The sequence below is a fragment of the Mytilus edulis genome, chromosome 12 (genome assembly GCF_963676685.1).
Source record: "Mytilus edulis chromosome 12, xbMytEdul2.2, whole genome shotgun sequence".
Lineage (NCBI taxonomy): Eukaryota > Metazoa > Mollusca > Bivalvia > Mytilida > Mytilidae > Mytilus > Mytilus edulis.
The window spans coordinates 26,479,792-26,551,880 of NC_092355.1; the positions used below are offsets into that span (position 1 = coordinate 26,479,792).

At 31.9% G+C, this 72,089-nt stretch overlaps 2 protein-coding genes across 2 annotated transcripts; both read right to left on the reverse strand.

Moving 5' to 3' along the window:
* Positions 1-451: 451 nt before the first annotated feature.
* LOC139498148 (uncharacterized) lies at positions 452-21,722 on the reverse strand. Its single transcript, XM_071286479.1, has 3 exons — positions 21,368-21,722; positions 12,090-12,432; positions 452-2,523 (listed from the first exon to the last, which is right to left on the reverse strand). Exons 2-3 carry the CDS (start codon positions 12,418-12,420, stop codon positions 539-541), a joined length of 2,316 nt encoding a protein of 771 aa, XP_071142580.1. The 5' UTR covers positions 12,421-12,432; positions 21,368-21,722; the 3' UTR covers positions 452-538.
* A 19,987-nt stretch (positions 21,723-41,709) lies between these two features.
* LOC139498150 (uncharacterized) lies at positions 41,710-55,015 on the reverse strand. The gene is made up of 3 exons (XM_071286483.1): positions 54,695-55,015; positions 53,263-53,605; positions 41,710-43,748 (listed from the first exon to the last, which is right to left on the reverse strand). Exon 3 carries the CDS (start codon positions 42,818-42,820, stop codon positions 41,759-41,761), a length of 1,062 nt encoding a protein of 353 aa, XP_071142584.1. The 5' UTR covers positions 42,821-43,748; positions 53,263-53,605; positions 54,695-55,015; the 3' UTR covers positions 41,710-41,758.
* Positions 55,016-72,089: the final 17,074 nt, after the last annotated feature.

The following is a 72,089-nucleotide window of genomic DNA, read 5'->3' on the forward strand; positions in this document are numbered from 1 at the left end:
TTGTATTCATAACGTCTATCAAACGCTTAACAAAGACACTATATACAACTTTTAACACACGAAAAAACTTACATTAACAAACATAATGAGTTTTAATCTTCCTTACTTCTACTGTTAAAAATTTCATAATCATGTTGAACTGCATCGAACTGAAGACTTTTGTTTATTACTTAGTTTCTTAAAAATACTGTTAGTACACCCGATAATTTATCTTAAGGAATCACATATTTTATAATATAATCACTATGTTTTTTTCGATATAATCGTAATGATCGCATACAATTTACAGCAGTGAGCCTTGCAGCGGTACAACAATGTAGCTTTACTAGTGTTTAAGTCTTCATAGAGCTGTAACTCTTTTTTATATTAATAATAATTGATGTAGATATTTCCTTACTAGGTATTAATAATTTATTTTTGTCATATATACAATGTATGCATACATGCAGTCAATTGATTAAATGAATACACAGATACTATGTTATTAACTGATATTTGTTAACATTCTCTAGGTAATGTTGATGCTATACAATTAAAATTAATCTGTTAAAAGTTTTGATCGTCTTGCCTCTGCTGAATGACATAAACAATCTTCACATTGTAATGCTCTTTCATAACAATGATATGCTATGTCCTTATCACCGGTTATCTCAACGCATATTCCAAGTATAGTGAATGAGGTAGATAAGGTATTTGAACCAATTAAATTTCGTTGTTTAACTGTCGAGAATAAATCATGTAAAGCCTTTTGCCTGTTTAAAATATCGTCAACATGATGATAGCAGAGAAATCTAAGGCAGTGGGACATAACAATAGGAGGTATAAGTATGTTACAATCTTTCACCTCCTCCTGCAGTTCATTTGGTATCAGTGATGAGTGTTGTACGTACTCAACATGGTTTACAACTGCCATTCTCATCTTGTCCTGAAGTGTCATTTTTGAATGTACATGATTTCTGTAATTATTGATTTGTTGATCACTGTATTTTTGACAGTTTATTTGTATCATATCAAGTAAACGTTTTGAAAGAACATAATCCGTAAGTCTTAGTGTAACATTGAACTGGCCTGATACATAATAAAACGACGCATATAACAACCAGCCTGAGACAGCATCTGCTTTAATACTCTCTTGTAAATGTCTATGATAACATTTGTGAATGTTGTACCTTTCAGTCGTTACTGTTGGTGATGGTAGTCGTTGCGCTGCACAGTGACTTGTCTTGGCCTGATGCCATTTACAGACATCAGCAATAAATGTACACGATTTCGACTTAAGTAAATATTCAATAAATTCAAGTGATTTTAAACAGCTGGAAATGTTATACATATTACCATTAATGCCATCAGATATCCTGTAAAATAGTAAGTCTAATCTAATAAATGAAGGTTCAAGCTTTGTACTTAATAAACTCTGATGTTCATTTTCGTATTGAAAACAACTATGTATCAATCCATGAATTCCGTCACACTTTATTTTATTCAACACAATAATTAGTATTTTATTATTATCTGCATTGATTTTTCCTCGGAACATATTATGCTCAGGAATAAAATAGTTTGGACAATAACATTTATTTACCCATAAAATCATTTTACTAAGACATTGACAAAAACAAGAATATAATTTAGATGAGTGAAATGTGTCAATATCAACTTCTTCTGAGACCCAGAATAGTGCTGTCTTCAGAAAGTAAGAACACAACAAACCTTCGGCATCTTTGTTTGCGTTAACAATATGTTTTAATGTTAATTTAAGGAGACAGTAACATAACAGTTGAGTGAAGTTAAACGAATGTACAAGTTGTTGTTCTGCCACAGAGAAAGATAATCTCCATAATATATTACAATCTTGCAAAGTGCTTGGTCCAATAGGTACTAACAAACATCCATAATTTTTTATCTTATCAATTACGGAATTAGGCGGCCATTGCAATCGGTGACGCGATGCCCAGGGTAACGCATTGTAAGGTAGGTATTTACTTCGTAGACAGAATGCATAATCCACCTGTTGATTGTTATCTGATAAGCAGGGGCCGTGAGATGAGAGCTTGAAATCGGGGATTTTACTTTTTATATTATCAACAAATGATTTGACTGACAAATATAAGCCTTGTCTTGTACTTTGAAAGCATTTGTTTTGTATGAAGAAAGACTCCCCATCCCCTCCTGCTATTAATCGGAGTCTAGTAAAACCAGGATGATCATTATCATTCTCCATAACCAATGTTGTCTGTTGTACTGAGTGTTTGATATTGCTTACATCTCGTATTACGTCTACGTTTTTGATTACGTACATTATATCCAAATCACTACCTGGTAAATCTATACCTTCTGCTAAACTTCCACTCCATAATGATGATAGCATTGCACTTGATTTTAGCATAATTTCATTCCGTATCATTTTTTGTATGATAAATAATTGTTGCCTTTTACGGATCTCAACTTCAGTACCAGCTGTTTTCACTAAGTGCTCGTATAAGTATACGTCTTTCAAATCTTTTCTCGTCCAGGACACGTCATCTATAAAACACATTTATTACAATTATTCATCTAAAAATTGTCATGGCATTTACATACATATATTTGTGTTCACTGCTGATTATTTCAAACGAACTTTTATATTACACCATCAACATGATCAATAGAGAGTTAAATGTAGACATAGTCGGTATCTAGTATCGTGAATATTTAATCACCGATAATTACTTTTCTTGAATCGAAAAGAGATAAATAAAGGTAATAATGTAAAACTTGAGGAGTAGAAGGAACTGCAAATCAAACATGACCGTTTGCATCGAAAGTGAAAGCGGTCCCTTTATGCATGAACCAACTGCCAGGCGCATTTAGAGACCGTGAAACGATCATATCGATGACATTGCAATGTGTAAGACGATACTTGTATCTTAAGATCTAAGACCACGAAAACACGTTTATTTTTGTAAATGACTCCAGATTAATGCCGTATATTGTTGTCGATAGCGAGAAAATCTTAAGATATGTAACAAAGCATTGCTTTCTATCGTATTCTTTATATCTATCATGCCTAGTTCAAATAATATACGAGGTGTATGTAATGATTTATTTGCCTTTGTAATCTCTTAAAATTTTTTTTATTAGTTCTGCCTCATATTAAAAACTCAAATTCATGAAGTTGAAGTTGATAATTTGTTTATAGGATTAGCAACTTTCTCTGAATTATACTCAATCAAACTTAACACATAGTTTGTCCATACCAAAAGTTCCACACTCTGATATTATGTTGATGGTTTTTGTCTAAGGAACCAAATACATGTTTAAAAATATATAAAAACTTAATGTGACCAAACTTAAGGTATGTATATTTGTATTCCCCCAGTTTGTACTCTCAAACTCTTCATTGCACGAGCCCACTTACCTAAGCATTATGCAGTTGTAAATATATGACAAACACTGACCTACTCAAGTACACATGAATGTATGTTTGAACTTTATTTTACACAGATCTTTCAAACCATCAAATGGTAATTTATCTTATAAATGTATTGATTTGGAATATAATTTTGCACTTTTTTTTTTAAATCATTCTGAAAAATAAACATACTTTACAAAAAAGAAGGTAATCGATATGCAGAATTATCTCATTCACACTGTGAAACTGTTTACTCGCGTAGTGGTATTAACCATATGTGGATTCTTAAAAATTCTAAAGAACTTCTAGACAATTTTAAATTTCGGTCTTTTTCTGAAATTAGTTCCATCAAAACTTTTGATTTTTCAACCCTGTATACCACCATTCCCCATGTAAAATTGAAAAATCGCCTAAAAGAAATTATCCATAATGCCTTTCAACATAAAAATGGTAGCATACGCTATAAATTTATTACTTTGGGATTTCATAAGGCATATTTCGTTAAAAGTGACAAACAAAAAGGCAAAACATGCTACACAGAAGAACAAGTGGTCAGTATGATATAGTTTCTTATCGATAACATATTTGTTGATTTTGGAAGTAGACTTTTCCAACAAATTGTGGGCATTTCTATGGGAACAATCTGTGCGTCTCTTCTTGCATACCTCTTCTTATTTTTATATGAATCAGAGTTCCTCCAGACACTTGTCAAAAACAAGAGAATCAAAGAAGCCAGATTATTTAATTTCACTTTTAGATATATTGATGATGTTCTGTCCATAAGCAATTCGAACTTTTCTGATTGGGTTCCATTGATATATCCCCCAGAACTAGAGATTAAAGAAACAACAGACACAGCTTCCTCAGCCTCATTTTTAGACTTATATCTCGAATTTGACTTACACAGTCATCTCAGTACCAGAATCTATGACAAACGAGACGAATTTGATTTTGAAATTATAAATTTCCCCTACCTTAGTAGCAATATACCAACTTCACCTGAATATGGAATATATATTTCCCAACTTATTCGATATTCAAGAGCTTCCAGCTCCTACTCAGACTTTGTGAAACGTCATAAGTGTCTGAGTAGAACGTTGATGAACCAGGGGTATGTCAAAGAACGTCTCGTCCTTTTTCAAAATAAGTTCATCGGAACCATCGGTACCAAGACCTTATTGATAAGTATTCCGTATCAACTTCTCAAATAATACACGATGGTATTGGTGTATAGATTCTGCGTACTGATGTTGTTTATCATCTTAACAACATGTTTTATTGTTCTTTCATTTGTCTTTGTTCTATTATTAATATCATTTTTACTGTTAAATGGTTTTATGTGATATCCGTTTGTCGTGGCTCGGTACTTATACATCTCGTCAATGTGTTTGTATTGGCTTTCATTTTTTGGTGGTTTGTTTTGTATTTGCGACTCTTTGTATGTATTTTGTTCTTATTTCGTGACTCTGTACTTTAAAAGATCCCGTCAGTAATATATTGGTCTATTAAATATAATTATGATATATTTCTATTGTGAATCATTATATACTTTGAACCACAAACGTCAAAATAATTCAATAGCGTAGTGGAATTAACTATTTTTGGATTTCTCATAAATTCTACCTATAACTTTTGGACCAGTTTAAATCTTGGTCTATTTCTGTAATTTATTCTTACATACTTTTGATTTTTTAACCCTGTATGCTTACATTGCCTATGCAAATTTTAAAACTGTTTGTTTGCACATTGAACAACAAATTTATGTGACGTATAAAAAAAAATTCTGACGTCAGACACTCATATCAATCAATGTGTTCGTAGATAGAAGATCTTTTTGTGTTCCTTTTAAAATTGTTATACGATGATGACTGATGTACCCATATTTTGACTATTTTATTAATTGTGACTGTTTATTTAATGCATCATGTAAATATAACGGAATTTGATGAGACTGTTATTATAGTGAGAGGGTTAGCGCTATAGAACCAAGTTTTATCCACCTTTTTCTACATTTGAAAATGCCTGTACCAAGTCAGGAATATGACAGTTTTTGTCCATTCGTTTTTGATGCGTTTTGTTATTTGATTTTGGCATGTGATTATGGACTTTCCGAATTGATTTTTCCCTGAGTTCAATATTTTTTATGATTTTACTTTTCACAACATATGTATTAATTACAGACCTCGGTTGTCGGTATTCCTTACGGAACCAACTGTGCAAGTCTCCTGGACGATATCTTAATATTATGTTTATACTCTTTAACACAAGTTGACCGGATGAAGATTTTTCTTTACCACCCAAACCTGTCTGACTGGGTCCCCTTGATATATTTCCCTGAACTATAGCTTAAAAAAATCACATAGATATATACCTTTGCTTGATTTGTTTACATTTATCCTAAATTAACAACCGCGTTAATTTGAGCATTTGCATATTTTACAAATGAAACCATTTGAATTTTAAAGTAGGTAATTTTACAGTGTTGTTCTTATGTTGTTAACCGTTAATACTATGTTTTACTTATGCTTACTTACTCGAGAAATTGTAATTACTATTTACGAGATCTACTAACAAAAATGGTAATTGCTTTTGATGTTGATGTCATTGACAATTATCAAATGCACAGTCTACATTTTTTTTAGCTGGCGTTCATGTTTAGTTTATGTGATTTTTTCCTGGAATTTTTCAGTCTGTTGATTTTTTTGTCTTTGGTGTATGGTTATACAGCGTTTGCTGCTGTGTCCAAATTATTGACATGTTAAAATGTCGACCGTATGCAATTGTACGTGTGAAATAGTAGAGTGCCAACCAACAAACATTATCGATTTGGGTTAACGGATAACACACGGCTGAATTTGACATCATTAAAAAAGGATAACAAACGGATATAAAGGAAATATCGATGTCGTCGTTGACTACAGTGGTCACGATTTTCTTAAATTTGGGTCAAAGGTCAACGCTAAAATGTCAAGGAAAACAACAATCGTGAAGACAACTTGTCGCTTCTACATATACGCATGTATAGAAAAAAAGGATTAAAACTAAAGGTTCTATATTTAGAAATTATTTGATATTGATGCTGCCAAATACAGTTCGAGATTGACATTTGTACTAATACTTATATGGTGCACATTTACAAATTTCATTCACCTGATTGATCAAGTCATCTTGACTTATTAAAATGTCAAAAAAATTTCATAGCATTCGATATAAGTGATTTCTCGAGATATTCGTTTGTTGTTAACATTCATAAGTTATCTTTCCATAATGTTATCTGTCTGTCTTTTGATGAAAGGTGATCGTAGTGTTTTTTTTTTACACAATCCAGTTTTTTTCTTTGGCAAGTGTGGAAGCACATGTAATTGTAATTAGTTCCAAAACCTGTGTAATATTAACGTGTAATGAATTCAATGAGCAGGTACGAGTATAATTGTACTCAACATAGATAAAAAAGACTGCATCAAAGATATGTAAACAAACAATACAATACGAAACAAGTTAATAACTCCATCTTACAAAATTATTTTAGCAAACATTGGTCTACAAATGACCTGATGAATACCCACAAAAAGAGTATTGTAATAACATCAATCTTAAATATAGATCTTGGAATACGTTATCCGCATCTGAGCTTACATATACGATTACGCAAGTATGCGAGTTAACATATATCAGATTGAAATAATATAAAATAATTGCATAAACTTGCAGTAGCTGTATCGTTGCATTGTCTTATGTTAATTTAAAAGCTAACCAACCAAAATTTTTGTAGAAAGTTAATTTCAGTTGTTCTGTTTACAATCGCATTCGAAGCCAGTCTCAGATTGAAGGTATACTGGATTCATGTTTGTACATTATGGGACGAAAATATATAAATTCATTGTAATTGTCATATCATTATTTTCCTTGACTTTATGTTCATTGTTTAGTGACTTCTTGAATACTGTATAAGGTTTTGTTTCGTTATTTGAATCTCTGACCTGTGAGTTTGAATGCCCCTTTGATATCCTTCGCATCTCTTTTATCGTGAGTTCTACGATATCTATATTTGGGTGGTAATAAAAAGTAGCCGTGCAACATGTCGGTCATATGTGGTTAACCTTACATCGACATCATTTCATTTATAATGTGAACTAGGTTATGTCTTAGTGATCAAGTCCTTATCTCAGATACTTTAATTAGCGGGTCAATTATATTTTGTCTATGGGATGGAAACAAAGTGTACATGTCTTTGCGGCCGAGTTCATCCACTACAAAAGTCAAAAAGTCAGAAAAGACCAGTTTTTGTCTGAATTTGCATTAATTTTTACTCGACATTCTTAATTTGCCTGTCTAATTTAAAACAAAATCTTGACATAGTATGAATTTGTCTAATAAGGTTCTTGATTTTTCTTGACAAGTGTCTTGAGAGTATGAACATGGTTTGAAAAATTCTAGACACTTCCTGTACCATCTGATAAGAGTCTAGATTAGTCTCGACCAATTCTTGACTGTCTTAACTTTGTCTCGGTCTGTCTTGACATATTCTTGACATTCTTAATAATGTCTAAATATGTCTTAACATATTCTTGACTATCTTAAAAATGTCTCAATATGTCTTGACATATTTTTGACTTTCTTTAATATGTCTTGACACTTTCTCCACAGTATACATTTCGCCTGAAATGTGAACATTCTTAATATTCCTGTAGTAGATAATAATTTTGATTTAATCTTTGGGAATTATTCAATTTCTTTGTATGTTAAACTAATTAACTGCATAATTTTAATAAAGAATATCCATTTAAATTCAATTTTTCATTGATCATCAAAATGATGATTTTCATTTTCATCTCTCAACACACTTTTTAAATTGTACCGGCATGTTCAGTCAACTGATAAGTTGTCTAGCTGATAACAGGTAAAGCAGCAATTTCTATTTAACAGTTGTGTGTAATCTGGGGTGTGGAATACCTTAATTGTATAGGGTACATCCTGTCTATGCGTGATACGTAATACATATTCCAACAGATGACATTACACAATGTTTTCTTTCTGTTAAATGAATGATTTGTATATCATCATGATTTGCTATTTATATAAACCACATTTTGGTACAATAATCATTTACCATATCAACATTGAATATTATGAATGTTGAATGAAATATGTCTACAGTCTGATTAGTTTTAATCATTTATTTTGTCAGGAATCAAAATTTGTAATTATTTAAAAACTGTTTGTAAAATTATTTATATACCAAAAGATAAATTATTGTACATGCCCAACTTTTATTTTTGTTGTTAGAAGTGTAACTTGAACCAACAGTATATCAAACACTTTGTCGTACTAAGATAAATTAAGATTAAGTTATATCATGAATTTTGTAGGTCTCAGAACTGTCGAGTAAATTTAAGACACAATATAAAATGTTCAGAATATTTAAAGATATACTGAAAAAAATAAGAATGTCGAGAATATGTCGAGAAATTTCAAGACAGTATTTAAATGTGAAGAATTTGTCAAAATATTTTAATAGATATAGGAATTAAGACCATATGCAGAATGTCGAGAATACGTCGAGTGAATTTCATGCAAATTTAATATAAATAAGAATTTGCCAAGAAAAATTAAAACACAAGTCATAATTTTGGAGAATGTAGAGTGAAAACTTATGCAAATTAAGACAAAAACTGGTCTTTTCAGACTTTAAAACTTTTGTAGTGATCTGACTTTACTTCATTTGCATGGGACATTGAAACTTTTAATTGCAGGTAATACCTATAAATTACTATCAGAAGATGCGGAAATAATCCGTGTTGGCAAGTGTTCGGTCTTCGACAATGAAACAATTCATATCGTATTGTTGGCTATTAAAGGTTCAGATATACAAACATTGAAACAATTCATTTGAGAAAAATAACGGTATAATGTATAACAAAAGAATTGGCTCAAGCAAATTAACAGACTTGAAACAACCATAACCACTCAAATACCGGTTCGATCCAGGTTTGAAACAGACATATACAGCGGTATACTACTATTGCCTTTATATACAGGATTTATTCATAGATTGATCGTTGATAGCTTTACGCCACTTCATCAAACAAAGGCTACATCGTGTAGAGACTGTATGTACATCTTATCCTTTATCTTTTTTCAAAGAATTTCGAAATCGTTCGGTCAGTAAGTAAAAAAAATCTGTACAAAGTAATCTTAGTTAACTTATTACGGTAATAATTGTTATGATCGTAAATTTCTAAAGCAGGCTATGATTTGATAACTCCCTTCCCCAAGTTAACAGGGAACGACCGTTTGAATTCGAGAGGAGGATTCTGAAAGTAAATAATTTGGCCTGGTGTGAACTGAAAATCACCGACTTTGCCAAAGATCGGATGAAAATAAATACTTTGTAACGTGAAATGAATGATATTTAAGGATATATATGAGTAACAAAGTAAAATAAATGTTTGCTCATGAAAGGCGTAGAATAAGAATAGAATGTGTAGCAACAAACGAAGTAAAATGTCCGGCTGATATCTTGTCATTTACAGATAGGTCCTTGGCATTATAAATTTGCTCGAACAAGCATATACATGTAGCTTTTGAATTATTGTAGTTGTTTCTGCTGTTTTATTTATCATAGAAATATCGATGCTACATTTTAGTTGTCTTTTACAACGAGGGGGTATTTTGGTAACAAATAAATCATGCATTGGCGTAAAAGAACGCAGTTAATAGAATTAGTGGCATGCTCAAACTATATACAATAACGGGTTTAAATAGATTTGGATGAATTTTATTGATAATTTATATATATCTTTTATGTGTTAAACAAGCATATGCCATTGTAGTATGCTCGGAACATATATTCATATTTTACCACGGGTGTGTAACCAATGCGTTAGAAGGACGCCATGGTAGAATAACTGTTTTCACCACGAAAAAATAGCGTAAGTATTGATTTTTTTTTGTGTTAAAGATATCCATTCCAATACGGGATTTAATGGGTATCCTGTAAAAACACAAAAATTCAAAAATCGTTACCATGAGAACTTTCGACTACAATCATGACTTTAACAAATAATGATTTTCCTATAATTTACCAACAAAAATAAGCGTAAAAACTATGTTATTAGTTGACTTAAACTCGTTTAAGGGACGTTTTTCTCGACGATGAACACCTTACTATAACACTGATTGATTTTGGAACCTTTAAATACGAAATAAAGATAGTAGGTGTGTACTTGTGTCAGCTTTGTACTTTTTAAATCTCAACTTTATTGTCAAATCGATCTTTTTAAACTTAAAATACATTAATAGATATATTAATATTTATTTTAATTAGGACGAATTTTATCAAATGAAGCGTATTTTATATCTATTTGGGTTGATAAACCCCTTTTGTCAATATGACAGAACAATGAACAACTGTCATCCAATTGTGATGCATCTTCAGCAATTGAATCAGGTCCAACTCGCCAATTTTGTCGGGAAATACTAGTAGAAAGTCAGGTATACGAAAGTTGTGTTTCACTTATCCCATTTATTATTACCGTTTGATTTTTTGTCAGTTTTTGAATTTACCTTGAAGTTATATTAGTCGTGATACTTATCCCCATCAAGCAAAAAACAATATCAAGCTTTCGATTCAAGTGATAAATCATATCGCATTGTGGCCTACCACAAGTTTTTCTATCAGTTAATTTTCACTCTGTTGACAATGGCATTTGTTATCAAACGTCTGATTTTGTGTTCATCTCGTGAAAAAACCATCATACGGATAGTTTCGAATGTACATGCTGAAATGTCTCGCCTTCTTTTCTAATCATTGCTGTTATGTTGATAGTCCTACGTATAAAGCTTTATTACAACTGTCACATAAGTTTAACATTAACCAAGATAACTTACATGTAACAAAGACCAATGAACCAATGAACCATGAGAATTAGGAAAAGGTCAGATGAACCATGCCAGGCAGACATATACAGTTATCAATGCTTCCATACAACAAATATAGTTGACCTATTACTTATAGTTTTAAAAAAATAGACCAAAACACAAATCTCAACACAAAAAAAAATGGTCAAACAAAACCTGCGGGACTGACATATAAACTGAATTTTAATGTGCGTATTGTTATGCGTTTACTTTTCTACATTGGTTAGAGGTATAGAGGGAGGGTTGAGATCTCACAAACATGTTTAACCCCGCCGCATTTTTGCGCCTGTCCCAAGTCAGGAGCCTCTGGCCTTTGTTAGTCTTGTATTATTTTAATTTTAGTTTCTTGTGTACAATTTGGAAATTAGTATGGCGTTCATTATCACTGTACTAGTATATATTTGTTTAGGGGCCAGCTGAAGGACGCCTCCGGGTGCGGGAATTTCTCGCTACATTGAAGATCTGTTGGTGACCTTCTGCTGTTGTTTTTTATTTGGTCGGGTTGTTGTCTCTTTGACACATTCCCCATTACCATTCTCAATTTCATAATATATTTCCATACACCAAATATAGTTGACTTTTGGCATATAATATTATATAAAATTACCAAAACTTAGTTTTGACCATTGAACTATGAAAATGAGGTCAATGTCATCTTTTTCAATTTTAAACTAAGTATATCATTCTTTCGCTCAAAGATATTCTTAAATTATAAAATATCAACATTAATTTTACGTTGTGATTTTCTATGTATTTTTCAATATGAATATGTAATTACCTTTATTGTAATCTGTACTGTCCTGTAAGTATTCCATATATTCATCCGAAGTTTTGTCCGGATATCTCAGATTTATTATATATTGTTCTCGTGATTTCCTTCTGTCTAAACAAGCTTTATACACTCGTTCGAACTGACTGATTGTTAGCCCGAAAACGTCATTTGAGACTGCGATTCCTACGTCTTCAGACTGGTAAAGTGATGGTGTGTATCTGCGCCTTCCTGGATAAGGAAAACGTTTGACGCAGTATTTTTCCCAGTAAGTTATTTTCCTCAATCCTCGTACATTTTGCTCGTCATCCTTTCTATCATATTTTGAGTTCCGATTCATGTTGGCTGTGAACTATAAATTGAATATATTGTGCAATATTACTTAAATAATGCAAACAACGTGTATATACAATATATTTTAAAACATATAAGGCCACACCAATTAGAGCAATAGTTCTTCGGACATTTGCTTAAAAAAAAATATGGGGCGAGAGAGCGAATTTTTGTTGTTTTAAAAAAAATCTTAAAAATGACAGGCGAGTGGTCTGCAAAAGGAGCGAGCGATATCTTTTTTTTTCATCAAACAGAATAAGAAGGAAAAACACTGATGTTTTGATGCATAAAGCTTGTTATCCCATTTGAATACTTTATTCTGACTCTCAGCAAACAACTGTAGACTCTTTTAACTTGCAGAATCAAATATTTGAAACAAATCTGAAATGGCAATACCAATGACCTTCACAAATGTAAAGAGCATGCAAAACACATGACAATTATTGAATTGATACTTTCAGTTTCTAACTTTTTGATGAATAGCCTTTTTTGACAATGTTTAAGGTTAAATTCCAACCAGGGCTATTCAAAAAAAAAATTGACCCACCATGCATACATTTTAAATTGGATATTTCATTTAAATGTTCAAAGGCAGCAATCTTTCTTAAATACCACCCATCAAATTTAAATACGGGTGCCTTCCTCACTCCATACAATTAATTCTGGAAAGTCCCTTTACAAAACATGTGATTTTCTCATGGTTGAAGAATTTTTGGTTGCCTATAATTGCTAACAACTACTTCTTTTGAATTTTGGTGGATAGTTGTCTTATTGGCAAATAACCACATCTCCTTATTGTTATACTAAGAGCTGTGCTTAGAAACTAAAAGACAAACAGCAGGATATGTGTTCTCATCAAAACTAGCTACTACTGTGAATTGTTAGATGCACTCTGGGTGATTTAACACATTTTTAATATGGGATAGAATTTATTTTGATAGTAGGATTTTGACATATTTCATAGTAAATAGCAGTCTTTTATATGGATGTAGTCTATAAACCTCAAACTTCAGACTTTTTAAAGTTTATTCTGCACAATTTTCCCTGATTCTCAAGTTTCTGCAGGCCACCCACACTCTATAGTACTAGCCAGGTCAATGAGGTCACACACCAGTTTCTCTTGGCCTATCAATATCTCCTTGCCCTGTTCTCACGATTTTGTTTTAGGTTTTTTAGGAAGTTTTATTGTCTTTTTCATTAACACATTTTTTCAGGGGGACCTGTGGGTAATTCATTTAAACTATTGTTTGGATCGGAGGGTGCTCTATCTATTTTGAAATTAACAAATTTACAGTTTAGCTATCCCAACACAGAAATATCCATGTCAGTGCCAACATTTAAAGGTACAGTTCGAAATCACTCTGTCGTCAGACGGCTCTTTTGCCAGACAAGCCCCAGTCCCAGCTTTTGTGAAAACAGTAGCCGTTGTACGTCAGAGTAATCTCGGACTATGAAAGGTGATGCTGACGACTGTTAAACGAATTTGTATGTGTTTGATATCGATACATTGACAGACTTTACCCTTTTTGCTTCATAAAAGATATGTAACTGAAGACGAACAATGGTTAGCCATTTTTTTCAATGATTGCTTGTCTTCGGCATTGATTCGAAACCACAATAACTGATGGCTTGACATTTTGATTTTTATATTTCCTTTCACTCTTTATTGATTGATCACACGTGCGTTTGAACCCAGCTTTGAGTACAGGAGGAAAAAGCGTCAACGAGAGAAAACATTCAAGGCAAGAAACAGCATGCGGGCGAAAAAAATACGGAAGAGGTAGTTTTTTGGGTTGACAACTTTGATTTCGAAAAAAACAGGAGCGGGAAAATCCAAAGAACTATATATCAAAATGGTGTGGCCTAAACAAGTTACATATCTACGACAGATCCAGTGGTTGGATCACCAATGAAGGCGATACACTGCTGAACAAACATATTATATTTATAATCATTTTAAATATCAGCACAACGATGATAAGTCTGCATGTTTGCGTAGGCAATTTTTTTTTTATTTATTTTTTTTATATATTTATTAAACATATTTTATTAACAATCACCTGTTACATCAACCCTCAGTTGCCCAGGGAACAACCAAGGGGGCCCCATTTTTTACAGACTCATTTGTCGGGGAAAAAGCAAATGAGAAAAAAAAACTCCCACTATAAATTATTAACATCCACCTTTATAAATATTATCTATCCTTGTACAAATGAACCTGTACCTATAATCCTTATTGAACTGTATATCTATACCTCTCACCATATATAATTATTTGAATAAAGTATGTTTTTATCGTTATTTTATTTCACACAAAGGCTACCTGTATTTATTAAGCAGTTTCAGTTTTATCGTACATCAAGTCTTTTGTTATGTTAATTGCAATTACATTAATTTCTGAATCGAGTGATCATTTACCACGTGCGATTTGTTAAAGGGATGTGTAGTTCATTCATAAATAAAATGGATTAATGATTTTGATTCCCGATAAGGATTAATTTCAAAGATATGGTGAGTAAATATTTGTTTATAATATGAACCTGTTGATACAACATGTCTTGTTTCAATTAGATGATATACATGAATACATACACAACAGAAATTACATGTAGGGAGTTGAGAGCAGTGTACATATTATTATTCAATCAGTATCAAAGAGGTCATTGCACTGACCTGACCACGCAAAATATTTATTTATATACAAAAAATGTCACACTTAGTGAAAAAGGCTTCTATCTTCGTATTCGTTTTAAGATATTTGTGCAAAAACTGCATTTCATGTTTTATCATATTTAAAATCATCGCTTTACTTATCACTTTCTTTTGATATTTTGCTATATTTCTAGTTTTCCAGATAACCCATTTCGTGATTAAAAGCACCGTATCTAAAATTTGGGTATAGATGCATCTGCATTAATGACCCCAAAAATTATACTTGTTTCCGATTTTTGTAATTTTTGGATATTTAATTTTCCTGTTACCAAAATTCTTATTCAAAGTTTCCCAAATGTAATCCCATGGTAGTGCCTTCCCAAAATGTAAATTCCACTTCAACTGACTATTTTGGCATCAACGACAACTCCATTTTTTATAATTTGACAAGAATTTATTATTTTTATAGGTCTATCAGAATGACTTTGTATGCTAGAATTTGTTTTTAAAATGTCAATTTCTTAAGGTGTTAACGAAGATTTAATGCGACTATATTGTGCAATCCAATTCCTGTTATCTTTAAGACTTTTATAAATATCAAAAGAAGTTTTAAAGGATTTATTGTTTAAGTCCCATATATCTTTATTTTTTTTATTCCACTGGAGGCAAAGTTTGCATAATATAATGCATGTCCCTTGAACTTAAATTTACAATTGCCGAAAACATTTTCTTCTAAAAGGTCCTCTTTCGTGACCGATTTTTGGATTTGCTGTAAGTTAGTCCAGTAAGTTAAGAGTTCTTTATAATATTCGGACATTTGTATTTGCCTAAAACTTTTAGTGTCCGAACAAGAACATATACAAAAATATGTATCCTATTTTCGTCTAGTGACGTTAACCAGTATTTTCCTATTGCATTTTGAGTTAACAATACTGTACATACTTTTCACTTGTTTTGATTTAAAAAAGTCTCTTAAGTTTATCATTCTTATCCCCCCTTTTACTTTCGGTAAACAGCACACTGTTCTAGCAATTTGGTTTGTTTTCCCATCTCATATAAAGGACCCTATAATATTATTTATTTGTTTTTCGTATATATCCAGGATACCTCTCATTTCAAACTCGTATCCGATGACGGACAGTCTTGATTTCCAAACTTCCATACAGCTTTTTATTTTATTTATTTTTTTTAACCAAATTTGATCTAAGTCCACCCCGTATCTATGTAGTACCCCTAGAGCTTTCACAGGACGCTTAGACCATTTAAATTTGTTAAATTTTGTTTTTTTATTTCGCCACTTGCCTAAATACATGCCAACAGTCTTCTCCATATTCATTTTAGCCCCCGAAGCATTTTCGTACAGTTTTAAAGTTTTAAATGTTTCTTCGATAGACTCCTCGCTTTTTTTAAAGAGTTGAGTATCGTCAGCAAACATATTTAGCTTTGTTTCAATAAAGTCCCCAGTTCTAGTAGGAAGTTTTATTCCTTTTATATTAGGATTGTTTCTAATTGATGCTGCAAGTGGTTCTGCTTGCAGGATATATAACATCGGGGCTATTGTGCATCCTTGACGAATTGAACGGGTTATGCCTACGAATCTAGATGTGAACCCATTCGTATGAATGCACGTCTAAGCGTTAATGAAAAGCATTTTTACCCAACTCCTGAATTTTTCCCCAAACCCAAATTTTAGTAAGCAAAAATCGATCCATTCCCATTCCGCCCTAGCAAATGCTTTTTGTTGATCTAAAAATAATATCGCACCCTCCTCATCTTCTAATTCACAAAAATCTATAACATCTTGTAATAATCTATTGCCTTGAAAAATGTTGCGCCCTTTGACAAACCCTTTTTGATCGAAATCAATTATATGCGGTAATACTTTTTTTAACCTTTCCGCGAGTACTTTTGAAATAATTTTAAAATCCGTGTTCAAAGCGTTATAGGACGCCAATTTTTTATGTCTTCTCTCTCTCCAGACTTAAACATAAGCTTTATCATACCTCTGTATTGAGATTCACAGAGCAATTTGTTGTCAAAATTTTCTTTAATAACCGTCCCGAAGTCGTCGCTTATCAAATACCAATACGTTTTGTAAAATTCATTCACAATTCCGTCTTCCCCAGGGGATTTACCAAGTTTCAAAATTTTAACGGCCTTACTTATTTCATCTAAAGATATTTCCATTTCACACATGTTTTCTATTTTCCTCACTTAGTTTATGATCTATATTTTGTAATAGATTTTCGGCAGCCTCCCTATCCCACCCCTCGGATGTAAATAATTGTTTGTAAAAAGACACTTGTTCTTCTAGAATAGATTCCATATCGTCCTTAAACATGTACCTTCCGTCTGAACCTTTTATTCTAGTCAATTATTTTTCAGCACCCCTCTCTTTTTCGAGTTTAAAGAAGTACCCTGTTGATTTTTCGCCTTTCTCGTACCAGTTAACCTTATACCTAATTCTGGCTGCCTCAGCTTTTTGGGCATAATAATCTTTAATTTTTACTTTCAAATTATTTAATTCGTTTTCATTTTTGATAGGATGGGTTCCCGTTATATTATCTAACCTTTTTTTCCCACTCCCTTACTTGTTTTTCTGTTATGTTTAATTGCTTTGCAACTTCTATGGTTATACTTTTTATCTTTATCTTAGTTTCCTCCCACCATTCTAGATTATTTTCGAACTGATTTTTTTTAATTTCCAGTTCCCCCAAAAGCTTTCGAACGTATTTCTAAATAAATCCGATTGAATAACTGATGAGTTCATTTTCCACGTTCCGGGACCGCGATCTGGTTCATTTGTTTTTAATTTCATGAACACACCATCATGGTCACTGAACAGAAAATAAACTAGTTTTACCTGTTGTGATTTATATTGAAGCTCACTACTTATAAATATATAATCAATTCGTGACCTTTAATTACCCCGGCAAAAAAGTATATTGTTTTTCTTTAGGGTATCGCTTTCTCCACACGTCTATTAACTCATTATGTTCAACAAAAGTTTTTAATTCATGTGATCCTATGTCGTCTCGTAAAGGCACTGGTTTTCGATCTAAATTTTGAATAAGCGCACAATTGAAATCTCCAAGAGCGATCTTTCTATTATTGTTATCAATAAGTATGTCTTTTTCAAAAAATGATTTTCTGTCACCCGCTAGATTAGGAGCATAAACATTGTGAATTACTTGATCCATGATTCCAAAAACTATCCCCCTTCCATTCATTTTTCCATTTTGTTTCGACATCGCTAGAGCTATGTGTTTCTTGTAAGCATATTACATCAATGTTTTTCTTTTTACACCAATAAAAAACGGCATTTCGTTTTTATTGTCTACCATACCAATGACATTTAAACTAACAATAGAAATCGACATAATACAAAGTTATATAGTGAAATAATGCTTTCTTATGTTCATTTATTTTACGTGCTATATAATATATATATATATATATATAAATATTTATACACAAATATATGAATAGAAAGTCTCAACAAATTTACAATCGTTATATTTTTTTCTTACATATGACACCGTCACAGTTGACTGGGGTGGGCATAAACCCGTAACCGTTATTTTCAACTATAATTAAGTAAACCACTTTATTCATTTTTCCAACTTGTGAACTAGGCCGAAGCCCGCATGGGTTTCTAAAAATAATCATGGAAATTTTGTTTTCTTCGATCAAAAAGGAAAATAAACATGTTGTATACTTTACTTTTTCATGTTTTTGACAACACATTTGCAGTTTAATCGTGTAGTTAACGTTTGTGAACATACACAAGTTACAAAAATTCATTGAAATATTAATCAATTTTACATTAAAGGGTCGTAGTTCATGACATAGCCCACGTGTGTCCATGTAAATAAAAATTAACATAGGAATTTTACAAACTGTTTAAAAATAGCATTGATTTGAAAGTTATTGACAAACTTGAATCATACAGATACATTATAGCAATTTAGATTTTGGCAACAATAAAAAATCATGTACAATATATATTGTGAATAGTTAGTTAATATGATTTGGGCATCTTGGTAACTTGCTTCTCGCTTGAGTCATGAGTGGAACTTGAACTTCGATTACGTTTTTACTCGGGGTTTCATAATCACCTTCACACTCTAAATTTATAAAGTCCTCAAAAATATTTTCTATCAATTCTCTACCGGATTTGCTGATATGAACCCCACTTGGGTCATTCAAGTCAAACAGTGTACAGACCTCGCTGCTGTATTTAATGCTTGTATAGATCTGCCCTTGCCTCTTCTGGATAGAATGCTGCAGATACCAATGCGTGCATTTGGGTATTTGGTTTTTAGTTTATCTATGCATGTACTAAGGTTTGCCGTTATTTGCTCGGTGTCACTTCTGTGCTTACTGATGTCATTTGTCCCTAATGATAAAATCACATTAGTAACAAAGTCAGAATTTACTATACTGTCAGATTCACAAACAAATTTATCGATTTGATCAAGGGTGGTGCCTGATACCGCTATATTATTGATACTTGGGTCCTCAATTCTAATGCAACTGCAATTTGATGCACAAAATATTACTGTCTGAGGGATTGGGAGGGTACTGTTTTTTTGTTCAAACACAGTTTCAGTTGTTTTGTTTAATTCAATAATTAATTCTTCTGGGTTGTTTTCCTCGGTAAACGAGTCGTTTTAATTGGCGTCTCTGGCTTCCTGAATTTCATGTACATACTCGCCATACATTTCTTGGTCATCAGTCTGACAATCCCTTTGTATGTGTCCTTCTTTCCCGCACCGATAACATAGTTCTTCGGAGTGGGGACAATCTTTTATTGTGTCTGTGGTACTATTACATCTATAGCATTTGCGTGTCGCTTGATTTGACGGGAGGGTTTGTTTGCACATCGATAAGAAGGATGATCAGTTCTCGTACAGTATGGACACTCTTATTGTCTGCGAACATCCTGACACTAAATCTCCCGAATTTGGTTGCGGTTGGAATAATTGGGATACCGTTTGTTAATTGCACATAGCGTGTGCCGGTCTCGATATTTGTATCTTTAATTAGACCTCTGCGGAGGGACCCCTGCACAACATCATTAAATTTTAAAAGATGGCCACATATTGTTACATCACTCATTTCACACGGGGCATCTTTTATAGTCACATGAGTAACTTGCTGTTCTACGTCTACCATTTTGATGTCACGGTTTTTCAAGTTTATCCCTCGAGTAAGTAATGTATGTTTTGTGTTCTGGTCGTGTACTGTAACTATACATTCTTTCTCCGTAATTTGTATGGTTTGTATTTCGTTTTGGTCTACCAGAGTTTTGAGTTCATTTAATACATCAGTATGTGTAATACCCTTGGTGAAACTAATACCGAAGTGAATAGATAAGTGTCGTTTGATTTGAGCCTTATGAGCGTCTACCGCCATTATGAAAACATGTAAACAACTCACGGGTAGGCAAAATTGGAGTCTTGCCTTGCCTGTAATTGAACTCATGCTATATTTTAATGTAATCAGGTCTCATACAGGGTATATTCTGTGACAATCCCAGTTTAGCGTTTATATTCTGTGAGCTGAAGGCGAATGGGATTTAAGCCGTAACCCTGGATCTCAGTATATACCCTGGTGGAGACCTGCAGTACTCGTATATCATGGATTAACTCGGTCTTTGACAATGCATAATGTGTATTCATTACGTGTGTATTATTTCTAAATATTTTGAGAACATCCATTTACACATGTTAAATGCAGCTTTTCGTTTTGACAATTGTTTCCCATTAAGTTCATTTTTTTCAACACAGGTTTTAGAGTTCATGTTTTTTTCTTATTATGTGTGTTAATGGCTTTGTTCTTAACAACACAAATATTAAAAAACCCAACCTGATTTGTTCGCATTGGAGTTTATAATTTGTTGTGAAAATTATTTTATCGAGTATTTTATAATTTGTAATAACATTATGAAAACAATAAAACATTACATGTTAATATTGCAAGTGTTAATTGTACAAGTTTGTATTAACGAGGTATTATTGACAGATTTATGTCGTTAATTCTCCAATGTGAGCCTCTGAAATTCCTTACTGCTCTGTTAAGTTATGACTACGTCACATCGTAACAGGTGTTGTGATGACATTTTTGTGATTCCTATTGTGGATGAAAACGTTTTATATTCCCAGGCAGATTCCTGAATAAACACTGTAATATTTGTGTTGTTACCTATTCACCTTACTCGACACATTTGTATTTAGTATGAGTTTATATCTTTGTATTTTAACATACCAGCAATAAATCTTACATGAATAAAAACTTACCCTTGCTACAAATGGTATTTTTTTTATAAAAGAGACGCTTGCATTCAATTCAACAGGATTTTCCAAGTTTAATATCACAATCAACCACTCCCTATATGCGCAAGAATATACACTGTTTTCTCAGTGTTGTGAACCGATTACACAACTCCATTTTGGTAATCCGTTATATGTTTTGATTAATTTTAAAAATGTGTTTACTATATAAATTATCTATATTGATGCATGAATATTTTATGAATAAAAGTTAATCCTAGTTACAAATATATACTATATAAAATGGACGCTAACAAACAATCCAACAGGAATTTCCAATTCCGATATTAAAATAAACTAAGTCACGATATCATTTATTTATAACTTCGATGTAATTTAAAATGTTTAAATCTATAAAATAGGTAAACGTCTATATTTAGATGTCATATCATAACATCAACACACTTTACAATTTTTTTTTTTTGAAAGACTAGACACAAACGTTAACAGACATATTACACTAGGCTATCTTCAAATAAAATCGTTTAGAAGAAAAATGATAATAATCAAAAATAGATCATGCTTAAAAAATATCTCAGTGCACTCGTTCATTATAATTCTGACTGATATTTAAATATATGCAGTAGTTGATTTCAAACACATCAAAACAACGGACAACGGACATGCAAAGGGTAAAATGAAATGACGGAAAGACAAATAACAATTCATATGAATAGAATAACATAGGAACCTTTATGGTTTGAGAATACTGCTGTGACAACACATATTGTTATTTCATTCTATGTACGGTTGTTATGTATAGTGTTTTAATATAGTACTCATATTCACCTTTCGTTATCTACTATTTTTTCTAAATAGCCTGTTATCAGAACAATACAGTCTGTCATACTGCAGGATTTTTGAAGTAGTAAGAATTCTTTATATATTGTAAGTATTCATCCTAGTCGTTATGGTGACGCATTGGTTTTTTTTAACTCCGTATAACTTACTTAATTGAATATTTAAAATAATTAATATTCTGCTATTTTAGGATTGGCGGGACTGTACTTAACATGTTCTGTAATCGCTATTTATAGGCATTAGTTTATATAAAAGGTAACAACTCTATCAAGATAAGAAAAAATACCCGGAACTCAATCTTTATGTTGACAAACCCCCTTCGATGATACAAAGCTATGATATACGAAAATATTGACTTCATACAATTTTACAATAATATCAAACGAATGGACAACAATTGTCACATTCCTAGCTTAGTACATGCATTTTACTATGTTGAAAATGTAATTGCAATGTATCTTATCAGATCTATTGGATTCCCAATCATTTGCGTGCATAATTTTTTAAGGTGATTTACCAATACATATTTCCATCATTTACATCTATGAACCTTTTCAAACAGATGCTTGAAATATTTAACTTGTATTGATAAATAAAGAATCCACACTGGATTGATTTTGATAAGATATTTATAATTATAATTATATTTTTAAATGATTAAAATGTAACTGTTGATTATGGATAGCTATCGTATTACACGAAATTTGATAGGGTTTCTCAAAAAAATTGAAACAATATGCATGTAAACGTATTGATCCTTCATTTAGTGTGATACGCAAAAAGATTTGTTCTTTCTATTGGACGTCAATAGACATGGTCAACCTTTTGTATGCCGTCACAGTAGGATATACAAAAGAAACAAAGAAAGTTTGACGTCATAATCGAATTTTTACAATGAAGAACGTAGATTAAACAAACCACAATTTCGATAAATAAAAAAATCTACAGTTCAGGAAAAACAGACAAACTGAACAAGAACAGGTTAACAGTAAATAAATTGATAATGTAAAAATGTAAAGTCATTTTTTTTACACTTGTAAGCGTTCCGTATTAAATTATTAAACGTTTCTGCCCTTATATTGCTCCAATGGGTTAGTCGATTGCTATTTGTCCGAGATAGCACACTTTACCTCTGACTTCGAAGTGGGAAATGTCTGCAACAACCAAGCACAATCAAAATATTCTTTGCACATGATCGGATATTTTTGCTGTCGTACTTGTTTTAAGAAATATTTCTGTCTGCTTTCCGTAGGTGAAAAGGATAGCAGAAATAGCACATCATAATATATAATCTGATTTTTCGAAGCTGTAACTTGCGACTCAACGAATTATCTCAATCGTGTAAAATGATGAACTACACATATATAAAGAAAATCACTGTTCAATTAAACGTAATACATAACTGATTTTTGTTTCTCAAGATTTAACAATAAAAATATATACATAATTCAAAAAAAGTAAACGTCAGTTAAAATTGAAATTTGGCGACAACCTGAGCCATGTGTTAAGGTTATCAATATAAAAGCTACCAAATTTTCTCTTAAGTTAAGCGAAGTTAACCCCTAAAGTGCTAATATTATCTAGATTATATTTGGATGATGCACATAATACAAAATATTGCCTGTCTGTCTGTTTGTTCAATGTTTGGTGCACTGGCAATGCATGATAATGAGAATGATCCGATCTTCAATAACTGTTATGATATGACTGTTATTAATTTGTTATATTTAGAATACACGGAAATGGCGTCTAATGTAGGACTTTTCATGATGACCCAGTAATATAAAAGAAAGTACGCATTGCAAGATACACTTTCTCTATATTACTTTAATAATGGTCCAGTTTGATAGCTGGTATCACATTCAAACAGCACGTAAAGGAAAGAAGACCGAAAGGTAGCAGTGGAAGAATTAATAATTCAACTGTATATCAAATTTATATATGACAATACAAATACATCATTCCAGGCTCTTCTTTGACATAATTACTTTTACCCATGATTAACAAGTTTCGGGTCAAAGTCTTTTCCAATAAATTCGTATATATATATGTCACTTACAGTTTTTATTATTAGTAACATATACATTTACTGAAAAAAGAAAATAACAGACAAAAATATTACAGTCATTCCTTAAATTATATATTTCTCAACCTTAGTATCAGTTTTGGCTAACAAGAATACGTTGTTTTGCTGAGGTATGTATATTCTTATACGTTCTATATATCGAACTATTTTACGTTCAAGATCTATTTTTACATTTTATACAAAGTGAAAAACTATCTATTTTAGTCAAATTTATTTTCATTTCGTCAAGTGTCATAACACACCTGTCTTAATTAAAAAATAATTGTATACAATTCATGAGCTTAACTAAACTAAGGTAATATTCTGAAAAAAACTATTTCTGGTAGTTTAAAACGAAATGTGTGCTGTATTGCAAAGCTTTGCTACACACAGTGACACACACAAAAACAAAATTAGGTCGAAAATTAGTCATAGCATTGTATCGTTGCATTTTGGAAAATCTAAAGAGAAACAACAACACAAATAAACAATATTAAACAAAGACCAAGACGTGCTCTAGGTGGATATTTTGTACTATTTGCGTGCAATTTATCTGTTCTTATCCATTCAGAAATTTAGAAATGTTTTGCGTGAGATTTATGCTTTAAATGACGTTTCTATTTAGAAATTGAAAGAAAGACGGGAACATTTGCATGAGACATGGTTACATATATTTCGAAAACTGATAACTTTCAAAATAAAACCTTTTATACCTCCTTTTTCATATCCAAACAACTTTAAAATTAGTATTCGGGCCCGAGATTCGGGCAATAATGTTCCCGATCTATGCATCCGTGGGTCTTACAATTTTGCGTCCGTCCGTCCGTCCGTCCGTATACGAGATTAATGTAGCAATTTTGAAAGATGTCAACTTTAATGTCGAATTAATAAATAATAAACCATTATTTCATTTAGAAAAAACGTTTATTTGGAAATTTGAACTACTTTAATTTAAATAGATAGTATTTAAGATTTTGATCTACCTGTCATAAATCACTGGTGAACTATAAAGGCGCAAAGCGCGACAACCAGTCGTAAAGAAAAACTATCTTGGTTCAATTTGTCTTTAATTTCATTCCTTTTTAATGTTGTAGTAAATTTTGAAACGGACTGGTTCAATAACATAGGATGCGAAGAACTAGAAAATGAAGCAGTTGACTATTTTGAACAATATCTAGGGTCAATACCAGAGGTTTTTGCATCAAGCAATGATGATCTGAATGTGTCTGATAACAGAGATTCCGATATTGAAAACGACGAATCTGATATTGAAAATACAGGTGACACAATTCAAGCTAGGGCCCGGGAAGTTTATTCCACTTCCGTCATTTAAGATCAATCGGAAAATACATGTTTTCTTAATCAAAATGATGAATTAGAGTATCCTTCCCGACATCGAATAAACGCTTCATTTGCTAACGACTGTAATTGTACAAAAAAAATGTTTTACAAAGCTTTTCACATTTAGAGAACAGGCCCATGATGTATCGCTATCTGTTTGTGAATTAAGAAAAGCAGAGCGTGACATATACTGGCTTTCAAACTTAGAAAACTTAAAAAATAATAGACTCGGTTTTCAAAGGAGGAAAGAGAGAACGAAAACGATATCGTTATTCTATTCAAGGAGTTGATATATGCGAGTTTACAAGGAGAAATATGTATAACATTGGGAGGAGCACATTCCAAAGTTCAAAACAGCGTTTAAATGCAAATTGCGTAACCCCTCACATGGTCTTAGTGGAAGGAAATCGAATCACAGACATTAATTTGCAGTGACTGAAAATACGATAAAATTTTACGAGCGGTATGCTGATGAATTTGGTCTCCCTCTCCCGGCTGCGCCTCTGGCAACCGACAGTACCCCTCCTTTTCTTCTACCTTGTAGCGAGAGCCAGAAATATGTACACTCTACATATATTAGTTAATGCGTTAACTCATAACAACAATATGTTCAACTAACCGTACTTTAATGGTTTGGAATGCATGTTACCCTCATATTCAATTTATGAAACCAAAGACGGATCTGTGTAAAAAACGTGCTTTCAGTTGAGGGAGGATCATGTATTGCTTCATTGTAACAGTCTCATAAATTAAATTAAATATTGTTTACAAATGTATGTTTTCATGTTTCTCTTTAATACTAGAAAAGGACCGATACAGAATAAATTTAATGCACGATAACGTCAATTTCACGACGTTGTCGTGAGATCTGATGTTAATTATATGTATCCGTAAAATTTTGAAATGGCGAAACTTTTCAAAAAAGAAAAGTAAAACGTTTTTTTGTATTCAAATTTTATGACTATTAGCAAAACTAATATGAACAAAACTTAAATTGCGATTTTTTTTTGCATAAGGTCGATTTCTATCAGACGCGGCTCAAATAACAAAAACGCATCGGAAACGAATGGATAAGAACTGTCATTTTCTTGACTTGGTTAAGGCATTTTCAAATATGGAAAATGCATGGTGGATAAAACCTGGTTTATAGCGCTAACCCTCTCGCTTTAATGACAGTCTCATCAAAAACGAAAATCAAGCATACATGCTTTATTGACAGAAATTATACCAAAAATGTTTATACTAAGAAGGACAAAATAATTTCTCTACGTCAACATGAGGTCAATGTTTCTTTTCTGTACGTATATATTTAGACGTGAAATATAGAACAATGTTCAGTAAAAAAAAAAATTATTGTAAAGGTCGTTTTATTCATGTGCTTTTTAAATGCCAAAGACCTTCATTCCATGAAGTAAATTCAAATATAAAAAAAATTGTAAGATTTATATATAAGCAAGTGTGTCTTGTTGTTTAGAAATACAGAAAATCATGTAAAAATTAAGAATACATTTAAATAAACATATTTCTCTATTTCGGACAACATAATGAAATATGTGGATATATTATGGCATATGCATATCCCTTGATTTTTTGTTCTTGAAAATGTAAAATCACTTTATAAGATTGTCTTTTTGCAATGCAATATTGATTTTTTAGAGAGTTTTCAAATTATTTTCTTCTGCTTGGTTTTTTGTTGGTCGTTATGCTGCTTAAAACAAATTGAAAACATGCATCACCTTCTTCTTCAAGGGGAAGAATCTAAGTCATCACGCAGGGTGTCGGCGATTGACATTGGACCATCATTTGTCGCTTCAAGGTAAGAATTTCACTTATTATGCCAGTTATACGAGGGTAATGATTATGCAAAATTATATAACGTAAGAAAGTAAATGATTTTTCATGTCTATTTTCCCGACTACAGTAAAGAAATCGGACATGTTCATTTGTTTGTAAAGTAGGCGGTTCTTGGTAATTAACATGGTGTTATGAAAAAAATTGCCGATACCCTGCATGTTTGACCTAATTCCTAAAACTGGTATCAAAGTGTTTGCAAAATTGAGATAACCAATAATATTGAGCGATGGCTCATTTATTTTCTTACTTTTTATAGTCTTTAGCTGACTATTTTGTATAATCATAACCCTCATATAACTGGCATAATAAGTAAAATTCTTACCTTGAATCGACAAGATTGTGGCCCAATTTTAATCGCAGGCACCCTGCGTGATGACGTGGATTCCACCCTTGTTCTTTATAAGACGACTAAGACATATGTGTGTCCTCTATTTGTTTAGGTTTTGGTGTGATCCAAAATTTTGAAACATCAGTATGAATGACAGGTCAATGTTGTATCAATGCGTATCGGATTTTTGTTTTTCAGTCTTACTAGATGTCTCTTATTTGTTCATGAATTGTTTACACAAATTAGTTTTTACAGGCAGGCTTTGCTTCATGGTTAACAAAATACGATTTTACAAACAAAACAGTTTGATAAATTATGAGAAGAAATTATAAAATTCAACCACGTGTTACATAACTAACTTCTGTTTTTTCTGTATCCACCTTCCATGTGAAATTCCTTGTACATTTTACATAGTGGGCATATTCAGTGTTAATTTAACGTTATTAGTTAAATCATAAGTACAAGAGTTCAATAGTATCATTGAAAACTATGATTTGTTCAACATAGAACCTTATTCTAAGCTGTTTTGAAAAAAAAATAATTAAATTGAGAATGGTAATGACAATGAGAAACACGTCAAAGAACAAAGAGCAGATTGGTTATTTTTATATCATATGGCAGCTTAATTGATTTCATTTGTTGCTGAAGATGTAACATTTATAAAACGAGTAGTTTTGAATTAATTAGAAGTTATTTTTGTATTGATTTGATTTTAAAAGTCGTGATTGTAATTCTATCAAGCTTACCAACTGTTGACGCTGTGTTACTGGTACTTTTGTTCTTGAATGAATTCTTTATAACGTTTTGAGCTTTATTATGATAACAGTAGTACTAAAGTATTATGAGAATCAGATCATTAGATTTTTTTCATAATATGGTGTGTGTACTGATGTTGTTTGTTGTTGTTGTTGAATGTATTGGTCGTTTGTTGAATTTGTATGTTCTTCTTTGGTTCTCTCATCGACTTATTCTTTACAGTTACTTAATTATTCGGTCGTCTTCGTAGTCTGTTCATTCTTTTCCGACAAGTCAATTTTATCAAATAGTTCAATTATGACCGGAACCAATTGAACGTTTGAACGTATATATCATATTTACTAAATCTAGTATGTTTGCAGGTATAACTAAATAATAGCAGCTTATTTAAGGTATTTAATGCATGCATAGTACTGCACTGTTAATAACGTAACTGTGTAAATAAGTGTTTGTCTTTCACAATGACTTTTTTTTAGAATAATATCTCTTACAGTGTTGGCAAAAAAGTATATAGTTCCTACAGTTACCTTTTATGTTCTGGTTTTAAAACAGCATGCAACAGTTCGCAACGTTGAATGAGTATATAAATATGATAACAATTACCTCTCCCCTCCAACAATAGGCTTAAGACCTGGTGACATCTCAAACAGGCGTCAATTTCGCCATGCCGCTAGTATAAATACCTAGTCAGATTCGATCAAAATTTTATCTTATGCTTTCTGTAAGTGGAGTGTAAAATTATCTGTATGTATATGTACGTCATTTTTTCTCCAAATTATTTAAACGTATCAAAATAATAAATAAAAAGGTATGAAAAAAGTGCATGTGGTCTTTTTTTTTACACCCAGGTCTTCTTGGTCTACCTCACATGCCTTTCATGGAGGCATATGTTCATTGTATCGTTGCGTCAAGCTTTATCATCGATTATCCACTGATGGTTGGTCCGTGCAATAAAAGTGTACATACAGAAAAGCTTTTTGAACCAGCTTTAACTGAATGCTATCTGTTATATCTTTGTGAGTATAATTACCATTGTTCGTTTGCTAGAAACCTTATCAATGGTACTGGGTTCATAAATGTGTACATCAATTATATTTTTCGTATACATGAACATCCTCAAAAGCGCTCTGATCGCATTAGTATTGAAGCCGAATTTAAAAATTGAAAACGATTATTTAAACAAGGGGTTAAAAATTACGCCAAAGTTATATTTTCATTGCCCCTTATGTGATTGTACATACCTAAACAAAAGGATTAAATCCATACTAAATTGTAATGCAGCCATCCTGACTTGGTTTAGCGATACGATTTTGTATCTCGAATGCCCCCCCCCCCCTAGACATTTGCATATATCATATATTTTTAACCGTGTTTGTGCTTGCCATTAGTAACACAATGTCCAGATGGAATATGTAATTCACATGTGTACATGTGATCCTGCTATGAACTTGTACAACACATGGTCCTGTATCACAAATCACGAAATATCTTTGGTGTAACAAAAATCAGTTTAATGAACTTTCTCAGTATGAAATATGAAATAAAAAAAAGTTACAGTGGTGCTTAAAAGGGATCGTGATATATGTATATGTATATTCAGTTTCCATCATAATTCATAATAAATCGGAGAGCTTCTGTCATCTTGTGTCTTTTTTTCGAGTATCATAGTTGACTCCTGAGATATTGAAAGCGTATGGTATTAAATTCATTTCATTATCAATCTTGTTCGGTCTGTTCAATACCTGTGATCCCTATTTCTCAGAAATGGTTTTACATTAACATGATAATCCTAAAATGTGGTCAAGAAAACTGTTGAGTTTATTTGCTCTGTGTTAAAAGTCTCACTGTCTCTTTGATAGGAAGAACAAATGAAAGCGATTTTCCTTTGCTATTCGTGTGTTTTTCACTGTGCATGTCCTGATCTTATGTCATGAAGAGATACCATATTTCGTGTGTAGTTTTGTGGACAAATTCACATTTGATTATGATTAGCAACATCTAATTTACCACCGACGGTAATTAAGAAGAAAAACGTGTCCTGTGATTTAGTGAACATTTGTCCTGCGATTTGCTCTAAAGTCCAGTGATTTAATCAAACGTTGATTCAAATTGTGTAGTTTTATTTTTTCTAAGTAATCTACCCAATCCATAATATGGTATTATCAGTTGAACTGAGGAGTTTTGCATGCTTATTAATGCGAACATGAACATTGTGTATCAGAATTATTATTATTAACTTGAAAAATATTCTTATAAATCACTGAACTCAGACTACCAATGTGCACTAATGTTGTACTTTGATTAAGTTGTACTCTTATAAATAAATTTATGTAAATCTTTCGTATATATATTTCAAGCATGTGTTAAGTAAAGTTTGTCAAGGAAGTCACATGATTTAGCATTTGACCATTGATGCTTTTATTTTTATTAACTTATCCTTTTTTTTACATATTGGCTAATCACCATACAAAATTGAGCTATGAACTGATACAAAATTGATCTATGAACTGATACAAAATTGAGCTATGAACTGATACACAAGATTGTGAAGTATTTAATTACACACTCGACGCTTATGGCACATATATTTTGCGCTGACCTATAGTAGCTCAAAAGGATGGAATTATCAAACAAATTACAGTTGTGTAATCAGGTAGAGTGAAATATAAATATATATATGTATGTTAGCGGCAATAAGTAAAATTAGGCATTAAGCTTAAATCCTAGGCAATAAGCTAACGCCTAGGCATAAAGTTATTGCCTGAAATTTTCAGGCATTAAGTTTATTGCCTGAAATCTGATGATGATTATTCATCCTATTGCCGAACAAAATTTTAGGCAATAAGTAAACACTGGAATTCATGCATATTGGGTGATTTATTCTTGATATAGTGTAGTTTTTTAATTGTAATTCTACATTTATAAATATACATTAATTTGACAGATCTTCAAATTTAGTAAGTTTAATTGGTAAGTTTAGCAGTTGAAAAACAGAATTAACTCATACTTTTTTATGAATGTGTGGTATTACTAAGTACCAAAAAGACTTTAAAAAAGTAAGTGTATCCAATTGCAAAGGGGGAGATTCTAAAGAATTAATACATGTATAATTATATTTATTTAAAAATTTGTACACTTCATTAGTCGAGCTGGTTTGAACTGGTCAAAAGTAGAACAAATTAAGATATGATTTTTTTATCACACCATTTTCCATTTTTTTTATTCCATAAGTAAATTGTCTTTGTTATTAGTTCCACAATTTATGATAACAAAATGATTTTTTAACACAAATTTCTATCAAGTTTTTATATTTCTATATTATCATTTGATGCATTTTAATATAAATAACATATTTTATAATTGAATTTATTTCTGATCTCTTGTGGAAATTTGTCATATTGGCAATCATGCCACACCTTCTTTTTTTATATTTAGGTTGACACTAAGCCCTGTACTTTTGCATCGTTAAAATCGGTGAAATTGGATTTTTTTTCTTCTGCTCATTTTCAAACATACAGATGGGTGCACTCCTAACCTGTACATCAAGTTAACTTGATAACCAGTCATTTGGACTGGTCAAAGTTAACCTGTGACCGAATATAGGACTGCTCTGACCAGTCCTAGGACAAAAATCTAGTTAACTTGAAAAGCGGACTTGGTCCTAGGACTGTTTTTATGTCTGCCAAAAAGTTAACGGTATCAGGTCCGTTCGCGCCCAATATACTTTCGCACCCTACACGTTCGCACCTCGCACGTTCGCACCCAAGGTTCGTTCGCACTCTACACGTTCGCACCCAATTTTAATTCAAATTCAAGTTGAATAATATGAAAATCATGATTGTTGTTTTTAATTGCTTTGATGTAAATACTGAATGTATTTATAGCTTGGTATGAGTAAAAAGATTGAATATTTTAAATACAGAACACAAAAGATAATTGTTTTTAACAGCTTGGTTCCTTTGATCTGAAACAATGAAATAATAAAATATGGCAATACACTATTATAAAAACCAAAACATGATAAAATTTATTCAACACACAAAAAAACGTTCTCAGAATCTCCCTTTATTTTGAAACAAGTCAATGAAACAAAGTTATAGGCAATGCACTAAACAAAACATGATTAGGTGTTATTCAGCACAAAATAAAACGTTGACAGAATCCCACTTTAATTAGAAAGGAATGTTATTTTTTAACAATACAAAAAAAAAAAAAAAAATTATTCAACACATTAAAAATGCTGTCTCGCTTTATTTTGAGACAATTAAATCAATTATACTTTTCAGAATACTACTTGCCAAAACTTGATTACAAAGTTATTAGACACAAAACCAATTAAAATTGGGCGCGAACATGTAGGGTGCGAAGGGACTTTGGGTGCGAACCTGTGGGGTGCGAAAGTGAAAGGGGGCGAACATGAGTGGGTGCGAACGTGAATGGACGCGAACGGACCCGGATTCAAAGTTAACTTGTAAACAGGTCCGCTATTGATATAAGTTAACTTCGAACCAGTCCTGTCATAAAGTTAACATAAGTTAACTTCGGAACCAGTCCTGTCATAAAGTTAACATAAGTTAACTTGGAAACCGGTCCTGCCACAAAGTTAACTTCTGCTTGGACAAAGCCGATCAAAACCAGACCTGTTCCCAAGTTAAATTTTGACTGGTCTGCTCAACACTAAGTTAACTTGTAACCAGGACCGCTCTTCGTTGATTTAAAAAAAAGTAATATCTTTGTTTCGTAGTATAAACATCAGGATTAAATACAAATATTTGAAAATAAGAACGCACAGAACGTAACTCAAATTTATCTGTGATCTGAAAATCTATCTATTATAAAAACGATCTCGGTTACAATGATAACAGGCACTGAATATATATATACTCCGAGATCAAATTCAATCATATTATGTATATTTTTGAAAAGAAGTATATTTGATGTAAGGTGTATACGTCCTTGTTAGTAATACATCCTTGAACTATGCAGCCACAATCAGCAATAGATTAATTCATTTAAATAATGACTACAAATTTTTGTTCGCCTAAATAAAGGGTGCCAGCATGTTCTCTTTTTACTTAAAATACTGATACGTAACAAAATTTCAGTAGTTTTGATGCCTCCAGTTGACTTGTACAACAAAATTATTTGACCGCATCCACCAAAACTGACCATATATGCACTTTAATTTGTAAATCTATATACCCGCATAGTAAATCAGCCATATTTTTTATGTCAGTATTCAATGTATAATACAATCATGACAATGGACAGCGAAATTGCAATATAATAACAAAAAATTTTGGTTCGCATAAATTTAGGATACCAGCATGTCCTCATTTTATTCAAAATATTGATACGTAACAAAATGTCAATAGTTCTGATACCTCCAGCTGACTTGTACAACAAAATTATTTGACCGCATTACCAAAACTGACCATATGTGAACTTTAAATTGTAAATCTATATACCAGCATAGTAAATCAGCCTTATTGTTTATGTCACGATTCAATGTATAATGCAATCATGACAATGGACAGCAGAATAGCAATATAATAACAAAAAAATTTGGTTCGCATAAATTTAGGTTACCAGCATGTCCTTATTTTATTCAAAATATTGATATGTAACAAAATTTCAGTAGTTTTAATTTGATACCTCCAGCTGACTTGTACAACAAAATTATTTGACCGCTTTACCAAAACTGACCATATGTGCACTTTAATTTGTAAATCTATATACACCATGACGTACCTGGGTAGTATTTATCATCCATATTTTTTATGTCAGGAATCAATAAATAATACAATCATGACAATGGACAGCAAAATTGCAATATAATAACAAAAAATTTTGGTTCGCATAAATTTAGGATACCAGCATGTCCTCATTTTATTCAAAATATTGATATGTAACAAAATTTCAGTAGTTTTGATACCTACAGCTGACTTGTACAACAAAATCATTTGACTGCATTACCAAAACTGACCATATGTGAACTTTAAATTGTAAATCTATATACCAGCATAGTAAATCAGCCTTATTTTTAATGTCAGGATTCAATGTATAATACAATCATGACAATGGACAGCAATATTGCAATATAATAACAACAAATTTTTGTTCACATACATTTAGAATTCCAGCATGTCCTCATTTTATTCAAAATATTGATACGTAACAAAATTTCAGTAGTTTGATACCTCCTGCTGACTTGTACAATAAAATTATTTCACCGCATTACCAAAACTGACCATATGTGCACTTTAATTTGTAAATCTTTATACCCCATGACGTACCCGCATAGTATTAATCAGCCATATTTTTTATGTCAGGAATCAATGTATAACATAATCATGACAATGGACAGCAATATTGCAATTTAATAACAACAAACATTTGTTCGCCTAAATTTAGGATACCAGCGTGTCCTCCCTTTATTCAAAATATTGATAAGTAACAAAATTTCAGTAGTTTTAATACCTCATGCTGACTTGGAAAACAAAACTAGTTGACCAAAACTGTTCATGTGTGCACTTTTATTTCCAAATCTTTATACCCGCATACCATTGTACCGATCGCCTAAATGTCTTCTACTGGCGCTCCTGTTCACATTTTAGTAGGACCGTAAATGTACACGTAATCAATAATATTTGAAAACTATTAATGCAAAAAATATTCTGAATAAATTGAGAATGTCAGAATTTCATCTCTTTATTCATAATAACAGTTAGATCATATATAGGAGTTCATGATGGTGTACGTGTAAAACAAAACTATTATGCCACATCATCAAAGTACCAACACTGACATGTCTGAATTCATTTGTACTATTTACAATGATTTAATAAAACAAGTATACGAGCCTGTACGAACTGTGACGCCCGTATATGGCACGGAAACCAGGCGTAAAAATCACACTTTATCCTGGCGGCATTGCAGTGTTTACAAAATGCATGTCCAGGCGTCAACCAGGCGTCAACCAGGCGTCAACCTGGCGTAAATTAGGCGTAACTCAGGCGTAAACCAAGCGTAAAATTAGGCGTAATATTTAAATGAGTACGCCTGGTTAAAAAAAAGGCGTAATATGCAAATGAGTACGCCTGGCAATAAATAAACCAGGCGTAATATCCTAACATAATACTACACTTATTTTAGTTCTGTGTATTAACCTAGCTGTGTACTTTTGTGTATTTGATACAAACTTCTGTACTGTTGCTTTTATTTCTTATTGTTTGACAAAAATCTTGAAATATTAACTTTTGAAGAAGCTAATATAGAAATAAATACATTTTATGCAGACAATGGCTCAAATAAGTTTGAATAAGAATTATGACAATTATTTTTTCTTTAAATAAAAGTAGCATTTTAACTAAGTTGTTTTTGAAAATAATTGTCTTTAGAACTAAAATATAAATGATAATACTGCAATTTAACTTAAAGTAAAAGGTTTTAATGTAATTGTCTAGGGATAAAGGTTTTGGGATTTCAAAAATTTTGATAGAACATAAAACTTTATAACTTAGTTATACTCACATTATTATTATCTACCATGTATTACTACATTCCTTTTATTTCACAACTTTCATTAATCTATTTGATTCAGTATTTCCAATTTCAGATTCTTCCAAAAAGAACAAAACAAGCAAATTATCCCTGAATTTATGAAGCTGCCATGTGTCCAACTCTTGCAAACTGAAAGCAAAGAGCCAAATTTTGAAAAAAAAATCCCATGATCCTTTAAACAAAGCATTATGGGTATTTCTATTTACGCCCGTAAGAAAATTTACGCCTTGCTTATTTCAATTTACGCCCGTAAGAAAACTTACGCCTTACTTATTTCAATTTACGCCAGGTTTACTGCTTTTTTCTACGCCCGTAAGGACTACAAATTTACGTTTCCTACTCCCTTACGCTTGGATCTAGACACGTAACTACCACTTACGCCTGGTTTACGCCTTATTTCCAGGCGTAATACGCCTTATAATTTCGTACGGGTGGTTCTCTTCTTGGAATCTATTATGTCGGTTGATTGATTTTGTTTATAGTTAAACGTCAAGTGGCAACTATTTCATTAGAGTGCGCATTGAGTATAATTTTAGGACGTCCCATATAAATATCGGCAATGACAAATCTCTCGAAAAATCTGACGAATTTGACGAGATTGTTGATAGTTTTACCACACCGTATGCTTACGGACACTGTACAATTTCTGTTAGAATATTCTGCGGGAAACAGAATAGTAAATCCAATGCAAACAAGTTGAATATCAATGAAATATCCATGCAAGTATAAATGTATGCATAAAGTAAAATTTAGGAAGGGACAGGTAAACAACGGGGAACGAAGTAACGTAGACAATGTTGCCGATATCCCGTGATATAAGAATATTGTTCCGATGCGTTGGATAACTTTCTATCCGCCTTCTAATAAAATAAACTCTGTGTGATCGTATAGCCATTTTTTATTTATATAAGAATACATGTATATCAAATAAAAGAGAGCATTTGTATAATATCTGGTAGAGTCTAGCGAGTAAATAATAAATGATATCTGTGGAAAAACAATGCGAATGTTGTTTACATATTTTAATGAAAGCTCAAGGCTGATATAAAAACTCTTATAACGATAATCTGTCATAAGCAGACCTGTTCTCAGGTCTGGTCAATAGCAGACTTGTCCACAGGTCTGGTCAAAAGCAGACCTGTCCTCAGGTGTGGTCAGGAGCAGACCTGTCCACAGGTCTGGTCTGGTGCAGACCTGTCCTCAGGACTGGTCAAAAGCAGACTTGTCCACAGGTCTGGTCTGGAGCAGACTTGTCGATAGGTCTGCAGCAGTCCTAAAAAAGCAGACCGTAGGTCTGGTCCACCAAAGTCGAAGTTAACTTGCTTGACTGCTTAAAAATTCTCAAGTTAACTTAGAAAGCAGACAACAAGTTAACTCTAAGTTAACTTTTGTCAAGGTTAGGACCGCACCCATCTGTATGTTATTTGCAGTATTAAAATAAAATAGTTGAAATATTCAGTCTTTATATCATGTTAATGAAAGATGCACGAGTTTTCCTATAACTTTTAAGTATGAAACTGTGACAGTTTGAATGCAGGTCCCTCAAAGCATAAAATATTTTTTCCGATTATATATTTAATTCTAATTATTTACAGTTATTTTGTTCAATTTTAATATAAAACGTAGTTATATTTTTTTTACTTATATTTTGTTTCAAAGAGTTTAGATCTACAATAATAATATACAAATTATTTATAACCTTTCATTTAAAACTAATAATTATTTTCTAATAATTAATCAGTTTATGAATTAATGTTTTTAGTTGAATTTGATACAATATTTCATTTGTTTTCATTTGCTTTTTTCTTTTACGCCAATACTTAGGACATCCCAGCTAATATAATCCTCAGATAGCGTCGATGTGCAGCATGCTGAGAAATGTCGTAAGTCAATCCTAACTAAAATAATTATCATATTTTCTGTCCTAAGAATATCTTATAGGACTAATCTAAGAACAGTGTCGATAAACAGACCACAGTTATCTTAATGTTATTATGTAACAAAAGCATTTAAATTTTTGTTATGAATAAATGTCTTTTATTTACTCGCATTTACATTTTAGGCATTAAGCTTAATGCCTGCACACATTTTTCAGGATTTAAGCTTAAATCCTAGGATTTAAGACTAATGCCTAACATCTTTTAGGCATTAGACTTACTGCCTAGGCGTTAGCTTATTGCCTAGGATTTAAGCTTAATGCCTAATTTCACTTATTGTCGCTAACATATTTATATTGCATGAATGTCTATACGTTTTGATACTGAATACTTAGCATGTTTAATTTTACAGTAAAAACCTATATGGCTTGCATAAAATTGTACCACTAGCTGTGCCTATGATTTTTTGTTTGTGTATTCGTTTTCAGAATCTTTTTGCAAAGAGTGGACACATTATCTGTCTTTTGATCAGCTTAATGTTCTGTTTTCTCTTTACATTTACAGATTCATTTGTACAATTATTTCCATACTTTCATGGCTGCAACTGTCAACAAGACAAGATTCAAAATGCTTCCAGCGTAATCCAGGTATATCAACTGATGGATGTTCTATTCCAATCTTGAAAAGGTTTCCATATAAAGAGCTTTTTGAAACAGCTTGTAAACGTCACGATATCTGTTATAGCTGTGTAAGTAACATACATTATTGTAATTATTGGTACGTCAGAAAAAAACCATGGGATACCAGATACATGTAAATGCATGGGTAAACCAAACATCGGTTTCGTCTATACAAGATTCACCAATGGCTAGAAATAGAACGAAATTGAAGAACCTGGAAAACAAACAAAACATCAATCTAAAGCATGTGCCAAAGCTGATTTATTCTATGTTTTCAGATGGGAAAATACATGTAAGTGGTCTGATGTTTAACTCTTGAGGCAGAGGAAATATTTTGTACTTTTTTTTTTATAGATTTCTACAATCGAATTATGATTAGTTGTGTTTGATTGAAAAATCGAAAGGTACCTTTAATTCACAAAAAAAAACTATCTGTAACTTTTTGTGAAGGGTCATGACATATTCGTACTAGAAACCTAAGAAAATTCAAAATTGGTCGTAAGTAGAAAGATACTGGATGAATAATATAACAAAATTAGCCATCGTGGCCTCGTACATAAGACATGAAGCAAGTTACTGCAATGTTTTATGATGTCTTTTGATTTCTAAAAGGCGCTTATTGAGGTTAACTCACTTAGTTAATTAAAAAATGAAAAACAAATCCAGTTTTGTTTTTGCGTTTTTAAGTATTTCTTGTATGGTCTTCTAACGGCAATCACATCAATTATATAGAGTTGTACTGTGGACGGTGGTTGTGTTGAAAGCCACGGAACAGTCAGTTCGATTTGATTACTTAGCATTCATGAATGTTGCAAAATGGTTGTTAAGTTCGATATTGATAACTTTGAGGTTGAGAAGTTTTTGTTTGTGATTTCTTTGCAATAACATATGAACCGTTGAATTATTATTGTTACTGACGACAAGATTTAGTTCAGGCTTGATATTTAAAATTTTCACATTTGTCACGCAATAGTGTTTACCTTTTATCAATGTAAAACTGTTACAAATGAATATATGATTGAGTCACTAGGTTGAAATGTATGCTAAACATATTTTTTCAGGGTATACAGTTCATGAAAGATAGGTTATACTGCGACGGACTTTTCCTAGATGATATGAGGGAAAGATGTAATGAAAACATATAAAAGTAGACGGCCAAGGAGGTATACTTGCCGAATAACTGCACTTACTGTATATTATAAAGCTGTTCGGGAGTTCGGAGGGTCCAAATACCAACAGACGCTAAAGGCAGAATGCCAACAAAGCTTGGTTAACTCCTGTTTCCGTAATAATCAATTCATTACTAGAATATGTATGGATCATACTAACAGTGATGTACATGTAGAGGATGCGTTCCTTAACATAAAATTAAGTTCTAGTATACAATCTTAATAATATAGTATTTTTACCAAATTCTCGTAACAAATATCTGTATTAGTATACCTTAGATTTGCTAATAGTGCACACAAAATAACCAATACCAAACAATAAACTATAAATTATGTACAAATGGCAAATGACATCGATGTGAAAAGGGAGATAACTATGCCAAAAGACAAAACAAAATATAAGGATTCAGTCATAAGTGGTAGTTAGTTACTAACTATCTAAAACACCCACTTAACCAGAAAGACCCTGACATATATTGCGTTATTAATGAAATCGAGTGTTTGGTTTAAGAAAAGGAAGTCTGATATGAGTGTCAATGAGATAACGGTCAATCTTAATTAAAATTAATAAAAACTTAACAAGTTTAGATTGAAGAACGGCCTTTTACATGTAGCGCTGAATTGCCGAATAACAAGCAACAAAGGGATTGAGAAAAAAAAAATCATGACAATAATCGGGTAATCATTTTGAAAGAAAACCAAGAAACAGGAATACCTATGAACCCCACAAACAAACGACAAACACTGAACAATAGGCTTCTGACCCAGAATAAGTGCAAAAAGATGCAGCGGGTTTAAACATAAAAAAAGGCGTAACAATTGTTGTACTATGACCGGAAATAGTAGTTTAGAATTACAACACAAAAAGACATACAATGTCAATTGAAATGACTTAAGGGCGTATTCTACGGACGTTTCAGTTTCGTTTAAATCTCGTCCTGGAATAATTCTTAAATTTGTGATACCTTTGCAAAATATCAATCAATTTAAAAAAAAAAATAATGTTAAAATCAAACTTTATTTTGTGAAAAAAATGTGTACTAGATATAATTTAACACTTAAATTTACAAGGTTGCTTTAATGATTGTAGAGTCCACCTAGACTCTTTTGTTATTTATGGTATTAATGACAAATGTTTACAGTATCTGACTAGTTATGTAATGTGTTAACTTACTGTTGTACAGGAAGAATGACGTAGCACTCCACAGAAAATAAAATTAATGACGAAACACCAAATATGTTATCATCTGCTATTCCTGGATTTCTAATACATTAATCTCATCGTTTGTGTTGTACATATGCATATGTATGTAATCAGTAGCGTCCATATATTTGATTTTTAAAAGTTAAAAGGGTGGAATATAATTACTTTTATATGTATCAATGGCAACATTCTGCATTTATTTACCATAAAATATTGCAAAAAGGGGGTGAAAATGTAATATATCAGCCCAAAACTAGAATCAATCTAGAAGATACCTTTTTACGAACTGTTGACATTAATCTTCCTTATGATCAAATACAAAAAAAAATGAGTGTCTTTCGCCTTATTTGTCTGTAAAATTTAATCACAAAGTTCGTTCTACAAAAATTTGGGAAAAGACATTAAATAATTGCTGGAACAATGTATGGTATAGGTATGCAAATACGGACTGTCACAAAGAAAACAGCCTATATAAAAGACATTACATAATCGTGATGTTCAAATAAACCCAATTTGAAGGCTAATTTAATTTTCAGCTATCAAACAATGAATTATATTACACACAAGCTCTTATATTTTAAAAATGCACAGGGGCGAAAATTCAAAACTACACACCTAACTATTAAGTGCTACCTGCAGCTATATCAAATAATGATCCGATGATACACATCTTATTTGACTGATTTTTTACAAATACTCTGATATTGTTAATACACACGATTATATCAAATCTGTCAAGAGTTTTGATCTTCTTACTTCTGCTGTAGCACATATATAACCATCACATTGTAAAGCTCTATCATAACACTGATAGGCTGTGTCTTTATCATCAATTACTTCACAACATATTCCAAGTATTGTTAACGAATGAGATAATGTATTTGAACTAATTAAATTTCGTTGTTTAAGTGTTGAGAATAAATCATGTAAAGCATGTTGTCTGTTTAAAATATCACCTACATGATGATAGCATAGAAATCTAAGACAGTAAGACATGAAAATAGGATATATACGCATTTCAACATTTTTCACCATCACCTGCAGTTCCTTTGGTATTAATGATGAATGCTGTAAGTACGTAACTTGGTTTACGACTGCAATTCTCATTTTTTCCTGAATTGTCATTGTGGAATGTACACGATTTCTGTAATAATTTATATGTACGTCATCGTAATTTTGACAGCCTATCAGTACCATATCAGGTGAACATCTTGAAAGAACATACTCCGTTAGTCTAAGTGTAACATTGAACTGTCCTGTGACATAATAAAACGACGCATATAACACCCAACCAGAGACAGCATCTGCTTTAATACCGTCTTGTAAATGTCTGTGATAACGTTTGTGTATGTTATACCTTTCAGTCGTTACTGTTGGTGATGGTAGTCTTTGCGCTGCAAATTGATTTGCCTTGGCCTGATGCCATTTACATACATCAACAATAAATGCACATGATTTCGACTTAAGTAAATATTCAATAAATTCAAGTGATTTTAAACAGCTGGAAATGTTATACAGAACACCATTACTGCTATCAGATATCCTGTAAAATAGTAAGTCTAATCTAATAAATGAAGGTTCAAGCTTTGTACTTAATAAACTATGATGTTCATTTTCGTATTGAAAACAACTATGTATCAATCCATGAATTCCGTCACACTTTATTTTATTCAACACAATAATTAGTATTTTATTATTATCTGCATTGATTTTCCCTCGGAACATATTATGCTCAGGAATAAAATAGTTTGGACAATAACATTTATTTACCCATAAAATCATTTTGCTAAGACAGCGATAAAAACAAGAATATAATTTAGATGAGTGAAATGTGTCAATATCAACTTCTTCTGAGACCCAGAAAAGTGCTGTCTTCAGAAAGTAAGAACACAACAAACTTTCGGCATCTTTGTTTGCGTTAACAATATGTTTTAATGTTAATTTAAGGAGACAGTAGCACAACAGTTGAGTGAAGTTAAACGAATGTACAAGTTGTTTTTCTGCCACAGAGAATGATAATCTCCATAATACATTACAATCTGGCAAAGTGCTTGGTCCAATAGGTACTAACAAACATCCATAATTTTTTATCTTATCAATTACGTAATTAGGCGGCCATTGCAATCGGTGACGCGATGCCCAGGGTAACGCATTGTAAGGTGTGTATTTACTTCGTAGACAAAATGCAATATCCACATTTTATTGTTATTTGATAAGCAGGGGCCGTGAGATGAGAGCTTGAAATCGGAGAGTTTACTATTTATATTATCAACAAATGAGTTGACTGACAAATATAAACCTTGTCTTGTACTTTCAAAGCAATTGGGTTGCGTAAAGAAAGATTCCCCATCCCCTCCTGCTGCCAATCGGAGTCTAGTAAAACCAGGATAATCATTATCATTCTCCATAACCAATGTTGTCCTTTGTACTGAATGTTTGATATTCCTTACATCCCGTATTACATCTAAGTTTTCGATGACGAACATTATATCCATATCACTACCTGGTAAATCTATCCCTTCTGCTAAACTTCCACTCGATATATCTGTTATATTTGTACCCATGTTTATCATAATTTCATTATTTATCATATCTTTTGTGATAAATAATTGTTGCCTTTTACGGATCTCTACATCAGAACCAGCTGTTTTCACTAAGTGCTCGTATAAGTATACGTCCTTCAAATCTTTTCCCGTCCAGGACACGTCATCTATAAAACACATTTTTTATGCCATTATTTATCTAAAAATTGTCATGGCATTCACATATATATATTTGTGTTCACTGCTGATTATTTCAAACGAACTTTTATATTACACCATCAACATGATCAATAGAGAGTTAAATGTAGACATGGTCGGTATCTAGTATCGTGAATATTTTATCACCGATAATTACTTTCTTGAATCGAAAAGAGATAAATAAAGGTAATAATGTAAAACTTGAGGAGTAGAAGGAACTGCAAACCAAACATGACCGTTTGCATCGAAAGTGAAAGCGGTCCCTTTATGCACTGTTTACTCGCGTAGTGGTATTAACTATATGTGGATTCTTAAAAATTCTAAAGAACTTCTAGACAATTTTAAATCTCGGTCTTTTTCTGAAATTAGTTCCATCAAAACTTTTGATTTTTCAACCCTGTATACCACCATTCCCCATGTAAAATTGAAAAATCGCCTAAAAGAAATTATCCATAATGCCTTTCAACATAAAAATGGTAGCATACGCTATAAATTTATTACTTTGAGATTTCATAAGGCATATTTCGTTAATTGTGACAAACAAAAAGGTAAAACATGCTACACAGAAGAACACGTGGTCAGTATGCTGGAGTTTCTTATCGACAACATATTTGTTGAGTTTGGAAGTAGACTTTTCCAACAAATTGTCGGCATTTCTATGGGAACAAACTGTGCGTCTCTTCTTGCATACCTCTTCTTATTTTTATATGAATCAGAGTTCCTCCAGACACTTGTCAAAAACAAGAGAATCAAAGAAGCCAGATTATTTAATTTCACTTTCAGATATATTGATGATGTTCTGTCCATAGGCAATTCGAACTTTTCTGATTGGGTTCCATTGATATATCCCCCAGAACTATAGAGATTAAAGAAACAACAGACACAGCTTCCTCCGCCTCATTTTTAGACTTATATATCGAATTTGACTTACACAGTCATCTCAGTACCAGAATCTATGACAAACGAGACGAATTTGATTTTGAAATTATAAATTCCCCCTACCTTAGTAGTAATATACCAACTTCACCTGCATATGGAATATATATTTCCCAACTTATTCGATATTCAAGAGCTTCCAGCTCCTACTCAGACTTTGTGAAACGTCATAAGTGTCTGAGTAGAACGTTGATGAACCAGGGGTATGTCAAAGAACGTCTCGTCCTTTTTCAAAATAAGTTCATCGGAAGGTACCAAGACCTTGTTGGTACATATTCCGTATCAACTTCTCAAATAATACACGATGCTCTTGGTGTATATATTCTGCGTACTGATGTTGTTTATCATCTTAATAACATGTTTTATTGTTCTTTCATTTGTCTTTGTTCTATTATTAATATCCCTTTTACTGTTAAATGGTTTTATGTGATATCCGTTTGTCGTGGCTCGGTACTTATACATCTCTTCAATGTGTTTGTATTGGCTTTCATTTTTTGGTGGTTTGTTTTGTATATGCGACTCTTTGTATGTATTTTGTTCTAATTTCGTGACTCTGTACTTTAAAAGATCCCGTCAGTAATATATTGGTCTATTAAATATAATTATGATGTATTTCTATTGTGAATCATTATATACTTTGAACCACAAACGTCAAAATAATTCAATCGCGTAGTGGAATTAACTATTTTTGGAATTCTCATAAATTCTACCTATAACTTTTGGACTAGTTTAAATCTTGGTCTATTTTTGTAATTTATTCTTACATACTTTTGATTTTTTAACCCTGTATGCTTACATTGCCTATGTAAATTTTAAAACTGTTTGTTTGCACATTGAACGACAACTTTATGTGACGTATAAAAAAAAATTCTGACGTCAGACACTCATATCAATCAATGTGTTCGTAGATAGAAGATCTTTTTGTGTTCATTTTAAAATTGTTATACGATGATGACTGATGTACCCATGTTTTGACTATTTTATTAATTGTGACTGTTTATTTAATGCATCATGTAAATATAACGGAATTTGATGAGACTGTTATTATAGTGAAAGGGTTAGGGGTATAGAACTAAGTTTTATCCACCTTTTTCTACATTTGAAAATGCCTGTACCAAGTCAGGAATATGACAGTTTTTGTCCATTCGTTTTTGATGCGTTTTGTTATTTGATTTTGGCATGTGATTATGGACTTTCCGAATTGATTTTCCCCTTAGTTCAATATTTTTGTGATTTTACTTTTCACAACATATGTATTAATAAGGGAACCCGGTTGTCGGTATTCCATCGGAACCAACTGTGCAAGTCTCCTGGACGATATCTCAATATTATGTTTATACTCTTTAACACAAGTTGACCGGATGAAGATTTTTCTTTACCACCCAAACCTGTCTCACTGGGTCCCCTTGATATATTTCCCTGAACTATAGCTTAAAAAAATCACATAGATATCTACCTTTGCTTGATTTGTTTACATTTATCCTAAATTAACAACCGCGTTAATTTGAGCATTTGCATATTTTACAAATGAAACCATTTGAATTTTAAAGTAGGTAATTTTACAGTGTTGTTCTTATTTTGTTAACCGTTAATATTATGTTTTACTTACGCTTACTTACTCGAGAAATTGTAATTACTATTTACGCGATTTACTAACAAAAATGGTAATTGCTTTTGATTTTGATGTCATTGACAATTATCAAATTCACAGTCTACATTTTTTTAGCTGGCGTTCATGTTTAGTTTATGTGATTTTTTCCTGGAATTTTTCAGTCGGTTGATTTTTTTGTCTTTGGTGTATGGTTATACAGCGTTGGCTGCTGTGTCCCAATTATTGACATGTTAACATGTCGACCGTATGCAATTGTACGTGTGAAATAGTAGAGTGCCAACCAACAAACATTATCGATTTGGGTTAACGGATAACACACGGCTGAATTTGACATCATTAAAAAAGGATAACAAACGGATATAAAGGAAATATCGATGTCGTCGTTGACTACAGTGGTCACGATTTTCTTAAATTTGGGTCAAAGGTCAACGCTAAAATGTCAAAGAAAACAACAATCGTGAAGACAACTTGTCGCTTCTACATATACGCATGTATAGAAAAAAAGGATTAAAACTAAAGGTTCTATATTTAGAAATTATTTGATATTGATGCTGCCAAATACAGTTCGAGATTGACATTTGTACTAATACTTATATGGTGCACATTTACAAATTTCATTCACCTGATTGATCAAGTCATCTTGACTTATTAAAATGTAAAAATTCTGATTTTTTTCATAGCATTCGTTATAAGTGATTTCTCGAGATATTCTTTTGTTGTTAACATTCATAAGTTATCTTTCCAAAATGTTATCTGTCGGTCTTTTGATGAAAGGTGATCGTAGTGGTTTTTTTTTTTACACAATTCAGTTTTTTTCTTTGGCAAGTGTGGAAGTACATGTAATTGTAATTAGTTCCAAAACCTGTGTAATATTAACGTGTAATGAATTCAATGAGCAGGTATGAGTATAATTGTACTCTACATAGATAAAAAAAAGACTGCATCAAAGATATGTAAACAAACAATACAACACGAAACAAGTTAATAACTCCATCTTACAAAATTATTTTAGCATACATTTGTCTACAAATGACCTGATGAATACCCACAAAAAGAGTATTGTAATAACATCAATCTTAAATATAGATCTGGGAATACGTTATCCGCATCTGAGCTTACATATACGATTACGCAAGTATGCGAGTTAACATATATCAGATTGAAATAATATTTAATAATAAACTTGCAGTAGCTGTATCGTTGCATTGTCTTATGTTAATTTAAAAGCTAACCAACCAGGATTTTTGTAGAAAGCTAATTTCAGTTGTTCTGTTTACAATCGCATTCGAAGCCAGTCTCAGATTGAAGGTATACTGGATTCATGTTTGTACATTATGGGACGAAAATATATAAATTCATTGTAATTGTCATATCATTATTTTCCTTGACTTTATGTTCATTGTTTAGTGACTTCTTGAATACTGTATAAGGTTTTGTTTCGTTATTTGAATCTCTGACCTGTGAGTTTGAATGCCCCTTTGATATTCTTCGCATCTCTTTTATCGTGAGGTCTACGATATCTATATTTGGGTGGTAATAAAAAGTAGCCGTGCAACATGTCGGTCATACGTGGTTAACCTTACATCGACATCATTTCATTTATAATATGAACTAGGTTATGTCTTAGTGATCAAGTCCTTATCTCAGATACTTTAATTAGCGGGTCAATTATATTTTTGTCTATGGGATGGAAACACAGTGTACATGTCTTTGCAGCCGAGTTCATCCACTACAAAAGTCAGAAAGTCAGAAAAGACCAGTTTTTGTCTGAATTTGCATGAATTTTTACTCGACATTCTTAATTTGCCTGTCTAATTTAAAACAAAATCTTGACATAGTATGAATTTGTCTAATAAGGTTCTTGATTTTTCTTGACAAATGTGTTGAGAGTATGAACATGGTTTGAAAAATTCTAGACACTTCCTGTACCATCTGATAAGAGTCTAGATAAGTCTCGACCAATTCTTGACTGTCTTAATTTTGTCTCGGTCTGTCTTGACATATTTTTGACATTCTTAATAATGTCTAAATATGTCTTAACATATTCTTGACTATCTTAAAAATGTCTGAATATGTCTTGACATATTTTTGACTTTCTTTAATATGTCTTAACACTTTCTCCACAGTATACATTTCGCCTGAAATGTGAACATTCTTACTATTACTGTAGTAGATAATAATTTTGTTTTAATCTTTGGGAATTATTCAATTTCTTTGTATGCTAAACTAATTAACTGCATAATTTTAATGAAGAATATCAATTTTAATTCAATTTTTCATTGATCATCAAAATGATGATTTTCATTTTCATCTCTCAACACACTTTTTAAATTGTAGCGGCATGTTCAGTCAACTGATAAGTTGTCTAGCTGATAACAGGTAAAGCAGCAATTTCTATTTTACAGTTGTGTGTAATCTGGGTTGTGGAATACCTTAATGGTATAGGGTACATCCTGTCTATGCGTGATACTTAATACATATTCCAACAGATGACATTACACAATGTTTTCTTTCTGTTAAATGAATGATTTGTATATCATCATGATTTGCTATTTATATAAACCACATTTTGGTACAATAATCATTTACCATATCAACATTGAATATTATGAATGTTGAATGAAATATGTCTACAGTCTGATTGGTTTTAATCATTTATTTTGTCAGGAATCAAAATTTGTAATTATTTAAAAACTGTTTGTAAAATTATTTATATACCAAAAGATAAATTATTGTACATGCCCAACTTTTATTTTTGTTGTTAGAAGTGTAACTTGAAACAACAGTATATCAAACACTTTGTCGTACTAAGATAAGTTAAGATTAAGTTATATCATGAATTTTGTAGGTCTCAGAACAGTCGAGTAAATTTAAGACACAATATAAAATGTTCAGAATATTTAAAGATATACTGAAAAAAATAAGAATGTCGAGAATATGTCCAGAAATTTCAAGACAGTATTTAAATGTGAAGAATTTGTCAAAATATTTTAATAGATATAGGAATTAAGACCATATGCAGAATGTCGAGAATACGTCGAGTAAATTTCATGCAAATTTAATATAAATAAGAATTTGCCAAGAAAAATTAAAACACAAGTCATAATTTTGGAGAATGTAGAGTGAAAACTTATGCAAATTAAGACAAAAACTGGTCTTTTCAGACTTTAAAACTTTTGTACCTTACTTCATTTGCATGGGACATTGAAACTGTTAATTGCAGGTAATACCTATAAATTACTATCAGAAGATGCGGAAATAATCCGTGTTGGCAAGTGTTCGGTCTTCGACAATGAAACAATTCATATCGTATTGTTGGCTATTAAAGGTCCGGATATACAAACATTGAAACAATTCATTTGAGAAAAATAACGGTATAATGTATAACAAAAGAATTGGCTCAAACAAATTAACAGACTTGAAACAACCATAACCACTCAAATACCGGTTCGATCCAGGTTTGAAACAGACATATACAGCGGTATACTACTATTGCCTTTATATACAGGATTTAATCATAGATTGATCGTTGATAGCTTTACGCCACTTCATCAAACAAATGCTACATCGCGTAGAGACTGTATGTACATCTTATTCTTTATCTTTTTTCAAAGAATTTCGACATCGTTCTGTCAGTTAGTAAAAAAAATCTGTAAAAAGTAATCTTAGTTAACTTATTACGGTAATAATTGTTATGATCGTAAACTTATAAAGCAGGCTATGATTTGATAACTCCCTTCCCCAAGTTTACAGGGAACGACCGTTTGAATTCGAGAGGAGGATTCTGAAAGTAAATAATTTGGCCTGGTGTGAACTGAAAATCACCGACTTTGCCAAAGACCGGATGAAAATAAATACTTTGCAACGTGAAATGAATGATATTTAAGGATATAGATGTGTAACAAAGAAAAATAAATGTTTGCTCATGAAAGGCGTAGAATAAGAATAGAATGTGTAGCAACAAACGAAGTAAAATGTCCAGCTGATATCTTGTCATTTACAGATAGGTCCTTGGCATTATAAATTTGCTCAAACAAGCATATACATGTAGCTTTTGAATTATTGTAGTTGTTTCTGCTGTTTTATTTATCATAGAAATATCGATGCTACATTTTAGTTGTCTTTTACAACGAGGGGGTATTTTGGTAACAAATAAATCATGCAAAACAATAACATAGTCTTGATGTGCTTTATCCCGAATGTGACACGAAATTGACCGATTTACAATTATAACAGAATATATATTCAATAAACATTTGAAAGTCTTGAAAAACAGACACTGTGCATATTATTCTTTCAAAGATAATAATAATTAACTAAGTTATCTAGCTTTTCAAAACAAATTACTCAACTACACACTAAGCAAAACTGAGAAATGTAATGAGTGTCTACTGTCCTTGTTAATGACCTAAAAGTGTAAGCAAAACAATGATTATATCACGGGATAATCCATTCTTTATCAATACCAAAATGTTTCCATAATTTGTGTTTCTTAAAGCTTATTTCTTCAGTTTTATAAACGACTTTTATCTCACACACGAAAGTTGGCACACACACGCACTGCGTCTTATCGCTTAATCAGAGCAAACAATTGCATGAAGATACAAATAATAATTCTACTGTTGCTGAACATGTGGTAACTTTAGAGCAACATGTTAGTCTTACTTGAATGCTGAAATATTTATATCAACATCATTTAAAAAAAATCCAATTTTGTTATATCATATATATTTAGTTGATAAACTATATTCTAGTTAAGAAATGATTCACAGGGTCTTGAATATCGCTCAGGGTAAAATATTTGTCATAAAGGGCCAACCAGTGGTAAAAACAGATATATTCAAGCCCTGGTGTAATAGTTCGATTCTAATACGGCAATTCTTTGGGATCGAAGCGCTCTAGGTGGAGGCAAATATTTGCTGTTCCCATAAATTAACACACTTTTAGATTGGCGTAAAAGAACGCAGTTAATAGAATTAGTGGCATGCTCAAACTATATACAATAACGGGTTTAAATAGATTTGGATGAATTTTATTGATAATTTATATATATCTTTTATGTGTTAAACAAGCATATGCCATTGGAGTATGCTCGGAACATATATTCATATTTTACCACGGGTGTGTAACCAATGCGTTAGAAGGACGCCATGGTAGAATAACTGTTTTCACCACGAAAAAATAGCGTAAGTATTGATTTTTTTTGTGTTAAAGATATCCATTCCAATACGGGATTTAATGGGTATCCTGTAAAAACACAAAATTTCAAAAATCGTTACCATGAGAACTTTCGACTACAATCATGACTTTAACAAATAATGATTTTCCTATAATTTACCAACAAAAATAAGCGTAAAAACTCGTTTAAGGGACGTTTTTCTCGACGATGAACACCTTACTATAACACTGATTGATTTTGGAACCTTTAAATACGAAATAAAGATAGTAGGTGTGTACTTGTGTCAGCTTTGTACTTTTTAAATCTCAACTTTATTGTCAAATCGATATTTTTAAACTTAAAATACATTAATAGATATATTAATATTTATTTTAATTAGGACGAATTTTATCAAATGAAGCGTATTTTATATCTATTTGGGTTGATAAACCACTTTTGTCAATATGACAGAACAATGAACAACTGTCATCCAATTGTGATGCATCTTCAGCAATTGAATCAGGTCCAACTCGCCAATTTTGTCGGGAAATACTAGTAGAAAGTCAGGTATACGAAAGTTGTGTTTCACTTATCCCATTTATTATTACCGTTTGATTTTTTGTCAGTTTTTGAATTTACCTTGAAGTTATATTAGTCGTGATACTTATCCCCATCAAGCAAAAAAAATGTCAAGCTTTCGATTCATATCGCATTGTGGCCTACCACAAGTTTTTCTATCAGTTAATTGTCACTCTGTTGACAATGGCATTTGTTATCAAACGTTTGATTTTGTGTTCATCTCGTGAAAAAACCATCATACGGATAGTTTCGAATGTGCATGCTGAAATGTCTCGCCTTCTTTTCTAATCATTCCTATTATGTTGATAGTCCTACTTATAAAGCTTTATTACAACTGTCACATAAGTTTAACATTAACCAAGATAACTTACATGTAACAAAGACCAATGAACCAATGAACCATGAGAATGAAGAAAAGGTCAGATGAACCATGCCAGGCAGACATATACAGTTATCAATGCTTCCATACAACAAATATAGTTGACCTATTACTTATAGTTTTAAAAAAATAGACCAAAACACAAATCTCAACACTTTGCAATGAACCGTGAAATTGAGGTCATGGTCAAACAAAACCTGCGGGACTGACATATAAACTGAATTTTAATGTGCGTATTGTTATGCGTTTACTTTTCTTCATTGGTTAGAGGTATAGGGGGAGGGTTGAGATCTCACAAACATGTTTAATCCCGCCGCATTTTTGCGCCTGTCCCAAGTCAGGAGCCTCTGGCCTTTGTTAGTCTTGTATTATTTTAATTTTAGTTTCTTGTGTACAATTTGGAAATTAGTATGGCGTTCATTATCACTGTACTAGTATATATTTGATTAGGGGCCAGCTGAAGGACGCCTCCGGGTGCGGGAATTTCTCGCTACATTGAAGACCTGTTGGTGACCTTCTGCTGTTGTTTTTTATTTGGTCGGGTTGTTGTCTCTTTGAAACATTCCCCATTTCCATTCTCAATTTCATAATATATTTCCATACACCAAATATAGTTGACTTTTGGCATATAATATTATATAAAATTACCAAAACTTAGTTTTGACCATTGAACTATGAGAATGAGGTCAATGTCATCTTTTTCAATTTTAAACTAAGTATATCATTCTTTCGTTCAAAGATATTCTTAAATTATAAAATATCAACATTAATTTTACGTTGTGATTTTCTATGCATTTTTCAATATGAATATGTAATTACCTTTATAGTAATCTGTACTGTCCTGTAAGTATTCCATATATTCATCCGAAGTTTTGTCCGGATATCTTAGATTCATTATATATTGTTCTCGTGATTTCCTTCTGTCTAAACAAGCTTTATGCACTCGTTCGAACTGACTGATTGTTAGCCCGAAAACGTCATTTGAGACTGCGATTCCTACGTCTTCAGACTGGTAAAGTGATGGTGTGTATCTGCGCCTTCCTGGATAAGGAAAACGTTTGACGCCGTATTTTTCCCAGTAAGTTATTTTTTTCAATCCTCGAACATTTTGCTCGTCATCCTTTTCATCATTTCTTGAGTTCCGATTCATGTTGGCTGTTAACTATAAATTGAATATATTGTGCAATATTACTTAAGTGTAATACTACTTGAATAATGCAAACAACGTGTATATACAATATATTTAAAAACATCTAAAAAAGTAACATATCGACGACAGATCCAGTCATTGGATCACCAATGAAAGCGATACACTGCTGAACAAACATATTATATTTATAATTATTTTAAATATCAGCACAACGATGATAAATCTGCATGTTTGCGAAAGCAAAATTTGATTCTTGCCTTGCCTGTATTCGAACTCATGCTATATTTTAATGTAATAAGGTCTCATACAGGGTATATATTGTGACAATCCCAGCTTAGCGTTTAGATTCTGTGAGCTGAAGGCGAATGGGATTGAAGCCGTAACCCTGGAATGTCACAGTGTATACCCTGTCTGAGACCTGCATTACTCGTATATCATGGATTAACTCTAGATCTGTCTCAATGGTTATTTGTTAAACATTGACAATTCATCATGTGTATTCATTACATGTGTATTATTTCTAAATATTTTGAGAAAATCCATTAAACATGTTAAATGTAGCTTTTCGTTTTGACAATTGTTTCCTATTAAGATTTTTTTTTCAATACAGGTTTTAGAGTTCATGTTTTGTCTTTTTATGTGTGTTAATGGCTTTGTTTTTAACAACACAAATATTCAAAAACCCAACCTGATAGTTCGGCATTGGAGTTTATAATTTGTTGTGAAAATAATTTTATGAAAACAATAAAACATTACATTTTAGTATTTCAAGTGTTAATTGTGTGATTTTGTATTAACGAGGTATTGTTGACAGATTTACGTCATTAATTCCCCAATGGGAGCTTCTGAAATTCCTTCGTCATATCGTAACAGGTGTTGTGATGACATTTTTGTAATTCCTCTTGTGGATAAAAACGTGTTTATTCCCAGTCAGATTCCTGAATAAACACTGTTATCTCTGTGTTGTTATCCATTCACCTAACTCGACATATTTGTAATCCGTTATATATAATATATATATATATGTATTAATTATGTTTTTATATCTGTGTAAGATTTATTACCATACCATCAATAAATCTTACATGAATAACAACTTACCCTTGCTACAAATGGTATTTTTTTATAAAAGGAATGCTTGCATCTAATTCAACAGGATTTTCCACTTTTAATATCACAATCAACCAGTTCTTATATGCACATGAATAAATACTGTTTTCTCTGTGTTGTTAAACGATTACACAACTCAACATTTTGGTAATCCGTTATACGTATTGATTAACTTTAAAGATGTGTTTACTATATAAATTATCTACATTCCTGCATGAATATTTTATGAATAAAAGTTAACCCTAGCAACAAATATATACTATATAAAATGGACGCTAATAAACAATCCAACAGGAATTTCCACTTTCGATATCAAAATAAACTAAGTCACGATATCATTTATTTATAACTTCGATGTAATTTAAAATGTTTAAATCTATTCGTTAGGTAAACGTCTATATTTAGATGTTTTATCATAACATAAACACACTTTAAAATTCTTTTTTTTTTGAAAGACTAGACACACACTTTAACAGACATATTACACTAGGCGTTTAAATGGAGAATGTTAACATCTGTCTTCAAATAAAATCGTTTAGAAGAAATTTGTAAGAAGAATTATAATAATCAAAAATAGATCATGCTTAAAAAATATCTCAGTGCACTCGTTCATTATAATTCTGACTGATATTTGAATACAAGTTGAAGATATGCAGTTGTTGATTTCAAACACATCAAAACAACGGACAACGGACATGCAAAGGGTAAAATGAAATGACGGAAAGACCAATAACAGTCCATTTCAATATCATAACATTGGAACCTTTAAGATTTGAGAATACTGCTGTGACAACACATCTTGTTATTTCATTCTGTATACGGTTTGTATGTATAGTGTTCAAATATAGTACTCATATTCACCTTTCGTTATCTACTTTTTTTCTAAATAGCCTGTTATCAGAACAATACAGTCTGTCATACTGCAGGAGTTTTGAAGTAGTAAGAGTTCTTTATAAATTGTAAGTATTCATCCTAGTCGTTATGGTGACGCATTGATTTTTTTTTTAATTCTGTATAACTTTTTTTTGTAATTATTTTATTTTTGATGATGAAACATGTGAAATTACATAGTACAGTATTCGATACACATTTTGAAAATAAAGTAATACTTGATAAATCAATTAAGTCATATGGATATAATAAGATATAGATATAAATATTACAAAAAGATTTTGTTAATTAATCAAATAAGTTAAATAAAAGCTGCTTCTAACAAATGCCATTTCTGATCCATTTTTACTTTTTGTACAGGGGTTAAGAAACATACAGAGTATTTTTCTATATTAATCCAATATTTTAAATATTCTACCCCACCACATTTTGTGGGGGATATGTTCTTACATCTACATTTGTATATATAATATTTGAAATACAACAAAATATTGTTAACTATTTTACTGTTGACAAAATCCTCAGACACACCTAAAATGACTTCTTTTGCACTGAAAGGCAGGAGAATGCCATAATTTTTAATCCAATCTATAACGGATAGCCAGAAGTTTTGTGATACATTACATTCCCAAAAAATGTGAAAAATATTTTCTTTAATTTCTGAACAAAAAGTACAAAGTTCAGTTTCTTTTAATTTACATTTCAATAAAAATGAATTACATGGTAGAATCCTATGAACAATCTTAAATTGGAAGTTTTGCAAAAAAGAGTTTCTGGTTATGATGAAGGGCATGGAATAAATAGCATTCCAATCCTCAATCTGCATATTTAAATCTCTATCCCATTTTTCACGGGAAGATAAAGATAACACTTTATTATCCTCCAAAAATAATGTATAGAAAAATTTACAAGATTTTGGTTCCTTTTTAACTTTATCTATTAATTTATTTTCAATATTTTCCAGTTTTGAACTACCTTCTATTATACTTTTCCATCTCTTTGGAATCGCACTTAAAATACTATAAAATTCTACAAAATTAGTATTGATATCATACTTTTTTTTAAATTCATCATATGAGAATAATGTATTATTATCTGACATAAGATCATTAATGAAGAATATACTATTTTCAACATATTTGAACCTCAAAATCATCTTGCCATCTATTTTGATGTTTGGATTCAGCCATATGGACTGGGTCAAAATTTCAGTATTGTTTTCAGCTTTAAGCTTATTTTTTAACTTGGAAAAATTTACCAGGATATCATGCCAAAATGGATTAACTTTTTCTGCTAAATAAAGTAAACCTTCTTGACTTAAGTGTAAAATCTTGTCCCCCCCAAATTTTTGTATATAACTAAGTAGCAAGACTTTCCAAGGAGAGTAGTTTTGGGGATCTAATAATTTATACAGCCAAGACATTTTTACACTATAGCAAAAATAATAAATATTGGGCATCTTAAGACCACCATCACAGTGTTCGGACATTATCACTGCCCTTTTCACTTTATCAGGTTTTCCTTTCCATAAAAAGTTAAAAAAATATATTCTGAATCTCCCTCAAAACCCCTTCTGGGGGGTTAGGAAGGACAGTCAGAACTTGGACCAAAATGGGAAGTGCTAAAGTCTTAATAACTACAACCCTCCCAATATATGTCAGTTCTCTATAAGCCCAAGTATTGAGTAATGACTTGATACTGTTTATCTTGGCTGTAAAATTACATAGAGTTTTATCCATTTTAGCAAGTTCAAACCATATACCTAGTAGTTTAAACCTCCCAGAATGGTTCCAAACAAGATTTTTTTCTGGCAAAAGTTTTTCCATACTACCCTTTTTTGACCCAATCCATACGGCTTCGGTTTTGTCAACATTACACCTAAGTCCAGCACATTCTGAAAATTTATCAAACAAGTATAAACACTGATTTAGGGATTTTTGGTTACCATCCAGGACTACGGAAGAATCATCAGCGTATTGACTAAACAGAAATTCAGAGTCATTAATTGTTACACCTGCAACCTCAGGGTCATTTTTAATAGCTGCACTTAGTAATTCTAGCACTAAAATAAATAGGTAAGGAGACAGATGATCCCTTGACGGACCCCCCTTTTTAATGAAAAAAATTCTGAAATATAACCATTATTCAACACAGCACTAGAAGCATCACAGTAGCAAGCCTTAATCCAATTTATAAATGTATGGTCAAATCCATAAAACTGCAAAGCCTCATATATGAAAGACCATTCGACTGTGTCGAAAGCTTTTTCAAAATCGACTAAAAGTAAAAGTCCAGGAATGTCGTCTTCTTCCATCTTTTCCATTAGATCATAAATAAATCTAGTACATTCGCCAATATACCTACCTTTAAGAAAACCTTTTTGTGTTTGACTAATTATATTTACCAAGACCTTTTTAAATCTATTTGCTAGACTGGCTGTAGCTATCTTATAGTCTACACACAGCAGTGTGATAGGTCGCCAGTTCTTAAGATAAAACTTTGACTTACCCTCCTTTGGTATACAGGTAATGATTCCCTGTCTTTGAGTGATAGAGAACTTTCCATACTCTAAAGCCTCATTTAAACATCTTACTAGTGGGAATTTAATATCATTCCAGAAAAATTTATAAAACTCAACAGTGAATCCATCTATACCAGGTGATTTAGAGTTCTTCATATGTTTAAGAGAAGACAGACATTCCTGTACTGATAAAGGTCCTTCACATGATTTCACCTCTTCCTCAATAGTTTTTGTAATAAAAGGATTGTCATGCTGAAGAAATGTGCTCCTGTGAGTCTCAAGTAACAATGGGTTAGAACTGGTATACAATTTTTTATAAAATTGTTTTTGTTCATTTCTAATAATACATGGATCCGTTATCTCAGATTCGTCCTCCAGAATAAGTTTGGGAATAATTTTTTCTGTATAATGTTTTTTTTCCAAATTACAAAAATAGTTACTTCCCTTTTCCCCCTCTACTTGCCATCTTGCCTTTGCTCTTGTAATTATCCCTTTAACATTTTTTTCTCTTATTACTTTTAATTCTAGTCCCAACCCTTCCCTTTCTTGTTGTACTGATGGCAAGTTATTCTCTATGAGTTTTTTTATCTAATAATGATATCTTGTATAATAATTCTTTTTCTTTATTATTTTGTTCCTTCTTCCGGAAAGACGAAAATGAGATTGCAGATCCACGAACTTTCAACTTAATCATATCCCATAAAAGCTGATAGCTTATATTAAACTGTTTGTCCTCTGTCTCAATATCAATAGATGGATCAGACTCATATTCTTCAATGACAGTTTTGATATCCCCTTTAACTTTTTCAATAAACTCAGTTTCCTTCAAAAGACTGTTATTAAATTTCCATGTACCCTTCCCTCTAATTTGGCTTGAAAATTTTAAATCAATAAGTACTGGAGAATGATCCGATCTATAACTAATTCCTATATCTGATGAAATTACAAATGCTTCTATATCAGAGGTAATCATGAAGTAGTCCAAACGACTTTGTTTGCGATTTGGACCCCTCCATGAGTACCTCTTTTCAAAAGGGTGTTGCAGGCGCCATATATCTAATAAATCAAGGTCATGCATAACCTCATGTATCTTAGCTTTTGACTGGGGGTTATTTTCATTTCTATAATATAATGTGTCCATCTCATAATCTTGAACAACATTCCAATCTCCCACGACTACAATTGACGAGTTGCCAAAGTGGGATATTTTGTTTTTTATGTTGTCAAAAAAGGCTGGTTCATCATTATTCGGTCCATATATTGCTGCCAAAGTTATACGATAGTCCTGAATGGTGATATCTAATATAACAAAATTACCAGACAAGTCTATGGTTTCTCCATGGATTTTAAATTCAAAAGTATTTCTGAAAAGAACAGCTACCCCTCTACTTTTACTAGAAAAAGAACTAAATTTCCCCACATATCCCCATTCATGCAGCCATTGTTTTTCTTTTTCAGATGTGATATGGGTGTCTATTAATATAATTATATCATATAAGTCCTTATATTTTGTAAATATATCAATTCTTTTAACTGTTTCTGATAAACCCCTGCAGTTTACACTACCAATAGTTATAGTCGACATAATATTATCAAGTGGTTAAACAAGAGTAGCTTAAATAATAATAAATATAAATATCTATAAGCCCAATATATCCAAGCAGTATCAACAAACCATACACATGTGCATCTATACGTAAAAGTGTTTTCCCAATGTTTCAATTTTTTACTAAGAGTTACCCCCAACCCCCCCAAAAAAAGTGTCGAGAGCATCATAGTATAAATAAAATGAGCAAATATTTTTGTGCTAAAGTAAAACTGAAAGATATATCAAAAAAGTTCTGTGAAACTTCATTTGTACCTCAATTTGCACGTTTTAATTTTAAATTTGTGTATTGTTCGTTTTTAAGAGAGACAAATTGTCAGACAATGTATACCAAAGAATAGCATATATAATAATAAAAGTCAATATGCTAATTTATAATCCCCATGCTAAATAAAAGAAAGTAAAGTAACGAAAAAAAGAAAAAAAAACAAACATAATAACAACAGGTACATGCACTAATACAATTGAAGAAAAAAGAAAAAAAAAACAAATAAAAATATACACATACATATATATCCCATAAACATGCACCTTTAAATCCTGATACACGAAACAACCATCTTTTATATACAATTGAATTAAAATTGCTGACCCCATCTTAACTGTACATGTACATACATCTCTCATCAGCTCATTTCAGTGTTACATGTACATGTATATTGTTTTTATCCAGAGTGAAACTAACACGTAAAGTTAAACATTTATTGTATGATAAAATGTATTGACAAGGGTTTCATTTAATAAGTGTTTGTTTATCAATCTCACGATTATGTGCAGAGATTCCTCTGAAGTAGTACTAGGACAAATTCACAGTTATAATTTATAGGTCTACGAGTCATTTTTTAACGGTTCATTATTCTCGCAGAGAACAGATAAGATTTTACTTCTATTTCCAAGACGAGATGATGTTCGGTGTATTTTTTCATATCAGTGAAGTGGCCCGGAAGTTTTTAAATCGAAGACTAGCTTGAAAACCCATTACTTCTTCCCAAAAATATTAAAAAATGTGTATTTCAAATGTGCAGTTTTTGTTAAATTCTCTACCGGAAGTTGTGAAACGGATAGTAAAATTAAAGACTAGTACGGAAATAGACCCTAAATTCCGTAAAAAAAAATAAAATAGGTATGCCACTCCCTGAATATACAGGTTACAATGCAAAGGTTGAAACTTTCAACTTTGGTGTTGGTAACAATATAAAAAAGAATGACATTTTTACAAGATATCAACAAATAATAAACGACAATAAACAACTTTGAATAAAGGTATAACAAATGTGTAATGTTAGAACCGGTCGTCATATACGGGAGCTATTCTTATGAGCCCAGTTTCTGTCTTATGTTGTCATAAATGTCAAAACGATGCCGATCCCCCTTGCTGTCGGTGCCATATATGTGACCGTTGAAATACCACGCACTGGTGACATCCTCATGCAGGTATAGTCTATTTAGTAGCCCTTAGTTCAGTTTTGTAACATCGTCAGAGATGCGGACTTCTAACTTCTCATTGATAAGTTTTCGATTTCGCAAAATAGAGATTTTCGATTCCATGCGCATAAATTTCACAAGAATTGGTCTGGGTTTGCCGTGTTTTCCTGGTATCCTGTGTGCTGCTACAATCTCTGATGGTTCAATATTTACACCCAGTTTACTTATCTCATGAAAAAAACTATGAGGCAATCTTTCACCCTTTTTTTCTGGAAAGTCAAATATTTTAATATTTTTTTTCCTCGAGTATTGTTCATTCCAGTTTGACAATTCCATTGCTTCGGTTGCACGTTTACCCGTATTTTCAATCTCTTCTTTCAAAAGCCTGTTTTCTTTGTGAAGGTTTGCGTTTTTTTCTAATATATTAGCATTGTCAAATTCTACACTGTCTATTCTTTTACTAAGTCTAGATACCTCTGACTTAAAGTGCTGTTCTATCTTTTCTTTATTTGTTTGAATTTCAACCATCATTTCTTTTTTAATTTCTTTTTTCATCTCTTTTTTCATTTGTGCAAGCAAGCTTGTAACTGTTTCAGTGACAATCATTTTAACGTCTTCTTTTTTCAATATGTTTTTCATTGAATTCCTTATCTCATTTAATTCGGTTTCGATGCATAAACCATGATCGCCATCGCTAGAGAGGCATGTATGCGGGCGTTTTGCAGATTTTGGTTTTGCAGGTGTTGAGTCATTAAATACAGAGTCATCATTTTCCTGTGTTGCAGAGAGTTTGCCAACATTAGCTGTCGAAACAAAGCTCGTAATTTGTTGTTGTTGCGTCATTCTCGGCTTACGAGATATTTTAATGTTAATGTATGAACAATATATAGTTCTTGTATAAAGCTTGCTTTGTTTACAAACAATTTACGATCTAGTTTTCGAACTATTCTACCGTGAGTTTTATTTACTCAATTAAGTCACTACCAATATCTATATTTAGATTGTTTTTTTCTTTTGTCCGAACTTCAAATGGCTATTAAAGTATCTTTCTTTGGTAAATGCATAACTTTCTTAATTGAATATTTAAAATAATTATTATTCTGCTATTTTAGGATTGGAGGGAATGTACTTAAAATGTTCTGTATTCGCTATTTATAGGCATTAGTTTATATATAGGGTGTGTAACAACTCTATCAAGATAAGAAAAAATACCCGAAACTCAATCTTTATGTTGATAAACCTCCTTCGATAATACAAAGCTATGATATACGAAAATATTGACATCCATGCAATACAATTTTACAATAATATCAAACGAATGGACAACAATTGTCACATTCCTGGCTTGGTACATGCATTTTACTATCATGTAGAAAATGTAATGTCAATGTATCTAATTAGATCTAGTGGATTCCAAATCATCTGCGTGCATAATCTTTTAAGGTGATTAACCAATACATATTTCCATCATTTACATCGATGAACCTTTACGAACAGATGCTTGAAATATTTAACTTGTATTGATTAATAAAGAATTCACACTGGATAGAGTTTGATACGATATTTATCCACCCGAGATAGTTATATTTTTAAATAATTAAAATGTAACTGTCGAGAATGGATAGCTATCGTATTACACGAGATTCGATAGGGTTTCTCTACAGATTTTGAAACAATATGCGGGTTAACGTATTCCTTCATTTGATGTGATCTGCAAAAAGATTTGTTCTTTCTATTTGACGTCAATAGACATGGTCGGCCTGTTGTATGCCGTCACAGTAGGAAATACAAAAGAAAGCAAGAAAGTTTGACGTCATAATCGAAATTTGACAATGAAGAACTTAGATTAAACAAACCATAATTTCGATAAATACCAAAATCTACAGTTCAGGAAAAATGGACAAATTGAACAATAATAGGAGAAAAGTAAATAAACTGTGTATGTATAAATGTAAAGTCATTTTTTTACACTTGTAAGCATTACGTATTTAATTATTAAACGTTAAATTTTGCCCCAATGGGTTAGTTGATTTCTATTTGTCCGAGATAGCACACGTTACCTCTGACTTCGAAGTAGGAAATGCCTGCAACAACCAAGCACAATCAAAATATTCTTGGAACATGAATCGGTTATTTTCACCATCGTACGTGTTTTAAGAAATATTTGTGTCTGCTTTGCGTAGATTGAAAGGAAAGCAGAAGAAAGCACATCATAATATATTCTCATATTTCGAAGCTGTAACTTGCCACCCAACGAATCATCTTAATCGTGTAAAATGATTAACTACGCATATATTAAGAATGTCACTGTTCAATGAAACGTAATAAATAACTGATTCTTTTTTCTTCAATATTTAACAATAAAAAAATATATACATAATTCAAAAAAAGTAAACGTCAGTTAAAATTGAAATTTGGCGACAACCTGAGCCATGTGTTAAGGTAATCAATATGAAAGCTAACAAATGTTCTCTTAAGTTAAGCGAAGTTAACCTTCAAGTGCTAATATTATCTAGATTATATTTGATGATGCACATCATACAAGATATTGCTTGTCTGTTTTTAATGTTTGGTGCACTGACAATGCATGATGATGATAATGATCCGATCTTTAATAATTGTTATGATATAATTGTTATTAATTTGTTATATTTAGAGTACACGGAAGTGGAGCATAATGTAGGACTTTTCATGATGACCCAGTAATATAAAAGAAAGTACGGATTGCAAGATAAACTTTTTCTATATTACTTTAATAATGGTCCAATTTGATAGCTGGTATCACATTCAAACGGCACGTAAAAGAAGAGCGAAAGGTAACAGTGAGAGAGTCAATAATTCAACTGTATATCTCATTTATATAGAACAATACAAATACACCATTCCAGGCTCTTCTTTCGACATAATTACTTTTACCCATGATTAACAAGTTTCGGGTCAAAGCCTATACCAACAAATTCGTACATGTATATGTCACTTATAGTTTTCGGGCGTAGTATTATTAGTTACATAGTCATTTACTGACTGGGTACGGAATTTATCCTGGTCAGTAGGTTTGATCAAACCTACTGATCAGAGTAAATTCCCGGTCAGTAAATGACTATGTAACGAATTTACCCACTCGATTCCATGTTTGAAACGACAAAAGCCTAATGAGACCAAATGCCAAATGATGCAAAAATTTGAGACAACTTGCTAAGTAATGCACATGTTTGAGACGACAAATGCCTAGAAATAGACCACAAACAACAAATGATGCACATGTTTCAATTGTTTGTGACAACAAATACCAAGTGATGCACATGCTTGAGACGACATTAAATGATGTACATGTTTGAGACGACAAATGCCTAGAAATCATAAATAGAACGGATTAAGACGACAAACAACAAATGATGCGTATGTTAGAGACGACTGGCTTTGTCTTTGTTAAATACTACAAATATAAGTGTAAACAAAAATGTAATTCAACAATAACAACAACAAAACAACTAATATCACAGTCTCAGTAAATTTTGACAAATTTATGTCATTGAATGTTAAGAAAAGATCATAAATGTCATTTTGAAACATTAAAAATGAAGTTAATTGTTCCAATATTGTACATCCTGAAAATGCGGGCAAGATGGGTTTATTCTGAAAATTTGAGTTATTTGCAATTGTCTCAGTTTGCAATGAATTTGATTGAAAGTCAGCAAAGAGATCAGAAATATTTAAATTCTGCAACTCTGAAATGGCGACTGATGACAAGCTGAAGGTCCATCCCCACATTCTTCAATCATCGGCACAAAACTTGTACTTTCTTTTACTGTTTCAAGTGGCGGCAAAGCAAGTAAACTTGAATTTTTAGGTGCCGGCAATGTTTTAACAGGAGAATTGTGGGTGGCTAGATTTTTTGCATTGCATGACCCATTGCAATTTTCTCTTCAGTGTCAGTTCTCTGATAAACAGTGAGAGACTGAACCGTTTTATGTCCGGTCACTGCCATAATTTGATATGGATTAAACATACTTTTTGTCAATATTGTTGCTCCAGTCGCACGAATGGAATAGTTTGTGTAAATTTGTGAAAGTTAACCCCCTCACTCAACTATGTCATGCATTTTGCCAATGTATTTTTCTCATAATCGAGAGTTACAATTCCAAATCGTATCGTCATCATTGAATGATTCCTTCGGCCTCTGTTATAAACTAGTGCATAAAGGATGAAGTTTGCTGATGTATGTTTCATAATAGTTATCAAAGGTATCAGGATTATAATTTAGTACGCCAGAAGCGCGTTTCGTCTACATAAGACTCATCAGTGACGCTCATATCAAAATATCATAAGATTTGACGGGACAATAGGGTGATCCAGGGAACTCGGGCATACCACCTAATGTTGAGTCTCTGTCATTACCTCTATGATTTTTTGTGAGTTCGTTTTCACTCTTTTCGACATATTTAAGTCCAGTCCTTGGATCATTCAAAACTTCAAATGTAGATGTTTTTATTCCAGGCATATTTTCCTGTGATCTTCTACAAAAATAAAGCTGGATATCAAACTGCACTTTGTTCCGTAGAGCTTCTGGCGCGTCAGGTATCATTATAATAGATTCATTTAATTTCTTACTATCTGTTTTATTTATAACTTGATGGTGGTCAACACCGCCTTTCCTTATCCGTTTCAATTCGGCAAGAGTGGCCTTAAAACACTCATTAACATCCAAAAATTCTGTGTCCGTTATTATATATAACTTGCGGCTGTAAGGAACCCTACGAAGATGTCTGTTTAAGGCATGTTTGATGTTTTCAAACGATGTAACGTTGTAGTGTTCACCGTCTTGTTTACGTGCGTTCATGTAAAAGTGTCCCAATACTTCGTTTAGTTTTCCTGAGTCAAATTCCTCAAACTTTTAGTCCTCATCTGTTGCTTTTAAATATGACTTAAGTAGCCTTGCTGCTTTTTAGTTACTTCTGATTGTTTCTTTAGAATAAATCAGCATTTTCTTTTTTTTTTTTTCAATCTCATCTGCTGTTAGGGACGCGAACCGTTTCGTCGCCATTTTGAAATTGTTTGTTGGTAGCACAGAACGATAACTGGTTGACAGGGTATTGCTAAAACAATGACCGAGTACAAAAATACATGGTCTTTGTCAGAGTATTGCTAAAACATTAACCAGGTATACGAAATACATGATATTCACGTGGTGCTAATAAAGGACAGGGATTGTTTGATTTCTAAAGAGGTGGGGTAAACATCTATATTATGTATCTTCCTCCTTTAGTAGGAACACCACCATGGGTATTGGTATTAAAGAGGACATTTAACACACTATATCAAAACATATTTAATTTCATTCTAAATTTCAAAGCTGGACATGCACTGTTTTACTATTTGAAACAATAGGTACAATGCAATAAAACATGCACTCACCTGTTTTACTAATTCTCAAAAATAAAAAGAAAACACCAAAAAAAGAAAACCATGACGAGTTGAAACATAATAATTAAAAGAAGAGAAAAACTGTGCACATTACAATCTGCATGATATTATCAGATGACAATACGAATACTAAAAAAAGCTGGTTAAACTAATTTAGATTCAGAAATGGATCCGCGATGTCATGGGTAATAAATAAGAAATCATTCATGGACGCCATAGATTTTTTAGAAATTTACCTATGGCCGTAATATTCGAATTAAATGCTGAGCGTTAGCGAGAGATAAAAATTGACAAATATCACGGCCCAGGCCATGATTTAATTTACAACAAATATATGGCTTCCATGAATTATTTCGATTATAATAGGACAAATACGGTCATTAAAAAAACTGAAGCGATGGTGGGTATGCCGTGTGTGATCCTTATCTTTTTTAATCCCTGTTAGATCAAGCTCAACCATTTTAATAAATATGTGGCTTGCAAGGGTTATTTTGTGAATAACTGATAGAAACAAAGTCAGTTTAATTATTTTAAATCTCAAACCTAACATTTGCAATTTTCAACTTACATGTTTTCTAGTAAGTTACCGCCAAGTCCAAAGTTGCCATTTCGCAACTAAGGAGCCTCCATATTTACTCGCTGTAATCAGTTAATATTCGAATAATGCAATAAAATAGAAAAATATACAAAACCTACGTCAAAAATCCATTTTGATGCAATATTATTCGAACTTCGGTGGTTCACTGAACAGAAAAGCTTCAACTTTAGCGTTTACATTTGTATGACGTCATGTTTTGAAATGACGTAAATGCGCCGAAAACAATATCAGACTTTCGCGGAATTTTTATTTTTATTTTATTTTTTTATTTGTCCAGGTTTGACTGTGATCTGATAAACAGGGGCCGTGAGATGATACAATATAATGGGTATTGTTCTTATTTTTATTACTAACACATTTGTTCACTGATAAATATAAACCTTTTCTAGTAAATTCAAAGCATGAATGCGGTGTATAGTAAGACTCCACTTCCTCTTTTGCTAGTAATCGGAGTCTAGTAAATCCAGGATAATCACTGTCAGTTTCCATAACCAGGGTTGTATGCTTTACTTGGTGTTTGGTATTCTTTACATCCCGTATCACGTCTACGTTTTTGATGCTGTACATTATATATATATGTCAATACCTGGTAAATCAAGTCCCTCTGCTTAACTGCCGGTCAATATTTCTGTTAATTTTAAACCTGATTTTAACATTATTTCATTTTGTATCATACCATGTGTAATAAATAGTTGTCTTATACGTATGTCTATTTCAGTTCCAGCTGTGTTGACTTGGTGTGCATGAAGGCCGTACGGTGACCTATAGTTGTTAATGTCTGTGGCATTTTGGTCTTTTGTGGATAGTTGGCTCATTGGCAATCATACCACATCTTCTTTATATATATATATATATATATATATGTATCTTTCTTTCAAATTACTTCTGGACAAGGTCACGTAATCTATAAAATATATATGTATATAACTATGTTTCTAAAATGTTAAAACAATTTAAAAAAGAAGTGAACCAACGCCTGGTAAATATTCTACATGTAGATTCCATAAAGTGAGTACCCCAGATAAGAAGAGTTGTTACTATAAAAACATATAATGCAGAAGGTCCTATAATATCTCTTTGATGAGCCATCTTCTTTAACATTATCTCTTAAATATGTATAATATTTGTTTTAATAAACTAATTTTATAATTGCGTTCTGACTAAATGAGTTTGTAATGCTGAATGTTCCTAACGTTTTGTTCTGACGCAATAATCATTAGTCATTAACGTATATAGTGTTTGCACGTAACTTGATGAATGTTAACACTATAACTTCATAGGTGTTTTCTAATAATGTTATAGGCATTGGCACATACCGTTATATGTGTTTGCATAAAATGTAACAGTATATTAAAACGACGTCCTGAAAAGTAACAGAGAGTGCCTATTGTTCGGCAAAACGCTTATAAGCTATACTATGATAAATTATATTTTTCACAGACGATACACATGTATAAACTCAACATCAAGTTATTTAAGGATATTATCTTGAGGTTTTCATAGAATAAAGATGTATCAAAACAAAACGATTAACAATTCCACAAAACAGTCACAGTGTAGACACTCAGGACGCAATCACTATTTGACTAACTTAGAGGCAAATAAAAGAACTTAAAGATGTTTGATCATACAGTTAACATGTATTCAAAGAATATACAGTAGATACTATAGTGTTATTAACTGGTTGTTTCTGAATTGGCACTGTTATATATTCGAGGTTAGCTGTATTGGACCTGTTATAGATTCGATGTTAGCTGTATTGGCCCTGTTATAGATTCTAGGTTAAGTGTATTGTCCCTCTAATAGATTCGAGGTTAGCTGTAATGGCCCTGTTATAGATTCGAGGCTAGATGTATTGGCCCTGTTATAGATTGGAGGCTAGTTGTATTGGTCCTGTCATACATGCCAGGCTAGCTGTATTGGACCTGTTATAGATTTGAGGTTAGCTGTAATGACCTTGTTATAGATTCGAGGTTAGCTGTATTGTACCTGTTATAAATTTGAGCTTAGATGTATTGGCCCTGTTATAGATTCGAGGCTAGCTGTATTGGCCCTGTTAAAGATACAAGGCTAGCTGTATTGGACCCGAGACTCGAAGAGCCAATACAGCTGATCAAGAATATATGATAGGGCTAATACAGAAACAGCCAGTTCATAACACTTTTAATAAATGATTTTAAAAAATCGATAACCGGAAGTGAACGTCCAGTATTACGGCTTTTTTTTCATATCGGTCCTGTTTTTTTAGTTTCAAGACTTTAAGAGGTTACAAAACATTGCATTTCAATTAACCTTTAATTTTATGATTTTAATTTAAAACAATATAATACAAATGATTTTGTGCAAATTTAAGTAATGGCGTAAGAAAATTGAAACTGGAAGTGAACGTCCCGTTTTAGCACATGGGCAAATACGGCTTTTCTCCTTATCTAACAGAATTGACCGATGGGTATCAATGACCCAAGAACTTCGTGTTTTATCTAAACTAAAAGGTACAGAAACTTTAATGTTCATCATCAATTTTCTATGGTTATTGTTGCGAATCAATTCTAACTTTTTCACAGATTTACTCAACAGTTACCTGTCGTTTGAACTTATGCAAGTCCTTTTGTTTCTTGAAAAGATACAATAGCTAATGTTCTTATGAAGTGTACTCATTTGGACCTTTACAATTCTTCATAGAAAAACATTTTATTCATTGATTCACTAGCCTGAATAAAACAATTATCTTATTTTTTTTTTTATCTAAAATACTTGTTGCATGTAAACAATGGTTTAATACGCTACACTTCATTTGTTTAGGGGATATAATTCTATATATCTTTTTTTTTCTTTTTGGAATATTATAAACCGAGGAACGAGAGAATGCTAGAGTTTCAAATGGAAATTTTTTGTCGAATTTAATGCAATTGTGTTCAGTGGTTAATCAGCATTCCTATAAGAAACAACTGTGCATGTATTTTTGCGACACACGATAACATTTGAATTGTTGATTTCAAATTATCTTCATGTTAGCAGCAGTATACCATCTTAAACAAATAAAAGCAACAGTAGTATATTGCTGTTCGAAAATGTCACAAATCGATTATGCGAAACAGTTCCGGCTTACAACTAGAACCGAGGAAACATATCAACTATAAGAGGGAACAACGAAACAACAGAAACACTAAAGTTCAACAAAAAAATGACAATGCAGCACTCCCAGAATCGAATTTTAAGGTGAAAAATGCCATTTAGCATTTTCTACTCAGAATTTGTAAAACGTCGACAAGAAAAAACTCAAATACAATTGAAAGGTGTAATACATCCAGGATCACAACACCATTTGTGGAACATATCTGTTTAAGACCTACATGTATACTAATGACCAATCGACTAGTATTAACTGAAGAATTTAATATGTATTTGTAGTTATTAGTTAATATAACTTTGTATTATCATGTAAGTATTCAAGATATTCGTCTGAGGTTTTGTCAGGATATCTTATATTTAGTATGTTCATGTGTTTTCCTTCTGTTTAAACAAGCTTTATAGATTCGTTCAAACTGACTGACTGCCTGCCCAAGACCACTATTACTGATGACTATATCCCCGTTTGAAGTTTGGTATGCAAATGGTGAGTATCTGCGCCTCCCACTGTAAGGAAACCCTATGACTCAGTACTTTTCTCAGAAGTGCACTTTCCATAATCCATACTTGTTATGATTTGTATTCTTCCAATGTTTCTTCAGTTTCGGTTCATGCTAGCTGTGAGGTATACATTGAATATATTATGCAATATTGTGAAACTCTATAATTATAAGTACAATGTAGTATATATAAGTTTTGAAAATTTGATATATCTGTTAAAAATATAACATTCACGTTTGAATGATTTTACGCTAGTAATTTTCAGGGCACTTAATAGTTTGCTGTTTGGTGTGAAACAAGGCTCTGTGTTGAAGACCGTACCTTGATCGATACTTGTTTACCTTTATAAATTATAATTAGATGGAGAAGTGTCTCACTGGCACTCATACCACATCTTTCTAAATCTATATACTAGGTAATTCCATTCCTGCTATAACTATTTCAACACAAACAGCTTGCCATAGATTCATTTAATTTTTCTAGCCTTTTCATATACATTTAACCACTAAGAATACGCTTTAAATCCCACTTGACAAAATGTAGCCCAGTCACTAATTTATTAATGACTTCGTTGTAGTTTACGTCTTTTATTATTGCTATGTTAAACTTCAATATTAAGATATTTAATAATAACAACAAAATATTGTAGTTTTGAAATGATACAGTACACAACATTGGTAATTTTTTTTTGCCCTATTTCATTTAACTACATTCAAACAAAAACTTACTAGAATTATCAACAATCGTCTTATTCTTATTACAAAATTGACCGTGATATCATATTCAACATGTCATAATTTGTTTTGCCTTCGATATCCCAATAAACTAACTCATTCTGTCATTTATTTTAATGTTCGACGCAATTTAAATTCTTTCAGCTATGTTTAACTACTATTTCAACATAGTTGATCATAACAACTTACTATTGAAAAGGTAGGACACACTACATACCTATGGTCATTTGGCATATTATGAAACTACACAAAACAAGCTATTGAATTATTGAAGTAACAAATAATATCACAGGTTTTTTTTTAAATGAACGCCTACGTAGAACTTCCAATTTCATTTTTGCTATAAATATCACAATTATCTAAATCACTCTGTCATTAATATTTAATTCTGGTATGATTTAAACTTATTTGTATCGCTTGTTAAACTTCAATGTGTAGGTACTTAATCATAATTACCACATATTGTATGACTAAGACAACCTTTGTGTGTTACTTGTCAAAATTTACACTAAGGCCTTTTAAATGAAAAGTAGTAATGAATACTTTCCAAAACATAA

Bases quoted from the DNA above. Each gene is read 5' to 3' on its own strand.
- LOC139498150 (XM_071286483.1), bottom strand. From the start codon at position 42,820: ATGATTTTATGGGTAAATAAATGTTATTGTCCAAACTATTTTATTCCT.
- LOC139498148 (XM_071286479.1), bottom strand. From the start codon at position 12,420: ATGAATCGGAACTCAAAATATGATAGAAAGGATGACGAGCAAAATGTA. The intron at 2,524-12,089 runs GTAATTACATAT...TGTGTTTTATAG, and splicing joins CAGTACAGATTACAATAAAG to ATGACGTGTCCTGGACGAGA.